This window comes from Notolepis coatsorum (genome assembly GCF_963971535.1).
Source record: "Notolepis coatsorum genome assembly, chromosome: 14".
Lineage (NCBI taxonomy): Eukaryota > Metazoa > Chordata > Actinopteri > Aulopiformes > Paralepididae > Notolepis > Notolepis coatsorum.
The window spans coordinates 46,069,884-46,141,972 of record NC_140178.1 but is presented as its reverse complement, the minus strand read 5'-3'; the positions used below and the strand labels follow the sequence as shown (position 1 = coordinate 46,141,972).

At 42.8% G+C, this 72,089-nt stretch overlaps 1 protein-coding gene across 1 annotated transcript; it reads right to left on the bottom strand.

Moving 5' to 3' along the window:
- Positions 1-13,792: 13,792 nt before the first annotated feature.
- On the bottom strand, positions 13,793-46,875 carry tcf20 (transcription factor 20). The gene is made up of 5 exons (XM_084329755.1): positions 45,225-46,875; positions 44,736-44,829; positions 20,573-20,636; positions 20,282-20,388; positions 13,793-15,431 (listed from the first exon to the last, which is right to left on the bottom strand). Exons 1-5 carry the CDS (start codon positions 46,725-46,727, stop codon positions 15,394-15,396), a joined length of 1,806 nt encoding a protein of 601 aa, XP_084185881.1. The 5' UTR covers positions 46,728-46,875; the 3' UTR covers positions 13,793-15,393.
- Between the last annotated feature and the right edge of the window lie 25,214 nt (positions 46,876-72,089).

The window sequence follows — 72,089 nt, the reverse complement described above, 5'->3', positions numbered from 1 at the left end:
TGAGAAAGACTTTCGTCTTGTTTACATCAGGGTCCCCCATTTTCAATTAATCAAGACATTTATGAAATACATGACATACAGTACTGTTTCATCCAGACATTTATGACATACAAGATATACAAATATACAGTACTGTTTAAGAGAAGGAGATCATAAAAAAATATATATATACATTTGAGGGGGAAGAAACTGTACATTGGAGGGGGTTGGGTGGGTTTGGACATTTACCGGGGGCCAGTTTCGAATTGCAGCCACCCGTAGCCCGTAGGTGCTCTTTGAGAGCGGTTTTGAAGGAGGGTATTCAAAATAGTTTTTTTTTGTGTTTTATTTTTTTGTAATTTTTTAAACATAACATAGGTTGTTTTCCAATCAGGGGTGCATTGTTATTGAATAGGGGAGTATGACTATGCCATTTATGTAGGTTAGAATATTTTTTTTGTGTTTCACGCCATATCCGGATCACATGAGTAATAAGGGGGCCAAATTTCAATTCGCATTGCTTAATTGATAATATGGTGTATACTATGTCCTGCAGTCTATGTGGTGCTACTATATTTACTTCTTTGTTTGTTTGTTTGTTTGTTTGTTTGTTTGTTTTGTTTGTTTATTTACACATATAAAAACAGTTACATATATAATACAATATAGTCCACAAGGGATGTGTAGGAGAATTGCCTAAAAACCCTCAAGGGGCTTGCATGTGGCATTCACCAGGAAGCAAAATTACATTATATCAAGATAAATATAAAATATAAAATAAAATCCCACCCCCCCCCCCCTGAACAAACAAACACACACAAGCAGGCCTACATAGACACCGAAGTAGGCACCCCATGCCATACGATTTCTGGTATAGAGAAAACAATCAATGACAGTAAGAATATATAATAAAACGAAAATACAATAACAAAATACATCAAGCCATCAGACTACAGTTTGTAAAGGAAGTCCATATGGGAAATATTGGTGATCTAGGAGATGAGATTTCAGTGCTCTTTTGAATTTCAGAAAAGAAAATTCCAAAATATGTGGAGGCAAAGAGTTCCACAACTTTGACCCTCGGTAGAGCAAACAAAACTGAGATTGGGAAGTGCGGGAAAAGGGTGGTCTAAGCAAACAGGAACTACGTGTGGGGTAATTATGAATTTGGTGATTGTGGGCAAACATGTCATGAAAAAAAGGGGGAAGGGCTCTGTTTAAAGAACTATGCACAAATAAACCAGTCTGAAGATGATTCACTTGATAAACACTGAGTATACCTAACTTATGGAATAGAGGCTGAGAAGAATGACTTCGTTGAACACAGCTGATTATTTTTAGAGCTAGTTTCTGCAGACGGTATATGGGCTCAAGTTTGGTCTGATGCGTACTACCCCAAACTAAATTACAGTAATTGATATATGGGTAAACCATAGAGTAATATAACATTGTGGCAACCTCGGTGCTCAGCAAGTGACGTGTTTTTCCAAGAATACCAATACTCTTGGCCATTTTTGTAGTTATGGCTGTGATATGAGGTTTCCATGATAGGGATTCATCACGCAGAACACCAAGGAATCGTGTAAAACACACCCTAGCTATGGGGATGTCATTGATCACTACTTTAGATGAATAGTTAAAAATCACAGATTTGAGACAAAAAAAAATGAAATTCGTTTTTTTAATGTTTAGTGATAATTTGTTGCATTTAAACCAAATTGATAGTTTGTTAAGTTCTTCATTTATGACCCTAATGATGGTATCAGGATCTTTATGTGAATAGAATACACACGTGTCATCTGCAAATAAAATTTTCGACAGCCTGTCTGAGACGTTAGGGAGGTCATTGATATATAACAAAAATAACAAAGGCCCAATAATTGAACCTTGGGGCAGACCGCAAAGTAAAGGAAGAAAAGGAGAATTTATCCCATTATAGGATACAGACTGACGTCTATCTTTAAGGTAACTGGTGAACCATAGCAGTGCATTGTTTTTTATTCCAAGATGTGAGAGCTTCTGCAGGAGGATATTGTGATTGACTGTATCAAATGCCTTTGATAAGTCTAAAAAAATACCTATAGTGTTTTCCTTTCTGTCTTTAGCTTTGTATATTTCATTAATTAGATGTGTTATTGCCATATATGTTGCATGTTTCTTTCTGAACCCGTACTGGTGAGTGTAAATAATATTGTGCTTATTAAGATGTTCAATTAATCTTTTATAGACAAGCTTTTCAAGTATTTTTGACAAGGTAGGAAGGATGGATATAGGTCTGTAATGGTTGAAGACGGCTGGGTCATCATCTTTATAAATAGGGATGATCTTAGCTATTTTAAGTTCCAGTGGGACGATTCCCTTCTCCAGTGATGTATTAAAAATATGACATAATGGCTTCACAATGGATTATTGAATGGATATCAGTAATCTGCCTCCAATACCATCATAACCCAGAGAAGAGTCCCCCAGGTTGATCAAGATCTCCCGAACCTCATCCTCTGTAACCGGCAAGAAGTTAAAACTGTCATTGATTGTAGGATTCATAAACTGAAGGGGACTATGGTTACTAAATGGAATCTTTGCAGCCAGTGTTGGACCAACTTCTGAGAAAAAGTTATTAAAGTTATTGGCAATTAATTGCGGGTCAGTGATAATAACCCCATCAACCTTAAATTCATTAGGCAACTGATTACGTTTTTTTTTTTTTTCTTGAGGATAGAGTTAATTGTTCTCCATAAGAGAGTCATGTTATTTTTGTTTTTAGATAATTCCATATTGTAGTAATGCTTTTTAGCTCCTCTGATAATGTGGTTTAATTTATTTCTATAGTTCCTAAATTGAGCAAGATAAAATGGAGTGGGATTGAGAAGATATTTTTTATACAATCTACGTTTAGTATTTAGGGATTTGATAATAGCTTCAGACAAAAGCCAAAAGCAGACAACTCTATTCCATCTGTTTTCATTTCCCTCCACTTTACATCCCTCTCTCCTATACTCTCTTCTCTAACAACACATCCCTCGCTGCTCTTGAGAGCGTGCAGCTATCTCTCTCTCTCAGTCTCTCTCTCTTTGATTGATTGAAAACTTTATGAACAGATTGCAGAATGGGTACAATACAGTACGGCTCAATACAAACAATTGTTAAGGGGATGCAGACCAGAGAAAGACTTTCGTCTTGTTTACATGGAGAGTCTGGACTGGTCAGATGAGCTCAATGGTACACTGGTTGAAGAAACATGGCTTGGTTTCAAAACCAAATTTTCAACGATACTAAACAACATGGCCCCCCTAAGAACCACCAGGGTAAAAAATCGCGCAGAGCCGTGGATGCACACTGAAATACTGACCGCTATGAAAACCAGAGACAAAAAATGCTCAGAGTTTCGTAAAAGTCAGTCAAAGCTTACCATAAGCACGAGCAGTGAACTCCAAGCCCACGTGACTGAACTCAAACTGGATAGAAACGGACTAAGAAATGACGTAAACTCCATGATCAAAACAGCAAAAAAAATGTCATCAATGACAAAACCGAGGAAAACAAAAACAAACCACGTGAACTTTGGAAATTACTCAATAACCAACTAGGCTGCAGTAAAAAACTTAAAACCAGATTCTCAAACATAAAGACGGACAACACGCTCATCACAGACAAGCTGGATGTAGCCAATTACTTAAACAGTTTCTTCACAAACATAGCCACAACACTGGTAAACAAACTCAGGGCATTATGGGGTAGAACACATAGTAGCATACTACAAGAACCTAGGGGTCCACAAAGACGACTTGAAACTGGAAATGGTAACAACAGATGAGGTACTGTACTCAAAAAACTGAGTGCCCTCCAACCTAACAAGGCCACTGGCCATGACAACATCCCCTCCAAATTCCTCAGAGACTCAGCAGCCGCCATCACCCCAGTCATCACACACATAATAAACCTCTCCATAAAACAGGGACACGTCCCCAAGGACTTCAAAATTGCGAGAGTAACACCCCTGCACAAAAAAGGCAGTAAATTAGACCCAGGCAACTACCGCCCTGTTTCTATCCTTACCTCCATCTCGAAAGTCATGGAAAAAATTGTATACGAACAGGTAGAAAAATACCTTGCGGAAAAAAATCTAATCTACAAATTCCAATCTGGCTTCAGAATATCCCACTCCACTGACACATGCCTTCTCTATTTAAACGACCACATCAAACAAGAGGTGGATGCGGGCAAATACTGCGGCATGGTCATGCTGGACCTACAAAAGGCCTTCGACACTGTCAATCACACCATTCTGATTGACAAGCTAAAAGCAATTGGTTTTGAAACTTTTGATAGTCTATCAGTGAGCTGGATGCAATCCTACCTGGAGGGGAGAGAGCAGATGGTGGAGGTAAACGGTACCCTATCCCCCCCCCTCACAGTAAGCTGTGGTGTTCCACAAGGAAGCATACTAGGTCCGCTACTGTTCCTAATTTATGCAAATGACATGTCGTCGGCTTGTGACTGCAACTTGTTCCTGTTTGTGGACGACTCAGCCCTGCTGGCCTCTGACGAGAACAAGTTACAGGTTGAAAAAACCCTCAGCTCAGAACTAGGCAAAATCTGCATATGGCTCGCTGATAACAAACTATCATTACACATGGGCAAAACAGAGTCCATTCTCTTCGGTTCAAATAACAAACTCGGCAAGACCGACGGCTTCTTAGTTACAGTGGGTGACAATATTGTCACAAGGAAAGAAGATATTACCTACCTGGGTTCCATCCTAGAGGCAAATCTTTCCTGTGACAAAATGGCATCCAATGTAATAAAAAAAGTCAACCAACGAACTCGATTCTTGTACCGGATCTCCTCACTGGTAAACAAGAATACCCTGAAGACTCTGGCAGGAGCACTCATTCAAGGGTACTACGACTATGCTTGCACCTCATGGTACCAAAGCACCTCAAAGGCGCTAAAAACAAAATTACAAACATCTCAAAACAAACTGGTCAGACTACTGCTTGACCTTACTTCTAGAACCCACCTCACCCCTGCCCACTTTGACAACCTAGGATGGCTTAGAGTAGATGACAGAGTACAGCAACTTGCAATGGGCCTGGTCTACAAGATACACTACACGACCAAGGTACCCATGTACATGTCAAAATACTTCCCAAAGGTCAGTGAATACCACGATAACAACACCAGAGGGAGCTCCACAAATCATGTTAAACCCAGATTCGGCTCAAACAAGGGACTAAACACGTTTAGCAATTATGCCACATCGATGTGGAACGCCCTACCCAAAGCTGTAAAGGAATGTGAATCACTACCCACTTTCAAAAACACTCTCAAAAAACACCTACGGGGGACTGCAATTCGAAATTGGCCCCTGTAAATGTCCTAACACAACCCCCTCCAATGTACAGTAAAAATTACCAAGTATGGTCTTGTCAATATTCCAATGTACAGTTTTGCTTGTACAGTTGTACAGTGTCCCCCACCCACCCCTCCTACCCAACCCCCACCCAACCACCTCCAATGTACAGTACCCCCACCCCCCCCACCTACCCAACCTCCTCCAGTGTACAGTTTCTACGTCAAATGTATATACTCTTTTTTCTGGACTCTTCTCGTATCACAAACCGTACTGTATTTGCAAATCTGGTATGTCATAAATGTATGGATGTAGCAGTACTGTCTATCTGTATGTCATATATGTTACGATGAATTGAAAATGGGGGACCCTGATGTAAACAAGACGAAAGTCTTTCTCTGGTCTGCATCCCCTTAACAATTGTATGTATTGAGCTGTACTGTACTGTACCCATTCTGCAATCTGTTAATAAAGTTTTCAATCAATCAATCAATCAACATCAGGGTCCCCCATTTTCAATTAATCAAGACATTTATGAAATACATGACATACAGTACTGTTTCATCCAGACATTTATGACATACAAGATATACAAATATACAGTACTGTTTAAGAGAAGGAGATCATAAAAAAATATATATATACATTTGAGGGGGAAGAAACTGTACATTGGAGGGGGTTGGGTGGGTTTGGACATTTACCGGGGGCCAGTTTCGAATTGCAGCCACCCGTAGCCCGTAGGTGCTCTTTGAGAGCGGTTTTGAAGGAGGGTATTCAAAATAGTTTTTTTTTGTGTTTTATTTTTTTGTAATTTTTTAAACATAACATGGGTTGTTTTCCAATCAGGGGTGCATTGTTATTGAATAGGGGAGTATGACTATGCCATTTATGTAGGTTAGAATATTTTTTTTGTGTTTCACGCCATATCCGGATCACATGAGTAATAAGGGGGCCAAATTTCAATTCGCATTGCTTAATTGATAATATGGTATATATTATACTATGTCCTGCAGTCTATGTGGTGCTACTATATTTACTTCTAAGTTTCTCCAGGATACAGATGCTTGGGAATCAAACCAGGTTGTCAGTGGTCTTAAAGAGTATGCCTTAAAATAGTGGTAAAAATCTGGAAATGCCATACCTCCGTCAGCTTTGTTTCTCTGTGCGGTGGATCTTTTTATACGTGGAGGTTTGTTATTCCAAATAAATGTGTATGCAGTGGAGTGTAATTTTTTCCAGTAACCATCTGGAGGGGGTAACGGTAGCATTGAGCTAATGAAGTTGATTCTAGGTAGAACATCCATCTTAACTATTGATACCCGTGCCTGTACTGAGTTTTTAAGTTTGGACCACCTGTCAAAGTCGTATTTGATCTTATCTTGGATTTTTATGTAATTGTACTTCACCGTTTGGCTTATAGTAGGGAATACTTCAACTCCTAAACATCTGAAGTGTTTAACCATTGGTATTTCTTCTGGAAGGAGTATATTCTTTGCAGGGGCATTAAGTGGAAGGAAAGCCGACTTTGGCCAATTTATCCTAAATCCCGATAGATTGCCAAAGTCATCAATCAACTTGAGAAGATGAGGCATTGAGGTGTTAGGGTTTTGCATGAACAATATTACGTCGTCCGCATATAAACTAATATGATGTTGTGTGCCCTTGATTGCGATTGGTTCTATGGATTGGGATTGTCTTATATATTGTGCTAAAGGCTCTAATGATAAAGCGAATAGTCCGGGACTAAGAGGGCAACCCTGTCTAGAGGAGCGCGATACCGGAAATATTTCTGAGGTGATTATACCTGTTGTAATCATGGCCGATGGGTCTTTGTATAATACTTTAATCATATCAATGAATCCTTTTCCTAACCCCATCCTTTCTAATACTGCCCATAGATAAGACCATTCCAACCTATCAAAGGCTTTCATCGCATCCAGGGACAGCATCGCCTTAGGTGTGGTGTCATCCTTGCTGGCATCTAGCACATGTAATAACCGTCTTATATTATCCGTGATCAAGCGGCCTCTTATGAAGCCAGTCTGGTCAGGATGAACTAAAGACGTCATATGCTTTTGAAGTCTGGGAAGGGTCTATAACTACTGCAATCATTGGGGTCTTTGTCTTTTTTAAAGAGGACTGTTATGAGTGCAATATTGTCGTTCTTATGGAAGTTCCCCTCCTTGATTGAATATAGAATCATATTAAGTAATAGGGGTCCAATTACATCCCAACATGAGAGGTACATTTCTGGTGGGATACCGTCTCTTCCAGGAGCCCTACCACTTTGCATTTCAGATATGGCCTCCCTAAGTTCATCTAGTGTGATGGGTGTTTCTAACTGTTTAGCGTCATCCTCTGATAGTTTAGGAAGGTTAATTTGATTAAGATATGTGTCCATTTTGTTTTGATCGAAGGCCCTTTCTGATTTGTACAAGTTGGAGTAGAACTCTATGAATGTCTCGTTGATTTTTTTAGGGTCTGTAACAAGTCCTTGCTGTGCCTTAATGGTAGTTATATCTGCAAATTTTGCGTTGGCTCTTAACTGCATAGCTAGTAGGTGACTTGGTTTAGAACCATGAAAGTAATGCTGTTGTCTTGTGCTACGTATTTGAACTTCAGATTGTTGTTTATAAATGGCATTAATCTCTTTTTTTAACACATTAATTTGAGTTTCCAGTCGAACCGAGTAGTTGTATTGTAAAGAGGAAAATAACGTAGAGTAAAGCGTTTCCAGCTCTGCCAGTTTTGAACAGCGATTCTTGCGTATTTTGGAGGAAAAGTACCCGGTAAAATCCTTGATCAATCCCTTTACCGACATCCATAATATTCTGGGGTCCTGTACCGATTTCGCATTCTCCAGTAGGAATACAGAAAGAGCTTCTTTGAGTTGTGTATTCAAAATTGTTTACGGCTGTGGGTAGGGCGTTCCACATTGTTGTGGCATATTTGCTAAACATGTTTAGTCCCTTGTTTGAGCTGAATCTGGGTTGAACATGATTTGTGGAACTCCCTCTGGTGTTGTGGTCGTGGAATTCACTGACCTTTGGGAAGTATTTCAACATGTACATGGGTATCTTAGTGGTATAGTGTATCTTGTAGACCAGGCCCATTGCAAGTTGCTGTACTCTGTCGTCTACTCTAAGCCATCCTAGGTTGTCAAAATGGGCAGGGGTGAGGTGGGTTTTAGGAGTAAGGTCAAGCAGTAGACTGACCAGTTTGTTTTGTGATGTTTGTAATCTTGTTTTTAGGGCCTTTGAGGTGCTTTGGTACCATGAGGTGCAAGCATAGTCGTAGTACCCTTGAATGAGTGCTCCTGCCAGAGTCTTCAAGGTATTCTTGTTTACCAGAGAGGAGATCCGGTACAAGAATCTTGTTCGTTGGTTGACTTTTTTGATTACATTGGTTGCCATTTTGTCACAGGAAAGATTTGCCTCTAGGATGGAACCCAGGTATGTAATTTCATCTTTCCTTGGCCTTGCTGAGTTTGTTATTTGATCCAAAGAGAATGGACTGTTTTACCCAGGTGTAATGATAGTTTGAGTCTGAAAATCAACTTGACCTTGAAATAAGAAAGGAAAAATGTGGGGGATATGCAACGTCCCTCAGACAGAAACACAGACTGAATCCATCAAACCCAGCAGTTTGAGTCCCCATGTGTAAACCCTGTTTCATGTGACAGACGATTGATGTTTGGAGAGGTGCTAGGCACAGCCCACCAGAGGGGGCTCTTAGTCAGTTTGGAGAGGAAATACAAGGGTGAATAACATGGCCATCCTTTTAAATAAGAATGAGTTCTTAAAGGATAACATCAGTGTAATTTTTTCAAGATAGCCTACGAATAGACCAACATCTGCAATGCATTTCTTCTGCTTACAAGTAAGGTCCGTCCAGCCAACACCAGATTATAGCTCATATCCAGAAATCATATAACGCCATTGTTTTCCAAAAAACATGAGCATTGTATTTCCCCCCGGAATTACTGTATGAAGTGACAGCGATCGCCTAGTCTGCCTGCCCTGAAAGCAGGGGCGTATCTAGACCAAGCACTGTACTGGGGCACAGGGGGGCACCCAGGGATGAGATCTATTTTTTTCCGTTTTTTAGGCGAAAATGGGCAGATTTTGTAACTATTTAATTTTTAACTTTATTTCGGTTTTAGGGTTAGGGTTAGATGCATCCATCTGTATGGAGAATGGGAGGGGTTTGTCTGATGTTAAGGCCTTGAGAACATCACCCACTGCCTTTGGAGCAAGGACCAGAGCCTCTGCCTTTTTTCTTCCTAAAGTCATTTTCTTCACTATTTTGGAATCATGTAGAATCTTTTGATTGAGCTTTTTTTAAAGAAAAAATGTATCATTTAGATGCCTTTATTTCATATTCGACGCAGACGGTAGGCTATATATAGCACATTTTGTTTGGTTTTCAGTTTTCAATCCATAATAAGTTAACAGAAAAAGTACACAACCACATTATTTCAACCTAATAAAACTATATTTATTGTCATTGTTTTAAGAACACAAGGTGACTTGGTAATACTCACATTTTGAATAAAAAGAATCCCACTGGTCATAATGGTGAGCGTAATAATGTTTTTGTTATAAGGCTCTGAAAATGTTACTGAATGATGTATCAATGTATTTCCAGCTAAATTGAAATAATAAAGGGTCTCAATTAAATATGTGTAGTGTCACATGACCAGAACACAGCTCAGTCGTCGCAAGGTTTAACTGAGGCTAACATTAACATGATGGCACACCCTCCTCCAATCCCTCCACCGGAGCAAGGCCAGAGAGAGAGCGAGGAGAGGAGAGAGAGGAGAGAAAGAGAGGAGAGGGAGAGAGAGAGGGAGAGGAGAGAGAGGAGAGAAAAACATTCAAGTTAACATGCTGCAGCGCCATGTGTAGGAATATAAACAGCTGCCTACCTGAGATACCTGGCACTGTTTTGCTTTACTGAGCTCTGTTAAATGGGGGCTGTGTTGGTTCGTCCCTTTAAGCTGCACACCGGAGCATCTTTTAATCCAGCTGTTTGCTGTTCTGATATTTTCGGACATTTCGTTGATGCGTCGCTCAACACTTCAAGCTGACATGGGGATATCTTTTATCCTTGATTTGATTGTCTCTTTGTTTGGCAAGCCTTCAACATAAGTACACACAGCACGGTCCTTCTGACACACAAACCCGTAGTAGTCTGTCCACAAGGGCTGGAATGCCCGAATTTCCTTTGCTTTAACTTTCTTAGCTGGCGGGGTTGCCATCATGACAGAATGCAACCACAGCACTGTGTGAATTTTCCTGTGAACTGAGGCCAGCTGACTGCTGAGCACCATGAGATGTACCATGTATTAGCTGTCATAGGGGTGTGCAAACCAGTCAACTTACAAAAAAGAGCCTGTTGGAGGATTTCAACAAGATAAATGCGACAACAGTGCAAAGTATTTCACTATAATATTTCAAAGCGAAGTAATAATATTTTTTTTTATTATTATAATTTTTTATCTCTGGGGCACAGCTGATCAACACGTGCCCCAGTGATAGTGGTCTAAATACGCCGATGCCTGAAAGTACTTTCAGTCACTTCATACAGTAATTGTGGGATAAACTACTATGCCCATGTTCATTGCAGTGATGAATTATACTGACCAAAACAAAAATTACAGCCCTGTGATATTTAATTTTTTTTATTATTTCTTTTATTATCTTTTTCCGTTTTTCTCCCCTCCCAATGTTAGTCGTCATGCCAATTCCCAATCCCCTTCCTGGTCGTTGCGCACTCTACACCCTACCGTCGGTCTGGGAGGGCGGAGACTATCACATGCTTCCTCCGACACATGTGTACCCAGCCCACCACTTCTTTTCACCTGGCAGCGCGGACTCTCACTGGGACAGTGTAACGTGTGGAAGGTCACACTACCTCCCTCCAGATCCTTCCCTCGCTGTGCAGGCGCCCTGACCGAACTGTAGGAGTCGCTGTTTACAACGACCCGGACCCACCCACCGGCTTCCCTCCCGCTGCCAATCGAGCCAGTATGAGGGCCGGCCAAGCCGGAGGCAACGCTGACAGCCGGATTCGATACCAGTGTCTCTTGCGTTGGTGACGAGCGCTTAGTCCGCTGCGCCACCCAGCCGCCGATATTTTTTTTTTTTAACAAAGGAGTTCTATGACTTCTGGATATGAGCTATAATCTGGTTGGAGTTTGAACCCAGGACCTTCTTGCCATGAGGTAACAGTGCTAACCATTGCACCATCACACCTGTCCACACCTCAGGTTCTGGTCTGGAGAAATCCATAGTGTAATAAGCTACTAAACTCCCAACACACACATCAGGCCAAAACAAAAAAAGTAAACAAACTGTAATACCAAGCAGGGCTCTTCTGCCTAGAGGTCGCTGTTTGACGGCATTACAGATTATATCTTTGAGTAACCCCCTCTGGTTAAATAAAATACAAGTAAATTAATTAAACCTTCACATGCTCTGCTTGGATTGTCCAAAACATACTAACCTATCTCCTTCCCTTCCAACTATTTGATATTCACAGTGAGATCAAGGAGAAATTACAAGGAAACAAAGGTTTTGAGACACGTTAAATACACCCCATGTAATAATGAATATACATGTATAGCTGCTGGTTGTAGTGGTGGTGTTAATGGGAAAACCCACAGGACAGGACTACAATTATCACCCCCACCGGAACCCCCTGCCCTAGACACTTGATGTCGTCTCTGGGCAGGGGTGTACTTGTCATCGTAAAGCAAAAAGCATCATGCATGCCCTTGATCAGAATCATACTTATAATCAAAGGTTATAGCACTAAACCAACAGTAATTACAATAAACCCACAGTGATTGCTGTGCAGGAGATCAAATGTCACCCAAAGGACGAGGAGGTAGAATAACTCTCAGCGAGTGCTTGTTCCCAGGAAACGCCACACTCCAATAAGCAGCTAATTTGCAACAGTATATGAATACTACTTAACAGGCTGTGTTACATGATAAAGGTTTTCACTGTATCCTGGCTTAAAGGCCCACACCAGTCTTTTTGACACTGGGTTCCAAATCATTCTTGCCTCGACACAAAAATCAAGACGCCCTTCTTTTTTCACAACCGTTTACCGTTACTGACATTTTTACATATTTTTCTTTTCTGCAGATTCACCACTGCCATAGACTTCAATTGTATCTGAAAATGTGTCTTAAACGCCACATGAACCAATGGTAGTGGTGAATCGGCAGAAAATAACGGTAAAAGATAATGAAGTGTCTTGCTTTTTGTATCAACAGAAGAATGACTTGGAAGTTGGAACCCACATGTCAAAAGGACTGGTATGGTTCTTTAAATAAATAGAATGATGTGTTTCAGGCCATCTCCTCTTAGTTGGTTAGTCAACTATTCAGTCGTTAGGGTATCAATTGACCAAGATTTGATAGCTCTTTTTAGTTGTTTTTTTACAGGAAAATTCCTATTCCGTTTTGCAGTAGTAAAAAAAAAAAAAAATCCAGACAATGATCAGTGATGCCAAGAATCACTTTTTGTTTTCAGAACCGTTTTTTTAGATAAAACAAAAAAATACCTTATTTGCAGGGAACTTGCATCAATTTCTTAATTTAAACTATACAATTAAATTGTAAAGAATTATATCAGCTTAAAAATGTGGGTATTTCATGCTCATGGATGTAGTGGAGGGTAAACCCACTTAAACACAGTTTACTCACTTTTTATTGTAATAAATGAAAAGGTGAATAAATGGAGTGCACATGGTTTTACCCTCCACTACTATACATCCCTGATTATGTCAGCATAATATTCACACAAAAATACCTTTGTGTGAATAGTATTTCTAACGGAATTAAGACATTTTAAGATTATACCGTTTGTTTTGAACGAGGACCACATCTGAAGAACTCTTTGAATTATTAGCCAACAAATTTATTTTGTTGACGGCCAGCCCTAGTAGTATTAAGGTTTGGATAAAAGGTGTGTAAGCTGTAAGCATCAGCTGTTTCAGGTAAAATCCAGTTTGAATCTGTTCTTTAGATGTATGGTAGTTTAGTTTGATGACGACACAGAATCCTTGACCTTTGTAAAGAAAGATTTTTAGACTCAAGAGAATTTAAATTGAATATGGCCAACCACAGACAATTTGAGAAAAAGCCAGAATGGAATTATGGGTTTCAGGAGAATAAAAAGAAAGAGAAAAAAGATAGAAGTGGAGAGTCTGTTATGCGTGATGATAGAAAGAGAGGGTAGCCTGTGTGTGTGTGTGAGTGATTGAGTGTGAGAGAAAGAGAGATATTCTGGTAAATGAATAAATTAGGACACTGAAAATCGACTTGCGCCGGGAAAGAAAGCGAACAACTTTAAAAAGAACACAGAATAGTTGTAAGAAGTGAGGAGATAATTCTTGAAGCATTTTTAAAGTGTATTCATAATTCATATACATATTGACAGGTATCTAGTACAGCATGGTTTCAATAGTGTAACTGTTCTTTCAGTTTGCCTTTTTTTCCTCTTTTTTTTTTTTTACAAGAATAACAATAAAAAATTAAAGACAACACCACATACGACTCACTGTTAAGTTTTTATGGCAATGCCTCTTTTGAATGGATTTCGTGTCTCGCCGCCAAACCACTGTAGTGTCACCGAGGAATGAACCCATTCAAAAGTACTTGGACACTCCGACTCCTCATTGGACAGTTCAGTCGGCCAATCACATCCACTCTTACAACACCCTCTCCCAAAAAAGAAAAAAAAAAGATTCGGATCCAAAAGGTCTTTTCGATGCCTGGTTAAGACTGATATCTGTCAGTCAAACGTAACTTGGTACACAAAACATACCAAGGAGTGGGGACTCTCCACTTGTGAACTCGGTACAGTTCCAACCCCAAGGCAAGTGCTTGGACCTGTCCTTAAGTCTTGCTCCAGTCTGCACGGTTAAACACGGCAGGCATGCATTAGTCCATAGTGTCACCATCTCCTTCCGAGGGCTTCATCCTTCTCCTTTGCACGTTAACGAATATTTTCTACTTGAAAAATAAGATTGTGTGTCCATCTGTTTTTTTTTTCATCATGAATTACCACTCTGTACCGTAAAAACCCTGCAAGGATTAAAAATAAGAACACTTTTCAAAAAGGACCAAAAATGGACTCAAGATATCCACATTTTCTATATTCACGCATTCACACTTCATTCACACACACACACACACACGCACAAACTCTTTGAAAGGCAACAGATGTCCGTCCTCCAAGGCAATAATGTCTTTGCGGCAACTCGACCCTGACATTCCAAATGATGTCACTCTGGCTCCTCCCCCTCCAAGGAATGATAAAACATCCAATTCATGATATGTCTAACCAAATATAAAGTGAGATACATCAATTTCATTTCAATGAGTAAATACTGATGCTGATAAGAAATAATAATAATAATAAAAAATAATGATGATGATGATGACTAAAATAATAATGATTATCATCATAATATTTATGATAAAATACTACTTAGTAAGTAGATGGTTAAAATTCTCTCTTTTCGTCACCACGCTTTGACCCCCTCACATTCTGTCGCTGTCCTCTCGAAGGCCTTGCTCCCGATACTGATTAAAAGAAAGGAAGAAAATAAAAAAAGGAAAAAATGATAATACATGATGATGGAAAGTTAAAATAGTTTGAGGGTATCTCCAGAAAGCCGAGAGTCAGTTTGTTTTTCATTTCTTCTCTTAAAAGGACATCCCGTTAAGTTTTTTCCGTCACTCACAATGTCTCCTTTTGTCCCAACAAGGCCTTTGTTGTTGTTTTTTCCACGTCTTTTGTAGTTCCATTCCTCTGTGTTGCTCTAATAACTTTTTTTGTTGTCTTTTTCTGTTTTAATTAAAGTAAAGAGCGATACATCTCTTTGAAAAAAACATGTGTCCCCCACATTGTCTTAAATGTTTTTATGTTGATTCACGTTGAGAAATGGTACAGTCCTCTTGTTTCCCTCTCTGTATGCGATGTCCATCTATCGGTCAGTCAGAGAGACAATAACTGTCCCATCCCATCCTGATTAGGGCTCCTTCACAAACAATTCTCAGTCCCCTGTCGCCCAAGCTCGCCTAAAACGGGGGAAACACAAAGGGATTTGGGTTAGCAAACTCTACACCAGTGTTCACAAACGCTGACAGAGAAACTGAATGAGAACATGTTAGGCTTCACACACAAAATATAATCTGTTCATTGCCAAGTAAATGTGCACACATGCCAGGAATTTGTCCTCTGTCTCTCTTGCTTATGGTTTCCTCTGCATTTAACCAATCCTGACTATTTAGGAGTAGTGGGCAACGCCCGGTTAGCAGTTTGGGGGCACTCAAAGGCACTTCTGCTTGCTCAAAGCAGCGCATGTGAGCGGAGCGGAGCGGTGGATTTTGAAGTGAGGGTGGAGTGGGTTTTAAAATGGGTCAGAGCGACTCCGGAGCGAGAGCTCTCCTCCGCTCCAAGCCGCTCCCAGACGCTCAGTGCACACGATCACACTGGTTTAAACTGATGTAATATACATGTAGTACAATGCCAAAGAATAGGTGGCGATGTACAAACATGAATGTAATTTTTAACCAATCAGAAGGGTGAACCGTCACTACACATCCTGCTAAGTCAAAGTAGAATCCGCCATCTTTAAATCACCTCGGGACCTCGGGTGAACGCAACATTTATTTTCAGTGAGAAACAAACAAAGCGCAATAAAAAAAAAGAGGATACATTCACTGTGTTCTGCCTCATTTATTGATGAAACGAAACCAACATCATCACAATGTACCACCAAGAGCGGAGAGTTTCTCAAAAAGCGCTGTTGTTGTTAGCTTACATGCTAATGTGAATGGGATCGGCCATAGCATTGCAGCTAGGCTAGCTACCTTAGCATAGTACAGCTAGTTGAATGGATAAACGTTATTTAACATTGCAGAATGGGTACAATACAATACGGCTCAATACAAACAATTGTTAAGGGGCCCAGGGGGTGCAGAGTCATCAAAACAATGTACCACCAAGAGCGGAGTTTAGTCTCACAAAAAGAGCACTGTTGTTGTTAGCTTACATGCTAACGTGAATGGGATCGGCCATAGCATTGCGGCTAGGCTAGCTACCTTAGCATAGTACAGCTAGTTGAATGGATAAACGTTATTTAACATTGCAGAATGGGTACAATACAATACGGCTCAATACAAACAATTGTTAAGCGGCCCAGGGGGTGCAGACTGTTGTAGTTTAGTCAAATCAAGCTAATTTACATCATGCTCCAAAAAAAAAAAAAAAATCTGCTGAGCGGGCTGTGGAGCGGGGAGCGCTTGATGCGCAAATGAAGCTGAGCGCTGAGCGGCTTGGGGGGCGGGCCAACATGAGCGAATGAGAGCGGAACTCAGCCGTCTAGAGCGAAGAGCGGATTTCTCGGCCGCTCCGCGCCGCTCACATGCTCTGGCTCAAAGGCACTTCAACGACAGGCGTTGAGAGCATTATTAATTTACCTTCTCCCATATTTTCCCTGCTGGTCCAGGGGATCGAACCGGCGACCTTCCGGTCACAAGCCTGCTTCTTTAAGCTTTAGTCCAGCTCTGTCTTTACTTTAGGCCACCTCTGCCTTTAGGCCACCTCTGCCTTTAGTCCACCTCTGCCTTTAGGCCACCTCTGCCTTTAGGCCACCTCTTCCTTTAGCCTCTGCCTTTAGGCCACCACTGCCTTTAGGCCACCACTGTGGGCTAGCGAGCTTCACATCAATGTTGATAAGAAAGACACAGTGAATGTGAATATAGTTTTGCACATAGAATGTCTTCTTTCAAAAAGAAAGCCTCTCTTCATTGTGGTGAAATGCTGAAACATGGCCCAGGGTCACTGAATTGCATCAAAAAGCATTTCTGAGGGTCTGATTGATTGTCATAACAGCGTTATGACAAAATATCACTTATCAACTTTTAAGTTTATTCCTCAGTTTAAAAGTTCTTATCATATTTTATATATTCTCAACAATTTCATGTGTGAAGAAACTGATTTTGGTGGGTGTAGTAAACTCTTTTTACATTTTACAAACAGGGCAGTAAATTAGGTGGACAGTGTTCCTGAGGCCGCCGCCACATTAGCACAAATCTACCTGTCCACATTCGTTCAATATCATCTTTTAAATTGTTTAAAACTATGCTGTCCTCTCACTGTGAGATGACCTGCTCATGCTTTTGACCTCAATATCATAATAACAGATATATGAACCATTGCTGTTGTTGTTGTTCATGTACTTGTCGTTGTGTTGTTGTTGTTGTTGACATGTATGGGGGGATGTATGCTTTTTATTATAATCTTTTTGGCTGGCGTTGTTTATTCAGTTTATTTTTTAATATACAAGATTGTCAAAATATAATAACTGTATTTTGTCTTTGCGGACTCCCTTGAAAACGAGATGGTCTCATCTCAAGGGGTTATTCCCAATAAAGAAATGTCAATACAAATGCTTATTTTGTCTCATTCAAAACTACTCACTAGAGACCTTGCACAGAATGTTTGTGTAGTTCTTCCAACATGGATGCCTCTAACATAGCATTGTTTTGTACATGGCAATGGAAGAGACTAGTGATGCATGATATATCCGCCGCCGATATAATATCGGTATTGGTCCGATATCAAGATAGGGCTGATATGGGCAGATATTAAAAATTATTATTATTATTATTATTATATATATATATATATTTTTACATGTTTTGGCCTTAAAGGGGACATGCATTATAAATGGCTTTTTTCTGTGTTTAGCATGGTTTTATAGTAATAGGGGTTAGTATCAATGGGTCTGTGTCTCTAATTACCATATTGACTCATCAGTCTAGTCTCGAGTTCACGAGATCTTCCCTCACTCAACTAAGCTGTTCTGATTTGACGGTTTTGCTGACAGCGACAGCAGAGCGAGTGGAATTATCGTCACTTCCTCAAACAGAGCGAGGCAGACAACAAGCGAGTGAGAGAGAGAGACATAGAGAGAGAGAGAGACATAGAGAGAGAGAGACATAGAGAGAGAGAGAGAGAGAGAGAGAGAGGAGCTTCTGTCGGCGGGAAAAAACGCGCGCGAGGAAGCAGCAGTAGCACATACTCATTTACACACAACCTGGGCTGGACCTCGCGTGGGGAAGCAGCAGTAGCACATACTCATTTACACACAACCTGGACCTCGCGGGGAAGCAGCAGTAGCACATACTCATTTACACACAACCTGGACCTCGCAGGGAAGCAGTGGAGAGATAACTTTATGCTATGTGTCCCTCCCTCTCTCCCTCTCTCCCTCCCTCCCTCCCTCCCTCCCTCCCTCCCTCCCTCCCTCCCTCTATCTCTGTGCCAGTCGCAGACTGTGTGGATGACTGTCACTCAAAGTGCTTATGGGCGGAGCCAGGCCAACACAGCCTGAAATCCAAAGGGAGAAAAATGTGGCTTTTGAGTACTTGATTAGAAATATAAAACAATGCATTTTTCTTTTTAAATAAAAGCTTACAGATGTGTTCAATAGACTCAGGAATTGTGTAAAGTTGCCCAAATAGTGCTAGGAATAGCAATGCATGTCGCCTTTAAATAGTTTCAAAATATCAGTCATTTTTGAAAATAAGTTACAAAAGTAAATAAAAAAGCGTTTTCTATACAGAGATATTGACATTGGTAAATATCGGTATCGGCCAGAACAGCAATATTAATATCGGTTATCGGTATCGGCCACAATTTTCACATCGGTGCATCACTAGAAGAGACAATGGTTGCTATGTGTTGCTATATGAGAAATACATCAACAAAACTATTAGTGGATCTTATAAACAAGTCACTGTACCGAAATTAGGCATTTTCTTTTGAAAGTGGTTACCAATGGTTACAGGCAGCCATACTGGAGAGAGAACTACACAAACGTCCCGTGCACCAAGCCCCAGAAGTGAAGCCGGGCACTTCAAAATAGACCACCCAGAGTAAAACACTGGAGCACTCATACCGTCTACACGTTTATTGCAGGGGGGTGACTGACGTTTGGACAAGTGTCTTCCTCAGAGTCAACAGAAGAACAAAGAAAAGGGGGATGTATATATATCCTCTCACATAATTAAGCAATTGCCAGCCAATTGACAAAAATAACCTGCAATAAATGTGTAGACAGTATGAGTGCTCCAGTGTCTTACTCTGGGTCTATTTTGAAGTGTCCTGGTGAAAAGTCCAAGGCATCTACTGTGGCAGACCATTCGCCTTCCATTGGAACTGCTGCCTCGATTAGCAAAGTTCAAATTAGTTCAACGTTGACTTGTGAAATCAGGTGACACACCTACGCCCAACCAATGTGGGAGCAGCCGAAAGGATGTGTGCTGAGGAGCAGTGAATGTGATTGACTTGAACACCATGCAGCATCATAACCAGCACAGTACACTTTTGCACCAGCATGCAAGGATACTTGCTGTGGCCAAAGACCAGTAAGACCGCAGCCATACTCCAAAAAGAACAGCTTATTGATTCATTAAAGCTAATTGATTTTATTTATTTTTGTTTTGGTATGACATCACAAATGGGGTTTAGTTCTGAACGACTCTATAGACTTTTATTGGTACTTTTATCTAATTGTTAGATTAAATTAAATTGGGAGCATGTCGTTCCACATTAGAAAACAAACTGAGCAGCCCCAGGGTAATGAATGAGGGTCATCTGGTGGAAACTCATTTCTCATTGAAAAATAAACAAATGTACCGATACAGGAATATGCTGAATGTTGTGATTCAACCAACTTAAATTAATCAGAAAAGCACTGCAAATCAAGTCACTCTGTCTTTCCCTCTCATGCACACACAGACGCCTCACTTTCCCCCATTTTCTTCACCAGTGAGCTTATGGTTAATATTGTCCGGCATTGCCGATTGGCCTAGTGCACCAACTAGGGCGTGGAAAATAAGATGCCACAGACACACACCATTACTTATTTCAGATTCCTGTGTGTTGTCATCTCCACTGTTTCCGTCAGCCTCTCTCTGACTGCTCCAGGTAGACGGACTTGGGTGGCCGACTGCTCTGGGGAAACTGGACAAGGAAAAAAGGAGGATGAGTAGGAAGAGGAAGATGAGGAGGATTAGGAGGAGGATGAGGAGGCAGAAGGGCAGAGAGATGGAGACATTTGAGTTGACTCGATGATAAGCTGGTGATGGAGTAGTAGAGTAGTTTTTGTGATGAAGTAAATTTCCCTAGAAGACAGATGATAACCAACCTCTCCCTCTTTACCTTGTGCTTCGGACAGCGCAGTGAGAAGTTATCTTCGTTCAGAGAGCAATCTGAGGAGGGGAGAGTCAACATCAATACTGCTTTCAGCTTCATAATAAATCTTTCACAGGTGGAAAGGATGACACTGAGGGCACGGCATGTAACCTTTTACATGAGGTTGCCTTTTTACAATGTACCTGTTTTAACCCTTGTGCCTTGTTAAGTAACTGACAGAGTTGTCACCTTAGTGCATGAAAAGATTGCATCACGTTCAAGCTCATAAAAAACTTAATTTGTAATATTTCGTTCCAATAATTTTTTTATGAATACCACTATGAACCGAACTCAACATATCTATCAAAGATTCCAAATATTTCCGTTTGTAGGGTTATAGTTAGGGTTAGGGTTGGGGTTGGGGTTAGGGGACTGTTGAGCAAGTGTTGGGGTGGGCACGGGCACAGGGATGCGATTTTACCTTCTCCTAATCTTTCTGTCTGGGTAACCCTAACCCTAACCCTAACCCCCATGGCAAGAAATAAACCACTATGGACGGTTTGTAAGCTAATATTGTTAACTTTTGTGTTAGAGGGTTTCAAAATCTAATCTTTTCAAATTCTGTGAATATATGGAAAATAAGCAAACGGACACAATTTCATGACATAATAATCAACACAGCCATCGTTGTACACAGAAACACAAAAAAATATAGGCAAAAAACACAAAATAGTCGCTAAGGGGGCAGAAGAGTTAAAGAGGAATGCCACCATTTTTGTAAGAACTCCTACCTTTGTGGGCCTATAATAACATGTTTACACAAGCTCGTACACCCAAATGTGGTTGAAATTCTTGCTCAGACCCGTTAGTAATACCAGCGCTACACTCAGCCCCCTCCCATCTGGACGATAGCAGCTTCAAGTTTCTGGGTGTCCACATCTTCTCCAAGGACCTCTCTTGGACCCTTAACACCTTGTCACTGGTCAAGAAAGCTCACCGGCGTCTCTTCTTCCTGAGGAGACTGAGGAAAGCCCACCTGTCCCCTCAGATTCTGGTGAACTTCTATCAATGCGCCATAGAAAGCATCCTCACCAACTGCATCACAGTCTATTACGGCAACTACGGCAACTGCTCTGCCTCAAACTGGGAAAGCACTGCAGAGGGTGGGAAAACCGGCCAACGCATCACCGGTAGACCACTCCCTGCAAGTGAGGCTGTCCAGCACAAACGGTGTATGAAGAAGCCTCTCACCCCGACCACAGACTGTTTGCCCTCCTCCCCTCTGGGAGGCACTACCGGAATCTCAGTCCCAGGCCCAGCAGGCTCAGGACCAGCTTCTTCCACTCAACTGATCTGTCACCTTGATGAACTCTGCACCATGATGACAGCCCCCTCATTCTATTCATAACGTTTCAAGAAATTTGGATTGTGACTTTCTGGCTAGATTGGTTATATTACCCATAGTGTATTTATATGGTCAGCAACACTGGACAGTCCTCTCTCCCTTCCTCTTCACCATCATTCTACACCAACGACTTCCACTATCGGTCATAGTCCTGCACCCTCAGAAGTTTTCTGATGACTCTGCGATAGTGGGATGTATTAAGGACAGTGATGAGGGGGAATACCGGGCACTGGTGGAAGACTTTGTCACATGGTGCGATAAAAACCACCTGCAGCTAAATGTGACGAAGACCAGGGAACTGGTTGTGGATCTGGGGAGGAGGGGGTTATAATTCGGTAATAATAAAATGTCACTCGGCTGCATTTAAGCAAAGCCGCTCAGTATAGTCCACTATGTTGAACGCGCGTTATGGTAGCTTGTTACATGCTAGGTAGCTAGCCGTGAGTGAGTGGAATCGTTAGCCTCACGCCCACTTGTCATTCTCATCCGACACGAAGGAGACCGCCCCCATGTCAGACCGCACTGATATCCGAAAAGCGACGACTCTACACACAATTATTTTCATCCACTGATGTGTTTTTGTCTAAGTTTGTCTACGTTGTCAAGCCGGTGACAGGAGTCTGTAGGGCCGCACGCAGTGGTCTGTCCACTTCCCCTAGATGGGCGGCATCTTCTAGAAAACGAGTGTTCATTGGAGGAGCTTAGAGCGCAACGATGATGTTCATTGGTTATGGATTATTATGAGGCGCAAATGGGAGGAATCATAAGGGGGGAGTCAGAGTTCGGCTTGTGCCAGTGAGCGAATCAGCAGATTGCAGAATGATTTTTTTGTTTTGTTTACTACTCGCCAGTGTGTTCATGAATCACTCGCCAAACATAAAGAATACTCGCATTTGGCGAGTAAAATGGCCTAATTTCCTCCCATGGCTGCCTGCATTTGCACAACGGCATCCATCCCTGCTGCTAGCTAACGTTAAAACGAACCTAAAGTTAGTTGTTCACCAACAATCTACAGACACTAACAAACACATCAACATGGACCCCCTGCAATTTGCATACCGCCCCAACAGGTCCACGGAGGACGCCATAGCCCATGTGCTGCACACAGCAGCATCACACCTGGACAAGAGGCAGGGGAACTATGTGAGAATGCTATTCATCGACTACAGCTCGGCATTCAATACCATAGTCCCCTCCATACTCATAGCCAAGCTCAGGGACCTGGGCTTGAACTATGACCTCTGCCAGTGGGTCTTGGACTTCCTGACTGGCAGACCCCAGGTGGTGAGAGCAGGCAACTGCACCTCCTCATCCATCACCCTCAACATAGGGGCCCCCCAGGGCTGTGTTCTGAGTCCCCTCCTCTACTCCCTGTACACACACGACTGTGTGGCTCAGCGGAGTAGCAATACAATCATCAAATTTGCTGACGACACAGTGGTGGTGGGCCTGATCTCTGCCAACGACGAGAGGGCCTACCTGGAAGAGGTCAAGGTCCTGGCGGGATGGTGCCAGGAAAACAGCCTCTCCCTGAACGTCAGCAAAACAAAGGAGATGATTGTGGACTTCAGGAGGTCGGGGGTCAAGGACTACAGCCCCCTCAGCATCGACGGGGCACCGGTTGAGAGTCAACAGCTTTAAGTACCTCGGAGCCTACATATCCAAGGATTTGACATGGACCACACACATTGACAGTGTTGTGAAGAAGGCACGACAACGCCTCTACTTCCTCAGGCGCCTAAGGAAGTTCCAAGTCAGTCAGAAGATCCTTAAGAACTTCTACTCATGTACAATAGAGAGCATCTTGACCGGCAACATCACCTCCTGGTTTGGGAATAGCACTGCACAAGACCGAAGCAGACTACAAAGAGTGACACGTTCAGCCGAACGCACAATTGGAGGGGGGCTCCCCACCCTCCAGAACATTTACAACAAGCGTTGCAAGGGCAAGGCGAAGAGAATCATTAAAGACTCCAGTCACCCGAACAACTGCCTCTTTGAACTGCTGCGGTCAGGCAAGCGATACCGGAGTCTCAAGGCGAGCACAGAAAGACTCAGAAGAAGCTTCTATCCCCAGGCCATCAGGCTGCTAAACGAACAATGAATGAACACTACACAACAACAACCACCAAACGCACATAGCACATACATCCACACGCACACACTCACTTTAAACAAACACACTGTAGCACCCACTCCACACACTTTATAGCACACACCCACTTTAAACAAACACACTGTAGCACCCACTCCCCACACTTTATATTTATTGATGAAGGATTGCACTACAACTCGTACACCTTACTGTAAATTGTACCTAAATTGTACCTCATCCCATTTCTGCTTTGCACTATATAGTACTGTACATTAGTACACTGCATAGTATTGTATATTATATGGTAACTCAGAACATTGTACATATGTCTATACCGAACACTGTGACCTCATTTTCTTCTTCTAAAATTACATGCTATACTATGTTATTTGATACTATCTTGTCTAGCACAGTCTCTGGAGCGTAACAGTAAGAAGCATTTTGTATGAAAGTATTCTGTACTTCTGTATGACAACTATTAAAGAAACTTGAAACTTGAGAATACTACACAAGCCGATAGCGACAGCATCATAAATACTTCCGGTCGGGGGGTTTCAAAATAAAAGAGCAACGTCTAAAACACAGGAAAGACGTTTATTTTGTACATTATCTTTTTTTTTTATCTACTTTTTCTCCCATTTTTCTATTTTTCTCCCATCCCAATTTCGTATCGTCCAATTCTACCCTCCCCTGTCTCGAACGCTGTTTGGCCATGCCTCCCACAAGCCGGCTGTAATGTGGACGAAGCCATACATTGCACGAGTCCCCTCCGGTACTCGAGGTAGCAGCCGTCGCATCTTTTCACCTGCACAGCGCGATCTTTCAGCGTCGGGGGTCTGCGCTTTGGAGGGACGCCGCCCCCGTCGCTTCCTGATTCTACTGCGCAGGCGCACCAACCGACCTGTAGGAGTCGCTGTCCACAACGTCCGATCCCCACCCATCAGCTTCCCACCCCCTAATACTGCCAAATGTATTAGTATGAACGACCAGCAAAGCTGAATGCAATGCGGAGAGCTGGGCTCGAACCCAGCGTCTCCTGCATTGGTGGTGAGCGCCTTGCCCACTGCATCACCTAGCCGCCTTATTTTGTACATTATCTAACGTTAAAACGAACCTAAACTAACGTTACAACTAACCTAAAGTTTAAACTAACGAACTAACAAACATAACAAACGAACTAAATATAACTATATTACACTATATACAAGAACACGAGCAAAAACAAACATAAACACGGCTATTATATGGGTTGTTATGAATGGGTTGGTTGAGGAGGGAAGTTTCATCTAGGGAACCTAGCTACATACGGGGTACAATGTTGCATAGGCTGCGCGTGGATGTTGCAGAAGCATAAAGGCAGAGTGTCTGCAACATTGTTGCGTTGTGGATGTTGTGTTGCAGTCGCGTCGCAGTTGCTGTAGCATGTAGAGGCCTTAAGACTCTGAACGGCACAGGAAGTCCTTAATTCCGACAGCGATCAGACTTTTCAATGCATCACTGTGATTCACTGCATCAATGAGGACAGGGTGACAGTACTATGTTCCTGGACTTTTACTTTTAAACCGAACATAGTACAATTTTACACATACTGTATAGTTCTGTATATTTTTACTGTATATTTTATATTAGAATGTAACATAGGAAATGTATATCCCAGACCGTATTTTATTCTTAGGCTTATTTTAATTCTTATTCGTGACTTCTTTTTTGTCTACCTAAATGTATACTGTTTACTGTGAGCGATTTGTAGTGTCAAATTTTCCTCTGGATGATTAAAGTATTTCTATTCTATTCTATACTACTATAGTAAAAAAGCCTATAGTGCCTAGCGACTCATTCACTGTTTATACTGTACATCAATACTGTTAATTTAATTTATAATAAAACACAATATACTTGTACCCTCAGGGATTAAAGCAAAAAAATCTCCTGACTGAACTTTTTTTCAGGCCAAGTCATATTCTTATTTTAACCTCCACTATATATATATTTTTAATAGCGTTAGCGTTTTAAGGGAACTAGATTATTTTGAACATCTTTTCTATTGCCAGTTTGCTTTTACGTAATATCAATGCTGTTTTAAATAAAACTGATTGCAAGGGTTGACTCTGACTCTGTCATACAAATAAACACAGTGTTTCCCACAGGATTTTGTGAGACTGTGGTGGGTGAACCTCGGCCCGTCTAGGGGGTTCCGGGGGCTCAAAACACAAAATCGACTAGAGCATACATTTGAGCCATCAAAGAAATGAAGCAAAAGTGGTTACCTGTGTTTAGGGATGGGTATCGTTAGGATTTTATCGATACTACTACTCTTATCGATACTGCTTAACGGTTCGGTACTTTATCGATACTCTTATCAGTTCTTTTTTATTATTTTGCAAGAAAAAAAGACAATTAATTAAGAACAGAATCGACATTGCTTTATTATTTATAACTTTATAAATAAATATTATAAATAAATATAATAAATAAATATTATTTCTTCAGCAACAGTAACCCTGTGACACTCGTTCACCCTATCCTCTGTCATCCTTCCTCTAGCTGCTAGGGTAAAGGGACTTTGGGCTTGGCTGGGACCGGTGGTGGTAGAGGGAGGAGGGGTGGGCTGGGACATGGTGGCTGCAGCCTCAGCCTGACGATCTATAAAAAGTTGTCATCTTTCAAATATATTTGTAGCTAAACAATTAGCTAAGCAATTATATTTTATTTATTAGCCTATTTGTAATAATTCGTTATTAGCCTAGCTAACTCCGTATCTTGGCTTACCTGCAGTGGATGGAGATGGAACACTGCGAGCAAAGCAGTCGAAAACGGCGCATTTCTGCAGTGCAGACTAATGTTATGTTTTGACAACAGATGTTTTGACAAATTGCTTGTATTGCCACCCATACTTGCAAATGTTTTATTGCACTTGTGGCAACGTGCGTTGTCAGCATCGACTTTCGTAAAGTGTACCCAGACTTTAGAGCGTTTCGTGTGCTGCGCGCTTCAGCACGGAGCCAAGTACCCGTATGTGCATTTGTGTGAGTGTGAGCGACTCAAGCTGCGATTGTGTGTAACTCAGTCCCGCTTCTCGTGCAGACAGAGCGACACAGAGAGAGAGGAGAGATAGTTCGCAACGTTTAAATTCCTCGAAAAAAAACTCCATAATTTCTCGAGTATCGATAGCAGTACCGATAACATCGGAGCTTATCAATACTAATTTTGTACCGGATCCCGTTTAGAACCGGGTTTCGGGGGGCATCCCTACCTGTGTTGAACTGGTTTATTGTTTAGAAAAGAAAATATATATACTGGATTACTATTACGATTACTACCACTGCCAATACTACTGATACATCCCTATTGTATTGTAAAAAAATATATATATATATATATATATTTTTTTATTAATAAACATGTGTTGGTTCATTATAAAACTGTGGCGAGACCAATTAGACTGTGGCGGCCCGGTCTAGGTAATTAATGGGAAACACTGTAAACAAATCTACATACTGTAACTTTTCAGTGCACGTTTTCATTTACATTGTGACAACTGAACAAGTTTATGACTTGAACAAGAAGCTAAACAAGGGAAACGGTGCTTTAATAATACATAATGCAATTTTACAACAACAAAAAAAGTGCAGCTTACATACAGAAAACTCCTAATTCTGGGTTTTATGCACACATAACATAAAATATAGATTTCAAATTCAAATGTATGTGTCTTGTACTTAATCCACAAGTCTTCTGCATCCAGAGGTTCCTCTAGTCTTTGGACTATAGACCACTGTGTTGTATAGCGTCTACTGTCCTGACGGCTGACTGTGACTATAGACCACTGTGTTGTAGAGCCTACTGTCCTGACTGTGACTACATACCACTGTGTTGTAGCCTACTGTCCTGACTGACTATAGACCAGGGGTTCCCAAACTTTTCAGGCCGCGACCCCCAAATAACGGTGTCAGAGAGCCGCGACCCCCACTATTATAGGAGGAAATATATATATATATTTTTCTTTATATATAATAATTTATTTTTTATTTTATATAAATGGAAATGTATGGTTGAAACTAGGGATGCCCCGATCACGTTTTTTGCCACCTATACCGATCACCGATCGTCATGAGCCATATCGGCCGATACCGATCCGATACGATTGTTTTTGATTAAAAAGAAATTAAAAAATTATTTTATATATATATATTTTTTTTATAAAATATATATATTATATAATTAGACTTGTACTTGTATTATCTGCGAGACATCGCCACCACGCAACAAGTCAAAATGCTCGCTATCTGCAAACAGCTCCACTGTCTGTGTACTCTAGTAGCCTCCAGCTCCAAAAAGGATTCTCCGGCGCTGCAGCTGGACCCTATTGGTAACGTTACGGTTCTTTGGTCATTTCACATTCAGCAAGCCCTCAGCTCCAATACGCATTGAATCAATGTTATAAGACATTGATATCAAGAGCTATCTGTAGCTACTGCTAGCCGGCTAGATGACGTTAAGACAGAACTTTAGTTCAATGGGACATTTCGTTTTGAACAGAGAACTAACGTCAGCTAACGCAAGCTAACGCAAGCTAACGGAGGTATGAACATGGACTACTAGACTTTCTGGATCATTTGTTGATATCAGGAGCTATCAGTAGCTAGCCGGCTAAATACCGTTAGACAATGCCTACTAAACGTGAATAGTTGACTGGGTAATTTTGTTTAAACAGTAACGATAGCTAGGTAGCTAACGTTAGCTCAGGTCGAATGCACTACAGACTCGAGCAGGGGAGCCTCCTCTCAGTCCTCAGTGTTTACAAACTCTACACGGGGGCGGGCGGGGCTAGGGAGGAGGAGCAGCGGCAGTTTGCAGGTTGTGTGTGTCTGAGACAGACAGCGAGTGAGACCTTCGCTTGATCGGTTTCCGCGATCGGCGAATATGACTCATTATCGGAATTCACAGATTGCATATTTATACTGAGTATCGGCCGATAACGATCGGTGGCCGATCGATCGGGGCATCCCTAGTTGAAACATACAAACGTTCAAACGCACACACACTAATAAGCATTGGAGGCTTTTAGTTTCAAGTTTCTTCAAGTTCAAGTTTCTTTAATAGTTGTCATACAGAAGTACAGAATACTTTTGTACAAAATGCTTCTTACTGTTGCGCTCCAGAGACTGTGCATGACAAGATAAGTATGAAATAAAAACATAGTAAAAATTAGAAGAAAAAAAAGAGGTCACAGTGTTCAGTTTAGACATATGTACAATGTTCGTAGACGTAGTTACCATACAATATACAATACTGTGCAGTGTACTAATATACAATACTATATAGTGCAAGGCATAAATGGACAAGGTGCAGTTTAGGTACAATTCACAGTAGGTGTACGAGTTGTAGTGCAAATCCTTTATCAATAAATATAAAGTGTAAGTGTGTTTGTGTGATCTAAAGTGTGGAGAGTGGGTGCTGCAGTGTGTTGTTTGTTTGAGTGAGTGTGTGTGTGCGTGTGGGTGTGTGTGCTGTGTGCATTTGATGGTTGTTGCATAGTGATTATTGTTCGTTTAGCGATTATTGTTCGTTTAGCAGCCTGATGGCCTGGGGATAGAAGCTCCTTCTGAGTCTTTCTGTGCTCGCCATAAGACTCCGGTATCGCTTGCCTGACGGCAGCAGTTCAAAGAGGCAGTTGTTCGGGTGGCTCGAGTCCTTAATAATTCTCTTAGCCTTCCCCTTGCACCGCTTGTTGTAAATGTTCTGGAGGGTGGGAAGCCCCCCTCTAATTGTGCGTTCGGCTGAACGTGTCACTCTTTGTAGTCTGCTACGGTCTTGTGCAGTGCTATTCCCAAACCAGGAGGTGATGTTGCCGGTCAGGATGCTCTCTATTGTACATGAGTAGAAGTTCCTAAGGATCTTCTGACTGACTTGGAACTTCCTTAGGCGCCTGAGGAAGTAGAGGCGTTGTCGTGCCTTCTTCACAACACTGTCAATGTGTGTGGTCCATGTCAAGTCCTCGGATATGTGGGCTCCGAGGTACTTGAAACTGTTCACTCTCTCAACTGGTGCCCCGTCGATGCTGAGGGGGCTGTAGTCCTTGACCCCCGACCTCCTGAAGTCCACAATCATCTCTTTTGTTTTGCTGACGTTCAGGGAGAGGCAGTTCTCCTGACACCACTGTGACAGGTTCTCTACCTCTTCCAGGTAGGCCCTTTCGTCGTTGGCAGAGATCAGGCCCACCACTACTGTGTCATCAGCAAATTTGATGATGGTGTTGTTGTTCCGCTGTGCTACGCAGTCATGTGTGTACAGGGAGTAGAGGAGGGGGCTCAGAACACAGCCCTGGGGGGCCCCTATGTTGAGCGTGATGGATGAGGAGGTGCAGTTGCCGGCTCTTACCACCTGAGGTCTGCCCGTCAGGAAGTCCAGGACCCACTGGCACAGGTCATAGTTCAAGCCCAGGTCCCTGAGCTTGGCTATGAGTTTGGAGGGGACTATGGTATTGAATGCTGAGCTGTAGTCGATGAACAGCATTCTCACAAATGCTTTTAACCAGGGCCCCCGTTTCGTAGAGCCAAGTCCATCTCCATTTATTTCTCAAGCTTTTATCACCTCTGACACATCGGAGGCTGCCTTCGTTTAGTATGCACGCGTCCATGCTTATAGCACTACTAGCTAAACGGAAATCAAGTGTCCACGCTCATATGGGCTCCGATGAGTATCAGAGGTAGATCAACGGGTTTTGGGTTTTGTCCGCTAAAGTAGGCCTAATGCAGGATCTGTGCACATGTGTTTTCTGACATAGCCTAATGATGTGAATGCGTTTCTGGATCTACCTGCCTGTTCATTGTCTATGTATGCTGAAGGTCGGTCAGACCCAGTTTAAAAGAATAAAAGTGATTAAATCTATTACTTTTGTCCTGTAACATTTATATGTTTAAAGAGAATGTAGCGTATATCAGCCTATGATTTATGGTAAAGTCGATTCCCGCGGGGGTGCGGCATATCAAAAACATCTCCTGACTGAACTTTCTTTTTCCAGGCAAAGTCATATTCTTATTTTAACCTCCACTGTATATTAGGGAGGTGTAGTGGTTACGTCATCTTCGTTTTTTCCTGTTCCACCCTCTGTTCCACTCCATGTATTTCCCCATTGACCATTTCTAAATCGGCTCGTTTTAGATAAATACAGCATTAACGTTGGCATGGTGTACCTTTCTGTGCGTATTAATCCACAATCTATAGCTCAACATGAAAATATTCGCAATTAATCGTAAAGGTAGCAAAATAACAACGTTTATGTTTTCGTTCGCTGGGAAACTACACTGCTATTTGGCGCTGCTGACTGACGTCACCACAGCGTAGACGCCTGGCTTTAGTCACAGACCTAGGATAAGATTTCCCTTACATTCCATAAGCTTAACAATTCGTACAATGGGAAAATAACTGACCCTGAATCTGTGGCTAGTATCTCTCTGGTGGTCATAACCATTAATCTCTAAAGCCAACCACCATTTTAAAAAGCAACAATCACGTTACCATATTTGTATTTATATTTTAAATCGTATAACGTTATTTCGCTGCATAATCACTGTAAATACTAATGTAAATCATTGTTTCGTTGTAGCTAGCTAGCTTGCTAGTCTTGTATTCCCGAAACTCTAACATGCCCCGATTTAAAATGGTTCTCTCCTCTTTGTATACGTTTGTCCTCACAAACAAAGTATTCTGCCAGGGAACTTATGGACACGACAGTAGTAGTAGTTATAAGGCTTTTGAGCTTGTAACGTTAGCGTTAGTTAGCTGTCATGGTAGCCCCTTTCGTGACTGTGATGCACCGAGTGCATCACAGTCACGAAAGGGGCTACTATCGTGCTATCAACATGCCGTGACGTGTAGCTAGCTAGCTTGCTAGCCGGCATGATGCGTGCAGTGCTTTGCCCCACAGGTCTGAGAAGAGGACCTGCACATTTTACTCGTTCCCGAAACTCCTCTACATGCCCCGATTTAAAATGGTTCACGACAGTAGACATAATGCTACGTAATAGCATTTAGCGGGGTAACGTTAACGTTAGCTAGCTAGCTTGGTACTATGACCCGTGACTGGGATAAGGAGACAGCCAATAGTGGCTGCGTACTGAACAACAGGCTGCCTAGCCCTAGTGGTAAATGTAGTTCTTTTTTTACGACAAATTAAAAACCTTTTAACTACCTTTGTTTCAACCAAAAATGCTTAAACAATCATGTTAGTGGTAGAAGGGAACTCATTTTGTGCAAAAATGGAAAGCTTGCCAATGTTCATGCGGCAGAATTGTTACAATAGCCGATAATCCATTTTCCCAATGATAAATCCCTATACGGGTGGAACAACCAGTGACGTCAGACTACACCTCCCTATAGCGTTAGCTAAAAGGAAAAGACAACCCGTATCAGGGTCTGACAGCACTACAATTAGGGGTGGGAATCACCAGTTTCATCACGATACGATACGATATCGATTCTTTGGACAACAATACGATATTTTCCGATATCACAAAGTCGATACGATACGATTCGGGTGCCTGCGATCGATATGAGACGATATTATATGCCCATTTAACACAATCAGTAACATTTAAATCAACAACAAAAAAAGGCAATGGAAATAGCATTTGACATTTTTATTTTTGAGCTCTTCCAGACATTTAAATGAAAAACAATCTATTGTTTTAATACAAATAGACCTCCTGTTTTTGGTCGATATTAATATCCTATTCACTGTCAGAGCTGTATTTTGGCTGGAAAAGGCATATTGGGAGTCCGAAGGTGCAGTGCCGGCCAGATCCTGGTAGTGGGGCTATCTCGAGAATGCAGTAACCCCCCTCCTTCCCAGTCCCTAGTGGCCGTTATTTTTTTTCCTAGCCGCATTTCTGGCAGACGCTCTCTGATTGGCCACTGACTGACGCTCTCTGATTGGCCACTGACATGTTTGCCCAATCGCGTGACGAGCTGTGTCTTTGCCCATTTCCGCGTTGAACAGCCTGCAAACTACCTGGCGTTCTATCGCCATGCTCTAAGACAAACTCTAACCTTAACCAACTTCGAAAGAGTGCCTAAGCTTAACCGTCGAAAGAACTTGCCGTCACGCTCTAAGACAAACTCTAACCTTAACCAACTTCAAAAGAGTGCCTAAGCTTAACCAGTGTAGAAACAGGCGTCGGCCAATCAGAGAGCGTCTTGCCAGAAATGCGGCTAGGAAAAAAAATAACGCCCCTAGTGGACCTCTGCTGTTCTCTCTATATGACTCTGATCAGCTTAGCTTAGTTAGCTTACGCTAACGCAACGTTAATTTCGGTATTTAACGCAACCTTTATGCGACGGCATAAAGGAATGGCGAGGATGCAAAGCATGTTAGATGCATTTGACCCGTTGTGGGGAAAAAAAACAACAGGCACTTATTTCGGGTCGCAAAATAGGCGGACTCTGAAGCAATGCTGTCTAACGTTAACACACGCTGCTACTGAGCTACTGTTGTGGCGGCCGGGCGGATATGCATTGCTCGCAATATGAATCGATCTTTTTACGTTGCATCGATCCTATTTGATAATTGATAATAGATCGATATATCCCCTAACTACAATTACATTTTCATATAACAGGCTGACGGACTCACCGGTAGAGCCGTCGCGCCGCCGCTAACCCTTCAATAAGCTTTGTGGTTACGGGCATAAATGTGTCCATAAATCCATTTAGTTAGATCCAACACTGTCTGAATGTATCTTGCGATTATTATACATTTCCGACAACGAACTATTAGCGCAATCCTGTCTCTCGAGTCGCTGCGTCCTGCCATTATTGCTCGCCAATGACTCTGCTTGGCGCGGCAACAGTAGAAAAAATATGGCCTTTTTCATGATATTTTATTTGACGCCTCTGATTGGCTCAATTTAGTTTCAATCTGTATGCATCTACAAATCATATTATACCAGGTAGCCAATTAAGGGAAAATCCGTCACGACTCCGAATCAAATTGACGGAAATCCGTCTCAAGACGGAGCGCTTTAATACCTGTACCCTAATGATAAGCATAATCGCACAATGAGGAAACCCACTCCCATTACCAAAAAAAAAGGTATAATATGCCTATAAATACTTTAACTACACATTGTGAATGTATTGCATGGCCCATAATGGGCCCTAAACATCATTGCCAAATTCAATAGACCTGTGCCCTATCAAGTGAGCTCCAGGTATTGACAATGCCAATGCTACATACCCCACCACATGGCCCCTAATGGCCACCAGAACCCAACATGTAGATAGATAGGCAGTGAGAGCCAGAATATCACCAGGGTTATCAAGTGGGCATCTCCCTTCACCAGTTTTTCATCAAGTTAGGCCCACAACACCTCTGAAAGGCTCGACAGTTAGTTCCAGCAGGCCTGAACCCCCCCCCCCCTCCATACTAGCTGTCATTGTCCATGACACCCATATGCAGAACTTCATTGTGTTATCTTATCCTTATGTCGAAACTATTCCTGATAACAATATCACACATGAAACAGCAACAACAGAGAAGAATAGGAATACTCGTACCCTATGTTTACTTTGGCCGCCCTCTGACATTATTTCTCATCAACCAAATCCATTGACTTCCTTTCAATGCTTCTTCCAACAGCTCATTTACCGCCTTTCGCAAACTCCACCAACGAACCCCCAACTCTCCCAATAATGATAAAGTTGATTGTACAATAATCCCTCTGTATCCTACTTCTACTGGACAAACCCTAGCTTTCCATCCTTGCTATTCAGTTTCTGCTGACAAATCTGCATATCTAAGCTTTTTTCTTTTCATAAGCCTCCACTGAATCCTCCCAGGGCCCCGTCAATTCTATCAAATAAACTCTAGGTATCTGCTGACTCGCAGACCATAACACCAGGTCAGGCCTGAGGTTAGGGCTGACTATCTATCGTGGAACAACAAGTTTTCCTCCCAAATCTACCTGCATCTCCCAATCATTAGCTCCCTTTAGCGGGCCTGACTCTACATTTTTCTCCCTCACAGAAAAATGTAATGGCTGCACTCTCTACCCGATTACATACTGAATTTACCTGTTCTTCTTCGGCTTTCATTTCCTGCCGAAAATCTTTTCCAAACCTGGTTATGTCGCCATGTATACTGACCTCAAGAAACAACTCCCACCTATCCAAGCTTGGCGTGTCCCTTATAAATGGAATTTCTTCCTCATCTAATAAAACATTCTTTCTATTATCTTCCCTCTGGTCAATGAAATGCTTCTCGACTTAATCTTCATCCTAGCCAAGTTGAGATTATCATTTAACTTCCCTAGTAACTTTCTTTTGACTATATATATATATATATATATATATATATATATATATATATATATATATATATATATATATATATATATAGTAAAAAGAAAGTATATATATAATTTCTTTAACAAAGCACTGTCTGTTGTGGTCACCAGAGTCATGTCATCCATGTAAGCCCTGATTGGAGGGAGGAGCAGCCCACCCTGCCGTCTCTCCCCACCTTGATGCTCTAACAATTACTTCCATCGCCACTGTGAATGCTAGTAGGGAAATAGTACCCCCTGCCATAATGCCTATCTCTAGTCTCTGCCATGCTGTTGTAAAATCTATAGTCTGTACCAAACACATTTTCCAGGTCTAAAAATACTTTCTTGGCTGCCTGAATCTGGTGCTATATTATCTGTGTGTTCAATGCACCCTGCAAAACGTTGGATTCCTGCACTATGGTATCTATTAAACTATTCAGTTCTGAAGTAAATTGTTTTCTAGCCTCTGTGCCATTATAATGGCCAAAGACTCTCCTTGGTAATTAGAATTTCCCCTGCTCTACACCAGGCTCTTGGTAGAACCTGTTTATCCCATATTACTCTCAATAACCTCCACAAGAATCTACACAGGGATTAAAGCAAAAAAAAATCTCCTGACTGAAATTTTTTTCAGGCCAAGTCATATTCTTATTTTAACCTCCACTGTATTTCTTTTTAATAGCGTTGGCGTTTTAAGGGAGCCTACTTGTTTCGGTTTCGTCGATAATCCAATGTACAGTTACCCCCCCACCCCGCCTACCCAACCCTTCCCTCCCCAACCACCTCCAATGTACAGTCCCCCCCCCCTCCACCCAACCTCCTCCAATGTACAGTTTCTTCGTCAAATGTATATGCTCTCTTTTTTAGACTCTTATTGTATCACAAACAATACTGTGTAAATCTGGTACGTCATAAATGTATAGATGTAGCAGTATTATCTATCTGTATGTCATGTATGTCATATATGTTATGATGAATTGAAAATGGGGGACCCTGATGTAAAGAGGAAAGTCTTTCTCTGGTCTGCAACCCCTTGACAATTGTGTGTATTGAGCTGTACTGTATTGTACCCATTCTGCAATCCGTTATAACAATCAATCAATATTTAACCGATTGCAGAATGGGTACAATACAGTATGGCTCAATACACACAATTGTTAAGGGGATGCAGACCTGAGAAAGACGTTTGTCTTGTTTACATCATCAGGGTCCCCCATTTTCAATTCAGTGACATTTATGACATGCATGACATTGACATGACATTTATGGCATAGGGACATACTACAGGTATATAGTACTGTTACATTTGTGACATATACGATATGCAAATATACAGTAATGTTACCCATAGATCCTGACAGAGAGAATATATACGGTGGGGAGGAGACTGTCTACCGATACACCTGTGTGATGTTGCTACGGAGTTAAGCTAATAAACGTATACTCACAACCACAGCAGGGGACTCGCATATTGTACTGTGAAGTAACACGACAATGACAAACGTGTTGTTTCTGTTTTTCTTTTTGACATCGTTGCGGCACACTGAACAAGTTAACTCACCACTACAGCCCCCAGTAGCGCTGCCTAGCCAGTCTCTTCAAACGTCCTCTCCTCTCGAAACTTTTTGTTAGGTGGTCCCGCTGATCGTTTTCATCTGAGAACCCCGCGGTGGGTTCTCTTTTTAGTGGCCGGCTTACTCCTTCCATTTAACAGACGCTATTAAGCTAACGTTAGCTAATCGGTATATAGCAGCGAGTGCAAGCAGCGTGGTGGCTGTGACGTTGGTAAACAAGCAGTTGACGCGTGAGGCTGCAAAAAAGGCGACCCGTCTCTCGAGTCGCTGAGTGATGATGACTGCTTGGCGCGATAGGAAAAAAAAGCCCTTTTCCATATTTGGCGCCTCTGATTGGCTCAATTTTGTTTCAATCTGTATGCATCTACAAATCATGCAAATACTTCCGTCAGACTGCGAATCAAATGGACGGATCTCCCCAATCAAATTGACGGAAATCCGTCTGGAGACGGAATGCTTTAATGCATGATCTACATCAAGTGCACTTTTATAAACCCGGTTGGGGACTTCATTCAGCCCTGGGGCTGAAGAAGTCTTTGCCCGCCTTACTACAGCTTCCATTTCCTTCCACCTTGGTGGCCTAATGTCCATTGTATACTCTAACTCTCCTAATGGTGGTATATCAGGAGGAAGGGATGCCATGTCAGAGTAGCTGTGCTCTTGTGATTGATCCAATATTGGCAAGGCATGCTGAGGCATATGGGTATGGAAACCATGGAAGTAAAGATTATGATATAAAACATATTTTATTTTTTGTATCTACTTTTTCTCCTCCTTTTTCTGTATTTTTCTCCCATCGCAATTTAGTCGTTATGCCAATTCCCCCCTCCCCTTCCTGGTCGTTGCGCGCATTTGCCCCCCACTTGCCGGTCTAGGGAAGGTTGAAGACTATCACATGTCCCCTCCGATACATGCAGAGTCAGCCAGACGCTTCTTTTCACCTGACAGCGAGGACTCTCAGTGGGGGAGCGTAACGCGTGGGAGGCTCACACTACTTCCCCCAGTTCCCTCCTTCGCTGAGCAGGCGCCCCGACCGACCTGTAGGAGTCGCTGTTTACAACGACCAGGATACACACCCCGCCGGCTTCCCACCCACTAACACTGCCAATTGGTTAGTATGGACCAGGGGTTCCCAACCTTTTTTCCCCCAGGGACCCCCAAACATCTCTGATGAAATTCCTGGACCCCCCTCCTAATAAAATACCATAAAATACTTTTTTTTGGTCATTTTAATACTTTTTTTTGTCATTTTAATAACAAACTGCTTATACACAGGCATATGCATCATAATTAGACCCACTATGCTTCTTTGACTTGTGCCTTCAATCAACAAATCTCATCTTGCACCATATGTATTTCAAAATGTTGGCCAATATTCAAATCCTGTATTCATCCTCTCAAATCAGGCCCTAATGGTGAACGGTTTGCATTTATGTTGAATGAAGTAAGAATCCACTGCAGTAAAAATATCCTCACCTCGAGTGGTGGTAGTAAGGTTGACTGACATGAGAATGTCCTGCTTCAGATCCTCATTTTCGATATACTGCACATAAACGATGAGCACAGCCTCGTCTGCGACAGTTGTAGTTTCATCAAGTTATATGGCAAATGGACCCTTTCTAAGCTTTTCTGACAGCTGCTGCTCGCGATCACTTGACATCTTATCAATTCGGTCTTTCACTACATTGTTCGAGAGTGGTACTGATTTTAGTTTATCCGCCACCTGTGGGCCGCACAGTTTCTAAACCATTTTGATGCAGGCTGGTTTGATGAGCTGCTCGCCAATATTGTGCGGTTTCTTTGCTTTTGCAATTAAAAGAGAACACTTAAAGGAGGCTTCGGTAGCCTTCTGTAAATCACTGCCACCCCTGCTCCACGCTACTCTAACATCAACGGGCTTGTTCGCCTTGAGAGACTGTTCTTTCCTCCGAAAAAAATCCGGATCCTTCCCAACGGTTTCTGGGTGCTTAGACGCCTGATGTCTCTTCAGCTTGCTGGGCTTCAGGCTCGAGTTTGCCAACTTTTCTCCACAAATCACACACTCAGGTCGTTTGTCTGGTCCCTCAGTGAAGCCCATGGTGATGTACTTTTCGCGATTGCTGTAGGTCCTAACTTTTTTTGCAGATGAGCTGCCGTCATCTCCTTTTCGTTTGTCACACATTTTCTCCTCTGGCGGCTGACTGCAGACGAGCCGAGAAAGTTAACTAGCGTGCTAGGCTAGCTACGGAAAGTGATACAGTCAACTGATTCGCGTTTTAGCGGCTACCCGGTAGCCTACTGTTAACGTTCAAAAATCATGTCTAGATGTTTATTTATTTATCTTTATTTTTTATTGTAGTGGAGAGACTATTCATGCTTCTGATGATAAAAATATGCTAATTAAATATTTCCCTGAAAAAAAATAAAAATAAAAACTCAAATCATCTGTGGTCTGGCGGACCCCCTGCGCCCCCTGGCGGACCCCCTGGTATGGACGACCGACCAGGCCGGAGGTACCACTGACAGCTGGATTCGATACCAGTGTCTCTGCGGTGGTAGGCAGGCGCTTAGTCCGCTGCACTACCCAGCCGCCCTATAAAACATATTTTCTCAAAGATTAAGTTAAAACATTCACCTATTTGTTGTAACAGTATAATAATTAAATAATATATACCTCCATCAAAGATTATGAACCTACACAATACGGTGGCTGTAATACTTATAGTTTTGATCTTCAATGGGTGGCTACAATGGGGGAAAATCACAGGTGGAACCTCACTCCCCAGGTCTATAAAATGCTGTCTTGACTCGCTCCTCCTTCTTTCTCTTAAGTTGCTCTGTCCACCTGACTACTGCTAACCGACTTCTTAGTAGGGCTGCTCGATTATGGCAAAAATTATAATCACGATTATCTTTGGTCAATATTGAGATTACGATTATTTAACATTTACATTTAGTCATTTAGCTGACGCTTTTATCCAAAGCGACTTACAAGTTCTGATTACTCATTGACTTTGGAAACATCATGCATTTATTGAACTTAAAGAAAGTGTCTTTTTAACAGTGGATTTCCTTGAACTTTAAATATGATTCAACTGAAAAACAAAAAACATGATCTGGCTTCAATACATGACCTGGCTAAAAGTCGATTATGTTGTTTTCATAATCATTGGAAGCCAAAATCGTAATTGAAAATAAAATTAAATAAAATGCCCAGCCCTACCTGCAAAACATTAATTCCCTCTTTCTCCCACAGTCACCTTATTAGATGTCTCCTCTCTAGGGATGGGTATCGTTAGGATTTTATCGATACTACTACTCTTATCGATACTGCTTAACGGTTCGGTACTTTATCGATACTCTTATCGGTTCTTTTTGGTTCTTTTTTTGCAAGAAAAAAAGACAATTAATTAAGAACAGAATCAACATTGCTTTATTATTTATAAATACAACTTTATAAATAAGTATTATAAATAAATATAATTTCTTCAGCAACAGCAGCAGCAATGTTCTTTTATATAACTTTATAAATAAATATAATAAATGAATATAATTTCTTCAGCAACAGCAGCAACAATGTTTTAAATGTGTCTGACTCTGAATTATAGACTTTTTATAATAAACAACAAATGCAAAAGGCTAACAGAACTGTGACACTCGTTCACCCTATCCTCTGTCATCCTTCCTCTAGCTGCTAGGGAGAAAGGACTTTGGGTGGTGGAGGGAGGTAGAGGGAGGATGTGTGGTGGGCCTGGGCTCACTGGGCTGGGACATAGTGGCTGACGCCTCAGCTTGACGATCTATAAAAAGTTTAGATTGTAGTATTTGTAGCTAAACAATTATTTTGTTTATTAGCCTATTTGTAATAATTCGTTATTAGCCTAGGCAACTCCGTATCTTGGCTTACGGCTGCAGTGGACGTGGATGCAGATGGAACACTGCGCGCAAGGCAGTCGAATACGCGCATTTCTGCACACTAATATCATGTTTTGCCAACAGATGTTTTGATAAATTGCTCGTATTGCCACCCTTACTGGCAAATGTTTTGTTGCACTTGTGGCAACGTGCGTTGTCGGCATCGACCCTTGTAAAATATATCCATACTTTAGAACGCTTCGCTCTATCCGCCATCACGAGTCACGACTCAGTGCATGCAGACTCAGAGCTGTCTGTGTCTGTGTGCAGCGCGCTTCAGCACGGAGACAGCGCTTTCATTAAGGAGTACCCGTATGTAGCACTACTAGCGAGCGACTCGCGAGGAGTGTGTGTAATAATGACTCGCTGTGGCTCGCTTCTCGTGCAGAGACAGAGAGAGGATAGATCGTTTGCAACTTTTAAATAATAATAATAATAATAATAATAATAATAATAATAATAATAATAATAATAATAATAATAATAATAATAATAATAATAATAATAATAATAATAATAATTTCTCTAGAGTATCGATAGCAGTACCGAGGACGTCGGAGCTTATAAATACTCCGGTATTTTCTAATATAGTACCGGTTCCCGTTTAAAACCGGGGTCCGGGGGGCATCCCTACTCCTCTCCTTCACTCATTTCTCCATTTCTTTCTGCTGTATGGACCTAACTCCTGGACCTAATCTCTCTACCCTTTTTCTGTCAAAAATAATCTGTAATTTATTTACCACTGTTACTTTAAGACCATCTAAAACCATCAAATCCATATTAACTGTCTCCCATTCTTTCCTTTAATTTGCCCTAGCAGGCCACTTAACAAATGTTTGCCCACAGCTCTTCTCTCTAATGGCATGCTGGCCTTAGTACCATCTACATCCCCTCCTACAGTGTCCACTGTGAACTGTGGTTTTCTACCTGTCGTTGGACTTCAACCGACTGACTTTTCAAGAAGTACTGACCAATTGGGTGTCCTGGTGGCTCAACATGATAGGAAGCATGACATGTAGTCACAACCTCCTGGGTTCGAATCCAGCCTAGGACCTTTGTTGCATGTCATCCCCCTTCTCTCTACCCCCGATTTCCTGTCACTAACTGTCCTGTCAAATAAAGCAGAAATGCCTTAAAAATTTAATAAATAAATAAATAAAAAGAAGTACTGATCAATGCAGCAAACCTGCACTCCCTCTACCAAGCACTTGATTCCTTGATGTATTCTGAGGCCTTTTACTGTTGTTACTTTCTGCCAGCCACAAGGACAGATCTGGAGCTTCTTTCCCTCTACCACTCCACCCCTGCCTTCCATTGATACATTCATCCCACTCATAGTGCTGTTCTCTATAGGGTTGGGTACCGAACTCTGTACTTTTAAGCATACCGACCGAATTACATCGGTACTACCGAGTAGCGATTCACGTTAGATCAATCTGTGCCACATTTCGAGCCTCTGAGCCTCTCTCTCTCTCTACGTTCAATGATTTAAAGTAGCCAAACGTTACACTATAAAAACGAACTGGATAGTTGATGATAATAAACATTTAATTTCATTAGCTGAAATATTCTAAAATCATTAAAGGTCCCGTGTCTTGCTATTCCTTTCCCTATTTGGGCAATGTTACACAATTCCTGTGAGTCTATGGAACACATCTATAAGTTTTCCCCCACAAAAAATTCATTGTTTTGTATTTCTAATCACGTACTCTAAAGCAGCATTTTTTCACTTCAAGATTTCAAGCTGTTTTGGGCTGGGCTCCGCCCATAAGTGATTTGAGTGACAGTCACCCACAGTCTGCACTGGCAGACAGAGAGAGACATAAAGAGATTGAGGGGGATACTAATTAATTCCGCCGCGGGGGCATAATCCCACGGGACAATGCATTGGTAACTTGTTTTAAATGACAATATATACCCCTGTGAATATTATTGCACGGATCGGAATACGGGCGCGCACGTGGGAGCGTGCACAATGATATTTTGCAGCAGGTTGACAGTGATATGCGAGTGCTCCCGACTGCATGTGTGTTTCCCCGAGAGAAGCTCCTGCCCCGCGCGCGGTCGGGAGTGTGTGTGGGGTGCTCCTGTCCCCCCCTCTCTCTCTCTCTCTCTCTGTCTCTCTCTCTCCCTCTCTCTCGCTCGTTCTCTGCCTCTCTATCGGCACCCGCGCCACGTCAACCCGTTTGAGGAAGTGTCGGTATTTCCACTTGCTCTGTTGTTGATCGAATGGTTGCGCTACAACCATAGAGGGGGCTAGTTATGCAGATCAGGGGGAGGATATTGTCTCAACTGAATTGGAGCAATCCGCCAAAATGAGAATTAGAGACAAACCATTGATACAAACCCCCATTGCTAGAAAACAATGCTAAACACTGGAAAAGGCCATTTATAAGAAAGGGGACCTTTAAGTCTGCTATAATCCATTCTCCCTTTCTGTGTGTGTGTGCGCGTGCACCCCATCTCTGGTCTTTGGAAAGACCAGATGAGGTCAGAGGATTTGATAGTATTTACTGAGGATGGTCAGATAATGTTGATAATAAAAAAAATAATAATACATAATAAATGTATACATGATCATGAAACATTAAAAGAAAATTTTGGAACGGTTTGGGAGAGGGAGGTAGGGAGGGGTTTTAGTTTGTGTGGTGTGACAACAATGTTGAAATTGAGAAGTTTAGACTTTAGTTTAGTTTTACAACAGAAATAAAATGTTTGTTATAATAAAAGTACCGTCGGGTACTGGTATTAATTCCAAGGTACCAGTACCGGTTCCGGTTCAAATGTAAACGGTACCCAACCCTAGTTCTCTATAGCTTAGATCTGAGACACTGTCCTTCATTACTCATCCAATGCACTGTCCTGTCCGTTCCATGGTCTGTAATCACGTAATCGTCAGTAATCTTCAATTAATAGTATTACTGTTAATACTTACATTTTTGTAAGAAGACCAAATCTTGATTTTATAAAGAAAATAATTTAATTAGAAAATAAGGATAATAGAACACACGTCTTATTCAATGTAGGCTGTAATTTTTATCATCTTTTGGTAAAATCATCTTTTATATAAAACACATTGAATAAAACAATAGACTGTTTGCATTTCTTAGACGGCCTTTTTGGGCTTGCCATATAACATTACACTCTGTAACAGCATATTTCTTGGCTGCTCGACAGTTGTTTGATGACTGCTTTGTTGATCTTAAATTGGCATAATAATGCCTCCTCTGTTGTTTGTTAACTTGTCCGACTTTTGAGACACTTTGTTCGAGCTGGTCGTTGTGTCTCTTGATCTCTCCAGGCGCTGTGTATGCGTGCATGTGTGAGAAGGAGAGGGAGATACAGAGAGTGTATGGCTTGCCTGGGGAATACTTGTTTAACGAAATCTGTTGTTGTGAATGTATAATGACATTTAAGTCTACACTTAGATATTCGGAATTAGATTTAGGAATTAGTTAATGCTGTAACTTATATACTTAACTTAGCATATACTCTGTAGCTTTTTCATATATACTTCATATATATATACATTACAATGCACTTTACTGCTCCTTTACACTAGGGTTAGATGCAAACTTGCTTCCTTGTACCTGTGAATCTAATCAAATCTAATGTAGAACATAATTTGATTGTGAGATTTAATTTTTTTACAGCACCACAAAGTCAGTGCCTCATTCATTCTCTATGGAACAAGCCCAGATTTTATCACACATGTGAGGGTTCTCGCTCTGATTTCTAGCTTCAGGAATAAACCAGAGGCATGGAAGAGAGTGGTGCATGTTGTCAAACGTTGAATAAGCTGTCCTGGGGTACCGGATGTGGATTCTTAAAATAGGTGGCATTCCCTTTAAATGCATTCACGCACTCGCTCGCTCACTCACCAGCTTCGATAGCACATAGGTAATGGTACTGGAGTGTGCAGCCTTTGCTGTAGCAGCCCAGCGTTGAGCCGACCATCTCACAATACGAGCAGCACTGACGGGAGACATAAAGAACACAGAAAGAAGAAGTGAGAAGAAAAGTAATCAATACGTCTCAAAACTGTAGTAGACAGTGAAGAACTGCTATGGGCATGGCAAGACGATATAAATCAATAAAGCACAGTCTATTCATATCTTAACATTTCGGAGCCAATATATAATGAAATATATTCACCGTCTTGGGCCTAGTAAAATGGACTTTATATGTATCAGATACATGACTTACTACTGCAAACTGGAGAGTGCACCATTTCATTTTAAGACCTTCAAGTTAACATCAGGCACATCAAACTTACAATAAACAACTCTCTGCCAAATGCTGATATCCATTTCACCTACGAAACTGAACTCTCATAGACCAAAGGTCAAGTGAACAGAGGGGCTACTCACTGTGTCTCTGGCGCCATCAAGTGCCTCCTGCAGGCCGTATAGTCTCCCGTTGACAAGGTACACTCCACTGGTCCACACGATGCAGCCCTCGTGGACCCACAGCTCCTCCGGGTCCATGGGCATCTGAGGCAGCTGGGCCAGTTGTGCCAATGGCCCCAGGGAGTCCAGGGCTGGGGGAGGGGGCTGGAAGGGCAGGGAGGCCTTGCTGTTGGATGGTACCATTCTGGGGGAATTCTCACTGGATTTATGCCTTCTTTTGAAGCGTGGGTGTGAGGTCAGCTTTCTGTGCTGGGGTCTTTGCTGAGCTTCATCTGTTTGTTGCTGTTGTATGTTATGTTGTAGTTGTAGGTTCTGTTGCTGTTGTAGGTCCTGTTGTTGTAGGTTCTGTTGCTGTTGTAGGTTATGTTGCTGGTCATCCTGGATTTCTGGTTCTCTCTTAAGTTCAGGGATAGTTCTATTATCTAGATTCATATCCCAGGTTAGAGATGGTGTTTTACTGGTGGTGGTGGTGGTGGGAGCGGTGTTACCAAGCTTAGCAGCCAGATACATCATCATTTCCTCCCCCCCAGCTAGAGAGGCAGTTCCAGGGGATGTTGGGTTTCTAACTACGCTGGCAGCATAGTCACTGTCAGTTGAAGACTTGCTAATCTGAGCATCTTGAGTTGCCGTTTCTTGGATGGTGCTCAATACAGTTGAAGTTGTTTCTATATTTTGTCCCGTTTTATTTGTTCCGGTGGTTACTTGACATTGTCTGACCTGGGGTTGGTTCTTGGGAAGTTTTGCAGCGTATTCAGCTGGATAAAAAGGACCATAGAGATCTCCAAGATGTTTGTAATTTGCCCATTTCTGACACAGGCAGCAGAGTAAACGCCCAGAGTGATTGGTTTCAGTAATTACAGGGCCAGAGACAACATAGTCAGATGAAGGAAGTGCTTTTCCCGACTGAAGGGTAGTTTCCACCTCCTCCGAATCTCTTTTCTCTATTTCTCTGTCTCTCCTACATAGCTGGGAGGTAAGCGCTGAGGTCAGAAGAGACTCCATTCCACTGCTGCCTGCTTTCCCTCCAATGGCACTGCGCTCTCCTTTTATCTTTTCCTCCTCGGCATTCACTATGGTGCACACCGCCCCGATCTCTGGAATTTTCCTCTCCACATGTATGTGTGGGACAAATACACCCTTTCTGTTTTGGTCTGGGAAGCCTACACTTAGGCTTCCTCCTGCCCAGGAAGGTGTATCTAGGTCATCTTTGTCCGTCACAGCCTCTGTCGTCGTCATCGCCACTGCTGTCGGTGCTCCTCCTCTCCTCCTCCTCCTCTGCCTTCCTCTTGCTTCCGCCTGCTCATCACCTTCATCTTTCACACCCCTTCGTCTCCGTCGCAGAGGTTTGACCTCTATCTCTGGCTCTGGAGTATCCTCACTCTCTGCATCCACTTTCACCACCTGGGTTAAAACAGGCGGGGCCAGACAGGCAGTGTGGTTGTCATCTGGCAGAGGAGGAGTCATGGGGACTGGTGCGCTGCTGGTGCTTCTTCTTCTTCTTCTTCTTCTTCTTCTTCTTGTTCTTCTTCTTCTTCTTCTTCCTCTTCTGTCTCTGGGATAACAGTAGCAGCAACTGGAGACATGGCCAGCTGGGAAATGGGACTACCGGGGCTTGCGCTCTGAGCCGGGGTCTGGCCCTGGGCTTGGTTCTGGCCCTGGGCACGCTTTTGTTTATTGACACTCCCAACAGGTCTGCCCTTCTTCTTACCTGATGGGAAATAGCCTTTGGGCACAAGACTATCTTTATCTTGTGGTGAAAGCGAGGACCTCCCAGAGGACATCTGATGCTGTCTGTTTAGCATGTGTCCTTGAGCCTGGCTGTGGTGTGGCGGGGTGGTTCCATAATAGTCACTGCCGGGATAATCATCGAACCCCATTCCGGTTTCTTGGAGCTTCTGTCGAAGGAGGTTAGCAGCAGACTGCTCTCCTCTCCGTGTCTCAAGCTGCTGATAAGTGTTGGTGAAATTCTGAATGTCAGACAGGGCAGAGGAGGATGGAGGTGGGGAACCCTGCACTGGGCGGGGTAACGGTGGGGGTGGGGGCAAAGGTCCTAGAAGAGCAAAGTCTTCCTTATCCCCAGACGCTGCTGCCACAGCCGTGCCTATCCCGAAGTCGAAATCTGACTGTTTGAAGGATGTCTGATCACAGGGGTAAGCAGAGGGAGGCAACGGCCCCGTCTCATCAACTCCCCTGAAGGGAATAATGTCATTTAAGGAGTGACTTTCGTCCATGTAACCGTCGTCACTTGCCGCAACTCTGGGGAAATGCGCTAAATCTTGGTCCTGTGAATCACTAAACTGTGTCATTTCAGAGTGGGAAAAACCCGGGTAATGATTCGACTCAGAATCACCATGCTTCTTAACACTCGGTGTGATTTTCTGCACTATCGCCTCCAGTTTCAAGCCCCGTCCTTTCTTCGGAGGCAAAACCTTGGGTTTACCACTTGAAGGGGAGAGAGCTTGTGAATAAGCATTCTGCCCAGGCGTTGGGGAAGAGAGCCTAGTACAGGGAATATCTGAGCTAGATGAGTCATCTTCATTGTGGCGGCTAGATTCAGACTGAGCGCCTGGGGAATGATGTGCATTCTGGGCTCCTCTCTGTTGAGGACCTTCCTGGTGTTGCCTCTTGGCAGGGATGGGGGAGATAAAAGAGCGAACTCTCCTTCTCAACATTAACGGATTTGTGTCTCCAGAACCTCCAGCTTTACTCTGACGCTGGCCCTGTGGTAGCGCTGAGTTCACATCAGCAAGGGGTTTAGTCACATTGGATGCTGGAGCCGGACGTGGTTGTTTAGTTTCCTCCAGAGCTCCTCTGGAGACCTCTGATTCAATAGCGTTTGGTGTGGCTGCTAGAGCCAGTTGTGGGGGAACTGCAGCGTGTGGAGCTACAAGAGCGGGAGGAGGAGGTTGTGATCTGTAGTAGGGGTCTCCCTCCATCATCACCCCACCTTCTCTTCCAGAGTGTGTCGACTCCCACATTTTCATATCGTAGTAGGCGCTCTGATGGCTAAGCAGAGGTTTGGTTAAATGCTGTTCGTTAGGCATAACATCAGTCTGAGTGAGTATCCTCGGTCTCTGCTCTGGCTGGTTGAGTTTAACTCTACCTGGAGAGGAACCAGGCTGTATCATCACCTCCTTCGGCCTGTTAATTGCCGTCGCCCAGTCCAGTCTGTCATTCATGTCAAGGGGATGTGGAGGACCACCACCTCCTCCACCACCACCACGAGGGTGAGGATACAACAGTTTATTTGCCGATTGCGGGTTTTGTAATTGAGCCTGGGGGGATAAACTGTGGTAGGGATGGTGGGAGGGGAAATGGGGGTTGGAGCGTGGCACCATATTGCCCTCTCTTGTATCACCATATCGATATCCAGGAAAACTACTGGTGTGACCAGCTGATAAATCAACACCATGAAGATAGGCTTGATGCCTTGACGGTGGAGACAGAGGGTTAGAGCTTGTAGGATGAGAGGGCATGGGACTCATATCAATATTCCCTCGTCTATAGGGATCAGCATTCATAACTACAGAGGGATGAACAGACTTTGAGTGATACTCCATATCGGCTTCTTTAGCTGTAAAACCACCGTGTTGTTCAGCTTGAAGATTAGGTGCCTCTGGGACAGCCTCCTTTGATGCCAATTCCAGTTTCATCACTTGTTTTTCTCCGAGATCTTTCTTAGTCAGATCACTGGCTGCTGTTGGTGAGGAAAATGGCTGTTGAATCACAGAGGCTCCACTTTGACTTTTCTCCCTCTCTCTCTCCCTGTCACTTTCTCTATCCCTCTCCGGGGTGCTGCGCCGGTTTGGCGACACATCACATATGACAGAGCGGCGCTCTGATGACGGGGGTAAAAGAGAGGCCGATGATTTCTGGGACTCGGTTTGACCAACACTGCCTGTTAGCGGCTCTGTCTCCTGCAACAAGAGCTCTTGCACAGCAGAGGATGGAGTGGGTAAATTAGACGGTTTCCTCTGTGGTAAAGAATAGTCTGCTAGGTTAATGTGTTTTGGCGGAGGCGGCTCTGTAGAATGTGCTAAATGACTCTGGGATACACTCATTTTAGTTTTCTCAGCACTTTGTGATGCCTTAGCACTGGCCTTAGAGGGGTGAGGTTCTGGGCCAAAATCAGGCCCACTTCCTTGCCGCTGGTTTGGTTGTTGAGGCTTTCCAGAGCTAGCTCCCTGGGAAAGATGAGGAGTAGCCTCAGCCATTCCAGTTTGCATCCTCATGCTTTCAGCCATGCTGTAAGGGTGTCTAGTTTGGAACTGTTGCTGAGCCTGGAGGTGAGCAGGAAGTGCCTGTTCAGGCCGCCCATATCGCCTGTCTAGATTATAGCCCTGGAGAACCTCTTGCAAAAGACTTGGAAACTGCTGAATTTGAGAATTATCCTCATGACCCCTTGCCCCTGCTCCATCCCCTCCTCTCTTTCCTGATGCCTCTACTACAGAACCTGCAACATCTTTGGAAAGCACGTGGCCATAGCTAGACTGTGACTGGTGGTACCCTGGGTATCTGGAATTTGATTCCACTGCACCCACTGGAGCAGGTCTCCCTCTGCTCTTCCCTGACATATCTGTCAATGGCGACTCCTGATAGCTGAATTTATGGTGCCCAGACTGGGGTGGATTTTGAGGCCGTCCAAAATTAGGTTTCTGGTGGAGTTGGTGGTGCGAAGAATATACACTCAGATCAACACCTTCCTCCCCGTTGTGACTGCTAGAATCTCTGAAGAAAGCGTGTTTATCTTCTACAGAGTTGTCCTGGGAGGGTTTGTGTTTCTCTGGGTGACTTCCCTCAGAGCGAGTTGAGACGATCACACCCACACTGCTGGCATTTTGCTGCTCCTCTGATGCCTGGTGATGGTGCTTCCCATCCCTCTCATTACTGTGCAAACTGGACACGTCCAACCTATTCTCCTTGTCCTGACCTACATGTATTTCTCCATCTCTCTGTACTTGGCTGATGGTGCCCCTTTCCCTTCTTTCGACCATGCCTTCACTTTCACCTTTAATTCCTTCATGTTTTATTTCTATCATCTTCCTAGGGCCGTATCGACTATCGATGTCAGTGGTGCCGGGCTCTGTGACACAGTTTGACTGGGGGAGAGAAACGTTAGAAGAGGATGAATGGGTAAAGGAAACTGAAGGCCTCGAATGCGAGTTTGGACCAAGCTCAGAGGTCTGAGAACCGAATGATGGAGATGAGGACAAAGACGGAATGCGAGTTTCACTTGCTTTCATTTCAGAAACACTTATTGGTTTTGTTGTCTCAGAAGAGATTGTTTTAACATGTGAGCCTCTAACAGCCTGAGGCTGGTTTTGACTGTGAGATGAAGGATAGTAGCTAGTAGGTTCAGATCCACTGCTTGCACCACTCATCTGTCTCATTCTTCCGTGTTCCCCTTCAGAAAACTGATCATCTCGCTCCATCTTGGCCCCTGGTGGACCTTTCTCTGACATCACAAGGGAGTCTTCATCGGCTCCAGCCTCTGAGCTGGCACCATCGCCACCGCACACTCCACTCCCTTCCTTAACTGTGCTGGTGCTCGAGGCCGCGCTGGCATTTCGACTCCTTGGTTGTGATTGGGATGTGGCGTGTTGTGCCTGTTGTTGCATCTGTCCACTGTCTTTCCCTTTCTTCTGTAAGAGCATTGTGTCAGTGAGAAGCATGTGTTGCACTGTGTTTGGTAAATTGGCTACTTGTGAGGTCAGGGCATTTAAACTATTCAGGCCAGCATCTTGCAATTTATCAAGAGGCGAAGATGGATAAACAGAGGAGACTTCATCTCGAGATCCCATCCCTGTTCCCATTCTGCTGCGAATTGTCGAGGAATGACCACCTCCAGCAGCAGCAGTATTCATACCTTGGGCTTTATGACTACCACTGCTTCCACAACTACTAATGCTGCTGTTTGAATTGGGTGTGGGACTCAACTGGGGCATGGTTTGTAGTAACCTACCATGACTATGGCTGCTACGTGGATTTAGGGGAGGAGGATGCGAAGGAGCATGTCCTGAGGGGTTTCCATGTGCCTCCGACACACCCATCAAAGGAGAAGGGGAGGAGCTACAGCTGGGGGACTGCACTGCAGAAGCAGCAGGCGAAGGGTTGGATATGGGGCTGAAGTTTTGGTTAATTTGGGTCTGTTGAACAGTGGAGTGCATTGGGGATTTGGCTATTTCTTGAGACGTGGGATGAGGTATACTGGGATTGGAGGGTTGGTGATGTTTAGCATATACAGAGCCTGGCGAGGGAACGTGGTGCTGCATCTTGAGAGAGTTCTCATAGGCAAGCCCTAAACTGTGCTGTGAGTTGCGGTGCTGCAGGGTGGCTTGCTTGTGGAGTGAATGAGTCTGTGGGGAGTAAGCAGGGTAATTTGAAGTGTGGTAACTCTGTGGAACATTCTCCATCGGCCCCACATTGTTAGCTGCAGCTGAACTGGAGACAGAGTTTGAATTGGAGTTGACACTGGGAGAGCTGTTGACTTTGGGATCAAACCCAGCGCCACTGGTCCCATCGTGATATCTCTGTGGAGGGGGGCTGTACATTCCTGATGACCCTGTGGATGCTCCACTCTGTGGAGAGTAGTGCGGGTACTGAGGGGTCATTCTGTGGGCAGAGTGCGGATAGCTCCTATGCTGTTGGTGTAGACTTTGATAATTTTGCCCATGTTGGCGGTGCTGCATCTGAGAAGATGGCACTGACTGCATTGCAGGGTTCTGACTCATAGTGTACTGGTGTGACGGGGAAAATGCTCCAGCACCACCACTGCTGCTTACACCTCCACCACCACCACCGGAGCCAGCAGTGGAAGCATAGTCCATAGGGTACGGAGACATCATGCCAGATGAAGATACAGAGCCCGATCCAGCATGTCTGTACTGGTGTGGTATATGTCCATCGATGTTGGGGTACCCAAAACCGGCACCATAGCCCATACCTCCTCCCCTTCTGTGTCTGTCCTTCCCACCCATTGAGAAATAATATTCCATGGCCTCCTTTCGGTAAAGGTTGCTACTGTTGCCACTGTGAATGCTACCCTGTGCTGGTGGGGGCTCCCCAGACCCTCTATTTCTGGCACCATAAGCAAGCATATGACTAGCTTGACTGGGGTGGTGATGCCCTCTGTGTAGGCTCTGCTGCTGCATCACGGTGTAGTCGTCTGTCATCCTAGGGGAGATCTGTGGGTCTGTTGGCTGTGGGGGGTAAGAGGGCCCCCCTCCACCCCTCCCACTGAATCCAGGAGGAAGAGATGGGGGTGCTGGGCTGTTGGAAAAATTCTGCATTTTTTGAGATTGTAAAAACAGAAATATCTGTCAGTGTCTATATCAGGGAATGTTTTTGATAAGTGACTGAAAGGCTTATGGCAGTAACTGTATATATATATATATATTTATATATATATTTAAAAAAAAGTGTGAGTCTGTCGGCTGGTAACAATGGAGAAAATGTCCTTTAAAAAAAATGGTCCAGCAAGATGAAGTACGATTTAACACTTGTAGCAGCAAAAGGTGAATACTGTGGTTGAAGCCAGTAATCAAGAGCGAAAATGTTCAAATTGCCAAAAATGTAATCTGTTGATGGTACAAGTTGTGTCCACCTTCATAAAAAATGGGGTGGGGGGAGATTCAATTACTCAACAGCTGGATCTTCAAACACAAATTCAGAAGAGCTGCGAGAGAAGAGACATTGTTGATCTGTAGCAAATGTAGCAGTGATTCCAATGCTAAAAAAAATTAAGATAAAGCCGGTGCAATCATTCCCTTGAAGCTGAAGCAGTTTGGCACTGAGTAGGCAAGGATATCAAGCACGACTGAAACACCAGCACTTGAGATGTTCCAACCCTAAATGTCTTTAAATGTACTTTCTCTGCTGTAATAACAGCACAAGCAAACAAGAGCTACGCTTAGATTAAATTGTGGTGGGATTCAATGCATCCCATGTGCAAAACAAAACAAAACAGAAAAGTGTCACCGTCCGTAACTATTAAGACTGCCTTCGGCTGCAGCAATTCTTCAGTTTGTTAGCGTGTGTAGGTTTGTTCGTAACCGACTCACACCTGTGCGAGAGGGAATCTGCAGTAACACTAACCAAGAGATCTACATTTAGACCTCTACTAAATGCTCCCAGAGGCGAACACTCCATTGACATTCTCGGCTGTTCTTTGTTGCAGAGACTAATACTTTCTGAGACTCACTCCTCCTTTGTCATTCCCTTTCAAATACCGTCTGCTTCTTTTGCTGTTGCACTGTATTCAATTGGGTTGTACAAGTCTTTGGTCCCTGTTCTGCATTTACTCTTTGTTTGCTTGATTCTATATGTTGGAATTCTTCTCAGGGCTCTCTTGTATCTTCAGCGTTTAGCCGTCTTATCTTTTGCTCTGTCAACCGTCATTTAATTATACCTAATTCCATGACAACGATATCCCAAATGAAGGGCAGTCTGTTAACGCCTCTTCAATTTTAGTCAATTTAGGATTTTGTTTTCTGGTCTTCCCCCAATATTTCCATGCAGGTGAGTTCATTCTTCCACAGAGGTCGACCATTTAGAAATCTGGAGAGAAAAAAAAGATAACAATTAGTTAGTGCTGTGATTCCAGGTGGTCTCCAGGTAAATGCAGTGTTTCCCTTACACAGAATTACTTGTGATGGTGGCCCACCACAATATCAGACAGGACCACTAGAAATATATTTCCCAAACTGACACAATAGCATATGAGCAGCGCTTCTAGGTTGCATGCACAATACATCGTGCTTTCTTCTGCTATGCAGATTTTACCCACCGCGGCCCACCACCACAGATAACCTAAGAACCCGTGGGAAACACTGAAATGAAGAATGATTTAATTTTAATAATTTAATTCACTATGAGTTAGCACAACGAGAGGATGTATATGAAGAATGGCTACTGGGATCATAGCTTTCACTATTATCTCCCCACCTACAGTATGACCAGTTATGAATTCTTGGCTAGGCTAAATCATATCTACAGTAACTACAAAAAGCCTATCAAATGGGGGAACCTGGTGTAAAATCCTGATACAATTAATTGTGTAATCCATTGAGTTAGGATGAAACTGCCACATTACTTTGTCCTATCATATTAAGTCTTGAGGTAGCCTGATGTTCTGTTTATGTAATTGCATTGCGGTTAGAAAATTGTAGTGTCATTATCATTACCCTGTAATCATAAACCCCCTTTTTGAGCCAATTAAGAGTTTAGCAGTTTGATTGGCGGATTTGTTTAGGATTCCAGGCAAATTAATTAGGATTTGAGATTAATATCAACAAGATAGTTACATGTATTGTTTAGGGGCAATGGGAAATTCACAAAACAACTGCATTATTCCCTACTGGCTTTAGGTTATCTGTAGTACTGGGCAGGCTGCCGTATTTAAGATACACATAGCAACTGAAAAGGCTGTGTAAATGCAACACGATCGTATGTTTTTGTGTCAGTCTGGAACTCTATTTGTGGTGTCCATTTCTGACGTTGTGGTGGGGCGGCAATGGCACAAATAAGTAGCCTATGTATATTGGAAATAATGGACTGCAGAGTCCGTAGTGGAATTCTGGCACTGCTTTGCTAGAAACACGAAAGTGCAGGGAAAGGTAGACAAAAACATGAAGGACTTCTTGTACACTTGGGTTAAATAAAAGAATAGAATAACATTATATGACTTCTTTCACTTAAAAGTGCCACTTGCAGGTTAAACCCTACTCTTCAATTATGGGTAGTTTACATCATTGGTATCTAATTTCATTATTTATTTATTTTCCATTTGACGCCGGAAATTCCACTCAGAAAGGGTTAAAAAGGTCCACGCATGAATAACATGTATGGAGCCAATGAAAAAGCTTAGCAGATGCTATCAGTGCCGTGACGTCACTTCAGGTAACTTTTCCCTACTTCTGATCCACTACAATGGAGTTTGACGAGTGGAGAAAGCTATTTCCTTGATCCAAATGGACGCCTTACAAGACGCAAATGGGTTTAATCGTCTGAGAGATTTCGATGGACCAGCTACAATTGGTTGAAACAAGGTAGTTATAAGGTTTTTAATGTCATAAAAAAAAGAACTACATGTACCACTAGGCAGCCTGTTGTTCAGTACAGCAGCGCTACTGGTCTGTGGGCTGTCGCGGGTCATAGTACCAAGCTGGCTATATGGCTCTGGCTAACGTTACCCCGCTAACGTTAGCATTATGTCTACTGTCGTGAACCATTTTAAATCGGGGCATGTAAAAGAGTTTGGGGAACGAGTCAAATGTGCAGGTCCTCTTCTCAGACCTGTGGGCCTGTTACTGTTCCGCAACTGTAAGTTACTTCCGGGGTAGGCCTGATTGGCCCCGACAGGCACGTGACAGGCGCGGCCACGCCCCGCGGCAGCCTCAGGACGCGCAACTTTCTCTGCCGCGCGGCACGCTCCGCGGCAGCATTATGTAGCAGTAATACGCCCTTTTTCACTATCCAGAAATAGCTCAATTGGAAGCGCTGCATTGGTGTGGATCCTACCGTCCGTTGCTGGCAAGTTCGATTCCCTTCAATTTTTTTTTTTTTTTTTTTAACATGCATTCGTTCGCCGTTAAGTTTAGGCATGTTAACTTTAAGCATTGTTTCGGAGTTGGTTAAGGTTAGGCATTGTTTCGGAGTTGGTTATGGTTAGAAAGGTTAAGTTTAGGCGCTGTTAAGGAGCTGGTTAAGGTTAGAGTTTGTCTTAGAGAATGGCAATATTCTTTCGGAGTTGGTTATGCCTTATGGTTAAGGTTAGGCATGGTTAAGGTTAAGGTTAAGGTTAGGCATAGTTTCGGAGTTGCTTAAGGTTAAAGGGTTAAGTTTAGGCGCTGTTAAGGAGCTGGTTAAGGTTAGGGTTTTTTCTTAGAGAATGGCAATAGACATCCTATTTCCGCGTTGCAGCGCGAGGCAATAGACAGCCTATTTCCGCGCGACAGCTCTCAGCAGCCTCGTTGCGCGTCCTGAGGCTGCCGCGGGGCGTGGCCGCGCCTGTCACGTGCCTGTCGGGGCCAATCAGGCCTACCCCGGAAGTAACTTACAGTTGCGGAACAGTAACAGGCGACCTGTGGGGCAAACGTTATGAACCATGGATTAAAATATCCACGTGCGTGGTGGTTGTGGTTGAGCAGACAAAATTTTGATAAAAACGCTAAAACTGTGTCAATTTAGATAATTCCCCCCCCCCCCCCCCCCTTCATGAAAGTCACCGTTGGCCTAGTCACATTATTTATTGAACAAAAATACAACATGCAAGTGGGCCTTTAAACCATGTTGTTTATTTTTCAGTGCAGTGGAATGTGAATTAGCCTAACTTACGTCCACTTAGGCCTAACCTAACTTCAAATTCCTGTGGCCATATTCATGAAAACATAGAACTCATCTATGATTACTCGTCACATAACCAGAAACTCAGTACATATTTATTGACAAGGCTTTATGAATACAGCCCTGAGATTTCCAATGTGGTCGAAGCTTTAACCATGAAGATCTCTATTGACTGATAACAAAAGAGGAGATGGAGTGGAGAGGAGAGTGGGAAAGCAGCAGCATGCAATTAAGGCAACAAAATAACACAGTCAAGGTCACAAGTCCTACTTCACATGTAAACAAACAATATCAAAGCAAGCCCTGTGGTCCCTCCATAGCCACTCCAGTCCACGACAAGGACAGAAGATAATATAACTCCAGAGAATTTAACGTCCTTTAATTAATGGGCTTACATCAGCAGGGGAGGCAATTAAAGGGGTGATGCCACCTTTATGGGGTCATTGCCCATAATGGCCCTATGTGACACAAGCCTCTATTGTGTATCTCGAACACACTGTAAAATACTTAATGGACCAAAACAATTATAATAATAACTTTGGGGCGACTTCTGTCCAACGGTATAGCCCTGGTACAGGATGCTATGATAGGCTCAGCTGTTTCCAGTGGTAAATTCTTAGTTGACTTACAGTCCGATGATTTTGTCAACTAAATCAATACATCTGTAAAATTGCATTTTTCCACAGGCAATCATAACAGGTCCTCTGTTGCCAGTGGAAAAATGCTATTTTACATTTAGTGCTTTAAAGTGAGTGCTTACCAGAGACACACTTGTCTTTTTTTTCTTCTTCTAGAGAAATAATTCATTCAGTGTGGAGAAAAGAAAACATGAGAAATGACTTATCGACTAACAAAGTCTTGGTCGACTTGAGACCAAACCGACAGACCTACTACTGACATGTCCATGTGTCACTTTTGTTGTGTGTGTGTGTGCGCGCGTGTGCGCGCGCGCGTGTGTGTGTGTGTGTGTGTTTTGACACCACAGAGGAACAACTAGCCTTCAGGAATAGATTAATAATTTGTGCAAGAACCATAACCTCAGCTGAAGCCACTATTGTGTAAAGTAAAATATGGAAGCTGAATGTAACAGAAATAGCCTACTTTTTAATACATCAGCAAGGCTATGTATGTGGGCAACAAATCAGATAGGTCACATCACAGATTTTGTAAATCAAATTGTGACCGATAAACAAGCATCCTCCTCCACCAGTCCTGGGGCGCAGAGTCACACCAGTTGGTCATAATAACAAAACAGGGTGATTCAGTAAAAAGTTGACCAGATTAATTGAGAGAATATGTTATTTCCAACATATTAACCTGTCGTTATAACATTAGCTTGATAGCTAATTGTAAACCCCGTGTTATGAACACAGCCAAGCCTGTGTTCATTATATATACGGGACAATAATGCAGCATTTAGTGGAACCAGTCTTGTTCTGAACGCAGTCAGTTAGTCAGCAAGTCAATCAATTCCCTGGCTGGCCTAATTATTACACGCGCACTATTTTATTGCAGACCAAGAATCAAACGCGAGTTTAGCTTTATTTACTGGACCGGTTTGTGTTCTCATGTTGTCAACAACACAACATTCGCCTCGGTGACTTCGCTTTAGTTAACTGCTGGCCCGGAGTAGGACATATAGGTTACATTACAATGAGCTAGTCATGCTATCTGCCCCTTTAGCTCGGTGGTAACGTTAGCTAAACATGCTGCAAACCTAATGCGCGAGCTAGCTGCTGAATATGTGGCTAGCTAGCTAACGTTACCAGCTAGCATTTTAGCAAGCAAGCTAATTTGCGTTTATTACATTATTATAAAAGACATCTGTGAACAATGCACAGCTGGTAATTACAGCTGCTTAGGGGGGACGGGGTAGGCGAGCAGCATTTAGCTACAAAAGAGGTGATTGGGTGCAGATGTTTCTCCTTTAGAAATGCAATGGGGGTAACGTTAAGAGGGTTAGCATAAATAACGTTCACTAGACAGATCACTGGCGTGGATGCTGCAGCAGCAGACAGTGATCATCACCCACAACCTATAATTCCCCCCCCCAAATAAACAGAGTTAGCCAGGGAGAAGTCAAGCAGGCGATAGTAGCTAGCCCACTCTTGCGATGCATACCTGAGACGGAGCTACAAGGCCCCTCGGAGAGTGAGAGGCTGTTGTGTGACACAACCCCGCTGCTGTGGCAGGAAACCCCAGCCTCGAGTCGACCGCTCCGCCGCTGTTCCCTCTCCCTCTCGCGTCCAGACAACCACCCCGACCAGCGGCGGCGAAGTCGGGGGCCCCGTCACGACACTCGGATCCCGGGCCTTTCCTCCGATTTTCCCCTTTTTCTTTTGTCCTCACCTCCAAAAATGATGAGAGCAGAGCACAATCGGGGTGCCTGTAGGTCCCGTAACCAGTTAGGTCCATACACCCCCGCCCCTCCCCTCTCGTTTCCCCTCTTGTTTCCTCTCTCCTCTCCTCTCTTCTCTCTCTCTCTCTCTCTCCTTCACACACCGTTTAGGTGATTCCACCTAGCTCGAGCTAAAATTAAACACATTGCCATCGTCAACACCCAAAGCTCACCAATGTCAGTTTCCGTTCCTATAAATCGCATTTCCCATGCCTTCATCAGTAGCTCGACCTATTCGTTTTCCTGTTAGGCTACTGTTTTTTTTCTTGCAACAGAAAGACCGCCTTGAAAATGCACACACACTCATATTCCTGCACCCCCCCCTCCCTCATCTCTCTCCATCACATCTCTCCATCTCCCCTCCCTTCCTCAAGCTCTTGCTATGCCATTGATTTCCTTCTATTTATACACTAAAATGTAAGATTATAGGAATCTTGCAAATGTAATTTGTCTTCCCACCCCTGTCTGTGCTGAACCTTTGGAGCTGCTCCTTTGTTCTTATTTCATCTCTGGTGAATTAATGAAGGCACCATGTTACAAAGGCAATATGGAGAAGAGAAGAGGGTTGAATGAAAAGAGGGTTGAATGGTAGGCTATGGTTGAGATGGAGGAGTCAATAACAGATTATGGATCATTTGTGCAAATACTGGTTAGCCTGAAATCCCCCCAAAAGATAGTGGCACAATGGATGAGGCTTGTTGAGTTGATTGCGGCGTCTGTATCACTACACAGTAAGGGTATAATGATATTCCCATAAAGGAAAAAAATCCACTCAAATCATTAACATAATGTCTACCCGATGGTTAATATTTTACATTATGTGCTTGGAACATAATGTTATCGTATACAGGGACAATAAGAGAGGTGCTGGAAAACAGGATTAGTTTCACATTAAATGTATTGTGTTGTCTCTGCCTGAGCTTATCTACTCTCACACAGGGCCAGTGAGTGCAGCGCAGACCCACTCACTCTCTCCCACCATCATAATGGTCTGCCCTATGCCCCCATCCATGGTGCTGCACTTTTAATGTACTGCAGTGTATCAGACACACACACACACACACACACCCAAAGACATGCGGGCACAGACATACAAATGCAGTCATTCACTTAAGTTAACGCATTTCATTCCCTTGCAGATACACGTCTATTTCTATCATGGTTGCCATAGCAACTGCATCACAGAACTCTGACTGTGGATAATTTGTAGGCTACGTGTCTACATTGGTTCTTTTACAATTGTATATGTGTACATTCACGCAGACACATTTACTTTGCAGTGAAATGCATTCACAAAGGTGGTCGATTATGAATTGCTTGTGAACAACTGTATACTTCCAAGGCCGGATGACACACTGTGGAGCTACGGTACACAGAGCGAATGGTGGGGTGAGATGAGGGCAGTGATACTGTGGGCCAGTCAGGCCGGTCCAATCAAAAGACGCCTGCTGAGATATGCAGTGACTGCCTCTCCATCGCAGACAAGGTCATAGAATCTTTCAGAGAAATGTCTAAAGCACAAAACTATGCTGTTATTGACTAAAGCAAGCAGTTCTGAGCACACCCTATATCACCTGCACTCTCCACATCCCAAACACTCACTTTTCAATTTGTATGCACATTTTGGTGCTTTCTACACAAAATGCCACAATTCGCCCCCAAAACCTTTCTGAACTGCTGTGATCAACAGGTAAACACAAGTTGTTATCTCTCTTAGGAAAGATATTTAAGCTACATATGAAAATAGATAGAAATGGCTTATTGACTTTATACCCATGGAGAGTGCAAAAACTACTTTTAATTGCTGAGAAGAACAGGAATCAAGTTGCTCTTGTGAGCTGGTCCATGATCCCTATAGTGGCACTGCATCTTTATATCAGCCTTTTCCCATGTCAAGGACAACCGAATTGTTACACATTTCCACCCCATTTTCTGGAAAAAGTTAAACCTATATCACAGTCACTCTTATATATTGTGTTGTCATTGGCCTCTAACCTCTAATGAAAGACATAGTTAAATTAAACTATTCCCAATATAGTTTCTTCCTACCCCTTCAAGGACTCCTGGGGAACTCCATGTTGGGAACCACAGGGTCTACAGCCACAGTGGCTTAAAGGTATCCTCCCCTGTTTTAAGAATCCTATCTGACGTATTACATATTGGGGGTCATTTCAGTCCATTGCGCCAGTGTTTTGGTTTTTGAGATATTGGAAACAGATTTGCCTGCAATGCTCGTGGATGTCAATGGTGTATGAGACATGTCCCTAAAACTATTAGGTAGCACATTAATAACAGCTTCCTAACCATGAACTAGTATGTAGAAAACTTCTAACATGATTTTTCAGAGACATGTGAATTGTCTATTGCCTCTAACTAACATTGTTAACAAATGCTAGGAAAAAAACGCAATTTTTTTTATTTCCAATATCGCAAAAAATTAACTGTGCATTCTGGATGAACTCAAATGACACAGTTTGAAACAAATTAGATACGTTTCTAAACTGCGTTGGGTATCCCAACATGTCAACATTATGGGAATTGGCTGGTCACATATATGACAACACTCAATTACTCTGAGATACAGACTAAGACTATACAGTATGGCATGGTAATTGCAAAGAAATGCATTTGAATGCTGTGGACATTTGGCAACCTTTTCTTGACTATCTATCTTAAAACTAACAAACGACTAGATACAATACATACTGTAGATATCTAAAACAATGTGAACTTATAGAGCACTATTTTTTGTTTGTTTTTGCTATGTGTTTGTTGTGTGGTGTTTCTTCCCTCGGCTCATTGCTCTAAAAAAAAAAAAAGGCATCAAAAAGGGACTCTTGATGGCCTGATGGTATTTTGTACAAAGACTGACTATGTGGACTGAATGACAACTTTGAAGCTGTCCTTTACACAAAGCCATGTAAAAAGACTGTCTATTATAGATATATGCTCAATCTCTGATTTGATATGTCTATGTCTAACACTGGTAAGAGATACGAAGGAGTGACTGGTTGTCTTGTTTTTTTTATTTGTATTTTTAATTTCTTTCAGGGGGGGGAGGGTATATATATTTTTATTTTTGTCGTTGTGATGTCTTGATTTTGTCTGTCCTGTCTGCTTTGTTTGTATCTGTTAAAACATTGAATACAAATAATATCAAGAACATTATGGGAAATGCGCTTACCGTCTTCCCCAGAGTCAGAAAAGAAGATAGATACCATCGATTTCCTCTCTGTGCATTTGGTAGAAAGCTATCCGGCTGCAAGCTAGGCTAGCTTAGCACAAATTAATAGAATTGGATATGGACCACTAGCCTAGTTTAAAACTCCAGGATCTAGGCTGGCTGATCCATATCTGCCTCCATTCATTTGTGCTAAGCTATAGCTTGCAGCCGGATAGCTTTCTACTGAACACACCAGTGGCGGCTGCTGACCAATTTTTTTGGTGAAGCACAAATTATTATATTATATTATATTTATAAAACATCCCCCAATGTGTGTGTCAGTAGTGGCTGGTGAGTTCAAAAAGGGGAGGACGGGAGATAGAAGTACAGACACACAGTGTGGTTATGAAGACAGCAGACAGACACTACAGTTAAGGACAACAGGCACTAGTAATAAATACCTTGGAGTAACTCTTGACACACACCTCACTTACACACATCACAACAATAGCTTAGTCAAGAAGGCAAATCTAAAACTATTTGTTTACAGCAAGATCAGACCATTTCTCATCCTCACTGTTTCAAACACATCTGTGTCCCCGCCAGGGCCGCCTCAGGGGATGTGCGAGCAGTGCGGTCGCACAGGGCCTCGCGGGAAGGGGGGCATCACAAAAAAAAAAAAAAAAAAAAAAAAAATTTATTATTTTTATTATTTTTTTTTTATTTTTTTTTTATTTTTTGCGAGGCCCCCCTTCCCGCGAGGCCCCCTTTTTTTTTTATCACAGACCTAAAATCTAGTTTTGCTTATATGCTTATATATTTCACATTAGACACGTTTGTAGAATGTTCCTGGCTCTGCGGCTCTGCAGCAGACATACTCACTATTGGAGCTCTGGGGCTCTGCAGCAGACATACTATTGGTTTCAACGAAGGGAGGGGTTACATCATGTGTACGCCGGCGTGCGTCAGCTGCGTTTGACTATTTCGCGCGTGCAGCTTTGGAGGTTATGCTTAGTTATGCCAGCCAAAACGAAGAGGACGGTCATTCTGCAGATGGACTGAAGATGAAAGTTGTTGCATGTTAGACAGTTCAGTTAGGCTAGCCATCCCGGCTAAAGGCAGGGACAGCTAGTTAACTTTAGCTACGTTATAATATTGAGTGCTAACGTGTGGTTCAGTCGGGATAGCCATGATGATGTCGGCTAGTAGCTAGCTTAGCTAAAGGCTAACTAGCGTTAGCTAACCTAGAGAGAGCGCGTGCAGCATTGTTATGCCAAGATGAAGAGGACGGTCATTCGGCAGATGAACTTCGTCAACTCCACGCGGTTGTCTCCATCCTCTTGGACGTTTGGTGAGTTTTTAATGCACTCTATTCTATTCCCGCCGTGGATATATCTCTCTCTCTCTCTCGGGAGCCAAACGGGCCGGCTAGCTGTTGTAGTAGCTAACGGTGTGTGGCCTGGTGTCAGCACCTGGTGCGAGGGAGGTGAGCTTGGTGTTTCATTATGAGAATATCTCCATGCTCAAGTCGGCTATAGTCCGCGAGGGACTTGTTGCCGGCACCGCTATGGTAAACACCACTCTGTAGTGGGACGTGTATTGCCTTCTTTTTCCCTTCTCTCTTCGGATGAGAAGAGGAAAACACAGCGGCTGTCTGAAGTGTTGGCCTGTATTGCTTTTCTCACGTTGTACAGTTTTTCAGTGGTAGCCGCATAGCTTGCTTCTGCGTTAGCTAGTGGTTAGCGATAGCCGGGTTGAGCTAACTGTTAGCCAGTTAGCTATTTAGCTACGATGTTAGCTGCTCGTTTTCGCTTGGCTGGGAACGTTAGCTTGATGCTATCAGTTAGCCTAGAGTTAGCTGTTAGCTTGTGCTACGACCATTGACATTAGCCGTGAGAATAGCAGGCCCTGGCACTCTGACTACGACATCATCTTTGACAGAAGATGTAGTCGGGCCTGCACCATGACAAGGCTCCAGCCATAGCTTCTTTTTGTCCCGCCAGCGAGAGGCCTTTCGTCAACGTGGAGACCTGTGTTGCGGCCTTTCGCCCTGCGTTCCTTGGTGCAGGTAAGATGTTCATTGGACATTACCCCACTCTTCCTTCCTTCCCCTCCCGAATGTTTTGTTAATAACGATGTTTTTTTCCAGGCAAAACATATGTTACTTCACAACATTTGGAGATACGACATGTGCTGTGTGTGAATTGTCTTAGTCGTTTGTGTAGCTTGGGTAGCGTTGGCCAAAGCTGTGTGTGGCCTGGTGTCAGTACCTGGCTACTCTATTTGCAGTTAGCCTATTTAGCTGATGTCAGCCATTGGCTCCTTGCTACTTTGTTTTCTCTGGTATAGACCCTCTTCTCTTTGGATTTAAGTGTTGATCTTTGTCCTTTTGGATCTATGTATATTCATGTTGCCTTTGTGAAGTTATCTTTTCCTTCTGTTTTGTTCTTCCATTAAAAGTTGAATATCCTTTAGGGGCTCATCTTTGCTTATCTCTCTCATACATGCTCTCTCTCTAACACACACACACACACACAGACATGCTCTCTCTCTCTAACACACAAACACACATGCTCTCTCTCTCTCTCTCTCTCTTTCTAACACACACAGACATGCTCTATATCTCTCTCTAACACACAAAATGACATGCTCTCTCTCTATCTCTCTCTTTCTAACACACATATACATGCTCTCTCTCTAACACACACACACAAACAGACATGCTCTCTCTCTATCTCTCTCTTTCTAACACACACAGACATGCTCTATCTATCTCTCTCTCTTCAATTCAAATGGGCTTTATTTCACATTCTTGTATTTCTCTCAGTAGGTATGGGAGTTTTGAGTTATTGTCGATGTTTTCAAAGTGTCTTTGGGTGTTTGCAATTTGTGGGAAGTATGTCTTGGTATAGTGGGCAGGTTGTTAAGAAGTGGAGCTCGGTTTCCACCTCATCTTGTGTGCAGTGGGTCTGTCTTCGCTTGGGAGCCAGGGCCCTCATTCATCAACGTGTGCGTAGAACATGTTCTATTTCCACACGTAAGCACAGAATGTCGAATCAGTGTACGCACAGGAAAATCGGGATTCACCACACGTGCGTACGCAGGTTCTATGCACACCTGTCATGATGAATCCCACCTTGGCCCTGCGCCGAGGCTCGTGCACACTTTCACGTATTTGCATACCAAAACCGCCCCGATTAACCATATACGGTAATGGACACCCCCATGAAATGTGGAAGAATGGACTAAACCGAGGGTGTTGTACACTGTCGGATATTATACCTATTAATTTCCTAAAAGACCATTGCTGCCTGGACACCGCAAACACTAATAAAGACCATTAACCACTGTTTTGCCGTTGCCCGTTAGTGTCATTAATGCATGCTGGAATAAGAATGCCTTTCTTAATCTATTTTTAATATTAATAATTATTATAATACAATAAAAGACAGCTCCGTCTTTTAATACACATATATTGTACAGTAGCGTCAAATAAATACTACAGTCCCCGCTGAAATAAAGGTTCTGCAGCACATACCAGCAGTGATCTACAGCATAAAAGATAGCCACTTTATAATACTATTCTGAGTAGATAATTCATCTGTATCGCAACAGAGTCACGGATCTGGTCGGGGCAGGTATCATTATGTCGGGAAAATCCTTATGAAATAAACAAAAGTGAATTAAAGAATTTAAAAACAAAGTTTAGCATATTAAATTGTTTTATAAGCTTTCTGAGTAGATAATTCATCTGTATCGCAACAGAGTCACGGATCTGGTCGGGGCAGGTATCATTATGTCGGGAAAATCTTTATGAAATAAACAAAAGTGAATTAAGGAATTTAAAACGAAGTTTAGCATATTAAATCGTTTTATAAGCTTATAGCTTTTTTCGTGCTGATTTGAGAGGGTCCAGCTGCAGAGCCGGAGAGCAACTCTCAGGGCCAAGATAGCACTTATACTATTTTGAGAGAGACAGCAGAGAGACAGACAGCAGAGAGACAGACAGACAGACAGACACTGTTCCACAGTGTGTGTGTGTGTGTGTGTGTGTGTGTGTGTGTGTGTGTGTGTGTGTGTGTGTGTGTGTGTGTGTGTGTGTGTGTGTGTGTGTGCGTGCGTGCGTGTGTGTGTGACTACTAGTCTAATAGTAGAGACTCAGCCCCCCCCCCCCCCCCCCCCTCTGGACCACCTCCTAGTAGAGACTTCTCTAGGAAGAAGACGAAGATGAGGATTAAGGCGAGACACTGCAGGTGAATAGGCAAATATACCTTTTTTGTTGATTTTGAGATTCTGTTATTTTGCTTCCTAAACATGTCTTCTATGAAACTAGTGACAATAAAACATCAATAACACACATTTAGTTGTTCATTTTACTTCATTTTGCCTTATTGCATCCATAAATGTCCACATATTTAATGGGGAAGTGCCTCATTTGCATATATAAACATACATTTCAGAAAACTTGTCTCTACTAGGAGGTGGTCCAGAGGGGGGGGGGGGGTCTCTACTGGGAGGTGGTCCAGAGGGGGGGGTCTCTACTAGGAGACTAGTGGTCACACACACACACTGTGGAACAGTGTCTATCTGTCTGTCTGTCTGTCTCTCTGCTGTCTGTCTCTCCGGCTCTGCAGCTGGACCTTGATCAAATAAGCACGGAAAAGCTTTTAAGCTCGTAGCTCCAATTTGGGTCCCAAATTGCGGTACAAATGAAGGAGGTGTCTCGGGTAGTGGACTCTAGTTAATATTATGTTCTCTCTGCAATTAGACTGCCCCTCATTCATCCCTATCTGATGCTATCTCTGAAAACAGTTCCTGCGAGCGCAGTCAGTGCACCCCATAACGCTATATATATAAACCTGCATTCATTCGGAGAGAAAGACCTATTCCACATGCTATTTAGGGTTTGACAATAATTACACTAATATCGCTATTTCACAATGAACTATAATGAATTACGGGGGTCATACAGAAGTTCTGTAACAGAACACGGCCAGTGTCTTTATTTCCTCGTTGGAACGAATGCATGTACTGTGCGTAGTAACGATATTCTACCACTGGGCGTCAGCTAAGTGTGCTCTGACCTGTGCGTACACATAAGCACAAAGTCAAGTTCAAGTTGAAATTGATGAATCCCACTCTTTGCTTAGAAATGATCATACGCACAGGGTAAGCACAAATCTGTGCGTAAGACACGTTGATGAATGAGGGCCCAGGTCTGCCTATGGCGGCCTTTCTCGATGGCTAGGCTGTGCTCGCTGAGTCTGTACCTAGTCAAGGATCTTCAGTCACAGTGCTCAGGTATTCTGCCACTGTGTACTCTCTGTTTAGGGCCAAATAGCATTTCAATTTGCTCTGGTTTTGGGTTGTTTCTTTCCAATGTCTCTCTCTCTCTCTCTCTCTCTCTCTCTCTGGCCTTGCTCTGGTGGAGGGTCAGGGGCATTGCCGGGTCTGTGCAGCGATAACACTGTATATTGACTGTAGAACGGGAGCTCTCTCTCGCTCTCTCTCTTGCTATATGTTGACTGTATCATGCCCAGCCTCGGGGCAGCGCTATTATTTAAGAATATGTTGACTGTATGAAAAAAAAAATATATATATATATATATATATATATATATATTTTTTTTACCTTTTAGGGGGGGGGGGGGGGGGGCCCTCGTGTTTAAATCTTGCACAGGGCCTCGCATTTCTCCCAGGCGGCCCTGGTCCCCGCACAGCGGTTTGTGCCAGATGTCTGCATTTTCATTTTCCATAGTTATATAGTGATGAGAGCACTAACTATAATCATAGTGAGATACTGGTGAGAGCACTAACTTACACACAGTCCTCATATCCCTCCTAGTTACACACACACACAATCCTCATATCCCTCCTAGTTACACAGTCCTCATATCCCTCCTAGTTACACATACACACAATCCTCATATCCCTCCTAGTTACACAGTCCTCATATCCCTCCTAGTTACACACAGTCCTCATATCCCTCCTAGTTACACACACACACAATCCTCATATCCCTCCTAGTTACACACACACACACACACACACACACACACACACACACACACACACACACACACACACACACACACACACACACACACACACACACACACACACACACACACACACACACACACACACACACAATCCTCATATCCCTCCTAGTTACACAGTCCTCATATCCCTCCTAGTTACACACAGTCCTCATATCCCTCCTAGTTACACACACACAGTCCTCATATCTCTCCTAGTTACACACACAGTCCTCATATCTCTCATAGTTACACACAGTCCTCATATCCCTCCTTGTTACACAGCACTGTATCTCTCTCAACCAAAGCTCTACTAGTACAACCAGCTGATATAGATGATGTCTGCTATACAGTAACTAACTCAAGAATCAAGAGGTGTATTTGTCACATACATACCAGGGCATACAGTGAAATGCGGGACACATACACACAGTTGCGAGAGTGAGAGCAGCACATCACCAGTTATCAAGTGTATACTTCAAGTTCATAGACAGTCACATTAGCTACCGGTTGTGCGGTTAGCTAACGTTAGATCGAGAGGAGAGACTTATTTTGCACTTACCTATAAACGCATGACATATCCCCTCCACGAAATCCACTTGAGAACAGCTGTGTAACAAAGTCCAATAGGCCCTCGTTCATTAGATCCAAAGCATCAATTGCTTTTCCTCGACTCTAACGCTAGTTTAGCAGCTAATGGCTAATGGCTAAACAGCTGATTTTGTAAACAAAGCAGAACGAGCCTGCCTGCCTGGCTGCCTGCATTCATTTATTCACATGTAAATTGAACTCCTCCCCCGCGAGGACAGCTGAGCCGTGAGACAAAGTCTCTAAACAGGATGACTTTACACAAAGTAATCTTACCTTTATAGATACTAAAACTGTTCGCTTTTATAATAAACATGTTCTTAAAAACTCAAATTCATTCAATCTAAAAAATACAAAAAAGAGGAAAAAAAGAAAAGAAAGTCTCAGGCAGTTTGCCGTCAGCCGAGTTCTGGTCGATATCGCTGTGTGTCTCTGATTGGATCTTAAGTTTGTGTGGCACGGCGTGAACGCCAATCAATCTCGTGAGCTCCACCTCACTACCCGCCTTTTTTAAACTCAAATAGCCTATTTTGATTGGATAATTATATTCTTAAGCCCAACCTGTGCAACTATTTTAGCAGTAAGTGATTGACAGCTGGCCATTACTGCAGTCAGGTCAGAGAGCTCAGAGCTGTCACTTGGAATTTTTTTTTGACACACAGAAAAAAAAAATCACTGGCATTGTTTTTGTTCAAATTCACTGGCATTGTTCACAGAGGAAAACATTTCTAATAAAAAAAAAAAGAATAATAATAAAAAAAAAAATGTATATTAATAATAATATATATATAGTCTGTATATTACTAGTAAAGTACTGCCTCACTAGTTGTCATGCAATAACCTCCACTGGAACACACAGAGAGGAAATTGGTATCTCATCTTCTTCTGGAGAAGACGGTAAGTGCATTTGTGCAATGTTGGTGTGTTCCTTTAACACATTGGCGGCCACTGGGATGAGTCTAATTAATCTCAAGAGGACGGGAAATTTAAACAGACGTAGGGCTGTTTGTAGAGCTAAATCTATACTTTATAGTATTGCTATCTGTCCATTGTCATTGTCAATTGAGTCCATAAACTGTCCCTTCAAAATGGCTTAAAGAATTTTTTTTTCATCAATACGTTCTCATTTTATAGCGCCGTGAATATAAGCGTTATACGGGATTTGGTCTAGTATATTTTCTGGAAGGCTAGATATAGGGCTAATAGCTGCTAACGTTATATCCAATGGCATTTCCGTTTTACAGATGCTACAGTTAAAACTCAAACTGCATATGATCGGCACGATCCTCAAGCATGTATGCATGAAAGGGGGGGGGGGGGGGGGAACGTCGTTTCTTATTATTGATTACCAATAACCGTGTTCGTCTAACTAGCCACATAGGCAGATCGGATGGATGGCTATCAAAACAAGGCCCGATCGGGATGTACTTTACGTGAAAAATATCTTACCGTGGGCCGGTGGGATCCCCCCGAGCATTTCCCCGTTATCGATCGCCATCTGGTAGATCGATATGTCCATTGGCTGATGATAAATCCCCTTATTGCATAGTGAAATCTGCGATGCAAAACGTAATCCAAGCTACAGGCTGCAGATCCAGAATCGAGCTAACATAAAACTCCATTGAAAGTAAAAAAAAATTGTCCACCGTTCAGCCATAGGGCACACTGCATTATTGCGATAGCGCCCCTAAGAGGATCTGGCCGGTATTGCACCTTCTCAAATTCAAAGAGTAGGGTAAATCTGCAGTGCCGCTCGGTGACCTTGAATAGGTTATTAAAATGGAATAAAAGCAATAACAACTTGCTTTTGTGGGCACATGTGGGCTCTCATGAGGACGATTCGCGATGCGTCACTTTGCCGACCTCTAGCGGCTTGGGTGTGCATTTCTTTTAATACAATATATAGATAGAATTAAAGCCCTATTTGTTGCCTGTCAATTGCCCTTTCAGGTGACAAAATCCGTTCAGGAGTTACATGCCGATATGTGAGGTGTGCGCCAAAGTACATATTACCACCTCCGACCTCCGGGGGCTCTAGCTCCGTCAATCATTTGGCGATCTCGAAAATGTTTGCACAGGGTTGTAGCCAATGAGTGTGGCTTTCCAATGATACCAGATGATATGATAATTGGTCTATTATCTAATACGGTCTCTATTGATCGATTTATGATAAAGAAAAGCAGGTTACAGCTTGAAATTATTATATATTTTTTTTACTACATGCCATCGCAAGGATAAACATAGGTGTAGTTAATAATTAGGGTTCCATTCCATTTGGGTGCTCCAGCACCATGTCAGTGAGACAGCATGCACAGTTGTAGTCTTTGATTCCAGTTGTTAACCCTTTCACTACCACACTACCAAATGGTTAACCCTTTCACTGCATCAATACAGAAGGTTAACCCTTTCACTACAGAAGGTGTGTTAGTGAAAGGGTTAAATGTATGCTGGTAGGTCATTTGAATGTGTTTTTGACTTTCATTACTGAGGCGCAAAATGCAACCATGGTGATTTAAATGTAATGTAAAACCACCTTGGTTTGCATTTCAAGCTGACATTTAAATCATATTTTGATATGTTGTCTATATGGCAAAATACCACCAGAAACTATCATGGTAGTATGATGGTAATTTCAGTTTCACCATCTATCAGTAATTTACCATGGTATTGCAGAGGAAATTGGTATCTACCTTCTTGTCTGACTCTGAAGAAGATGGTAAGCACATGTCCCATAATGTTGGCTTGTTCCTTTAAAGCTGCAAACATATGAACACTTGTACACCAAAATGAGTAAGTTATAAGTTGTACTTTATTAATGACTCCTCTGCATTTGAACCACATAGGAGCAGCGGGCAGCCACAGACAGACACAGACAGCCACCGACATCTCTGATGCATTTAGTATCAGAGAAAACATCACCATACAAGTCCTTTGCATAGTTTCAAGGTATGTGCTAAACCTGTCTGTGCCGGTCTTATACAAAAGGTCTCGAGATTCTGCAGAGGCGAGTCGGCTAGGTGTCAATCAAGCTACCAAGCCACTTAAGACTCAGTTTGAGCACTGTAACCTGAACACACGCTGAAAGGAACAGTGGATAAGTACTAGCACTGAATGTTCAGACTGAATATATACTACCACTTTTAACTGTCACAGTACGATGAGCATGTAGGGGATTCTAAATTATTTTATGCTATTGTCCACCCCTTTCAGTTTTGTAAGCCTCCACTTTGAGTGTGAAGACATCTGGCACATTTGCTAAAGAGTGAATAATCACTGTTTCACACCACGGTCGAATA

Coding starts and splice junctions, on each gene's coding strand:
- tcf20 (XM_084329755.1), bottom strand. CDS start 46,727: ATGACTCCTCCTCTGCCAGATGACAACCACACTGCCTGTCTGGCCCCG. Junction 20,637..44,735: donor CCTATGTGCTATCGAAGCTG/GTGAGTGAGCGA, acceptor TCCCCTCCTCAG/ATTGCTCTCTGAACGAAGAT. Junction 15,432..20,281: donor GGAATCTGAAATAAGTAATG/GTGTGTGTCTGT, acceptor CCCCCGTTTTAG/GCGAGCTTGGGCGACAGGGG.